Source organism: Dendropsophus ebraccatus, chromosome 1 (assembly GCF_027789765.1).
Source record: "Dendropsophus ebraccatus isolate aDenEbr1 chromosome 1, aDenEbr1.pat, whole genome shotgun sequence".
Taxonomy (NCBI): domain Eukaryota; kingdom Metazoa; phylum Chordata; class Amphibia; order Anura; family Hylidae; genus Dendropsophus; species Dendropsophus ebraccatus.
This window is the reverse complement of record NC_091454.1, coordinates 180,722,321-180,794,409: the sequence shown is the minus strand read 5'-3', so window position 1 is coordinate 180,794,409 and position 72,089 is coordinate 180,722,321. Positions and strand designations below refer to the sequence as shown.

The 72,089-nt window shown below is 43.6% G+C and overlaps 2 protein-coding genes across 8 annotated transcripts; one reads left to right on the top strand and one right to left on the bottom strand.

Annotated features, from left to right (window-relative positions):
- Positions 1 to 19,780: 19,780 nt before the first annotated feature.
- On the bottom strand, positions 19,781 to 56,115 carry ASB7 (ankyrin repeat and SOCS box containing 7). Of its 3 annotated transcripts, none has more exons than XM_069985307.1 (6): positions 55,958 to 56,115; positions 49,836 to 49,880; positions 42,695 to 42,794; positions 41,095 to 41,350; positions 33,849 to 34,454; positions 19,781 to 21,710 (listed from the first exon to the last, which is right to left on the bottom strand). In XM_069985307.1, the coding sequence occupies exons 4-6, from the start codon at positions 41,330 to 41,332 to the stop codon at positions 21,571 to 21,573; spliced, it is 984 nt and encodes a 327-aa protein (XP_069841408.1). In that variant the 5' UTR covers positions 41,333 to 41,350; positions 42,695 to 42,794; positions 49,836 to 49,880; positions 55,958 to 56,115; the 3' UTR covers positions 19,781 to 21,570. The 3 variants fall into 3 exon arrangements, with proteins under 3 accessions (XP_069841408.1, XP_069841399.1, XP_069841416.1); XM_069985298.1 differs by lacking the exon at positions 55,958 to 56,115 and adding an exon at positions 52,559 to 52,745; XM_069985315.1 differs by lacking the exon at positions 55,958 to 56,115 and adding an exon at positions 52,062 to 52,543.
- Positions 55,816 to 70,984, top strand: LINS1 (lines homolog 1). Of its 5 annotated transcripts, none has more exons than XM_069985271.1 (8): positions 55,816 to 56,355; positions 58,339 to 58,529; positions 60,948 to 61,156; positions 61,723 to 61,812; positions 63,112 to 63,253; positions 65,037 to 65,630; positions 69,746 to 69,929; positions 70,198 to 70,984. In XM_069985271.1, exons 2-8 carry the CDS (start codon positions 58,397 to 58,399, stop codon positions 70,973 to 70,975), a joined length of 2,130 nt encoding a protein of 709 aa, XP_069841372.1. In that variant the 5' UTR covers positions 55,816 to 56,355; positions 58,339 to 58,396; the 3' UTR covers positions 70,976 to 70,984. The 5 variants fall into 5 exon arrangements, with proteins under 5 accessions (XP_069841372.1, XP_069841359.1, XP_069841379.1 ...); XM_069985258.1 differs by having other exon boundaries at positions 58,333 to 58,529; XM_069985278.1 differs by lacking the exon at positions 55,816 to 56,355 and adding an exon at positions 56,717 to 56,766 and having other exon boundaries at positions 58,333 to 58,529.
- The last annotated feature ends 1,105 nt before the right edge of the window (positions 70,985 to 72,089 follow it).

Below are 72,089 nucleotides of genomic sequence, written 5' to 3'. Positions count from 1 at the left end.
ATGGGGTGCCAAAACCTAAAAAACACCCCAAAAGGGACACCATTTAGAAAACTACACCCCTCAAGGAATGTAACAAGGGGTGCAGTGAGCATCTGGACCCCACAGGTGCTTCACAGATTTTCCGAACAATGTGGCGTGAAAAAAGACAAAAGTATTTTTTACACTAAAACGTTGTTCTAGCCTTCAATTTTTCATTTTCACAAAGGGATAAAAGGAAAAAAAAACACAAAACATGTAGCGCAGTTTCTCCCGAGTACGGAAATACCCCACATGTTGACATAAATTGCCAAGCGGGCAGAGCACGAGCGTCCAAAGGGAAGGAGCGCCAATTGGCTTTTGGAAGCTGAATTTCACTGGAATGGATTTCAATTGCCACGTCGCATTTACAGAGCCCTCGTGCTGCCAAAACACTGGAAACCCCCCACAAGGGACCCCATTCTGGAAACTACACCCCTTAAGGAATCTAACAAGGGGTGCAATGAGCATATAGACCCCACTGGTGACGGGCACAAATGTGGAACAATTTGACGTGAAAGTGAAAATTTTCATTTTTTCACTTTCACGGCACAAATGTGGCCGTCATCAAGGGGTCCATATCCTCATTGCACCCCTTGTTAGATTCCTTGAGGGGTGTAGTTTCCAGAATGGGGTCACTTGTGGGGGGTTTCCACTGTCTTGGCAGCACGAGGGCTCTGTAAATGCGACATGGCGTTCATCATCCATTCTAGCCAAATCCAACCTCCAAAATTCAAATGGCGCTCCTTCCCTTCGGAGGCTTGCCCTGCGCCCACATGGCGCTTTATGTCCACATGTCGGGTATTTACGGACTCGGGGGAAATTGCTCTACACATTTTGTGTTTTTTTTTTCTCTTTTAACCCCTTGTGAAAATGATAAATTCAAGACTAACATTATAGTGTAAAAAATGTAATATTTCATTTTCACGCCACATTGTTCCACATTTGTGCCCGTCACCAGTGGGGTCCATATGCTCACTACACCCCTTGTTACATTCCCTGAGGGGTGTAGTTTCCATAATGGGGTCACTTGTGGGGGGGTTTCAACTGTCTTGGCAACACAGGGGCCTTTTAAATGCAACATGGCCCCTCGAAATCCATTCCAAAAAAAAATTACACTAAATGTTGGTCTAGCCTTGATTTTTTTCCATTTTCACAAGGGGTTAAAAAAGAAAATAAATGCAAAACGTGTAGGGTAATTTCCCCTGAGTACAGGGCAAGTCATCAAAGAGACAAAGCGCCATTTAGAGGCTGGAATGGAGGATGGAGGCCATGTCGCAATTACAAAGCTCCTGTGCTGCCAGGACAGTAGAAACCCCCCACAAGTGACCCCATTCTGGAAATTACACCCCATAAGGAATCTAACGAGGGGTGCAGTGAGCATATGGACCCCACTGGTGACGGGCACATGTGTAGAACATGTGCCGTGAAAATAAAAAATACCATTTTTTTCATTTTCACGTCCCAGATGTGGCCATCACCAGGGGGCCATATCCCCACTGCCCCCCTCATTAGATTCCTTATGGGGTATTGTTTCCAGAATGGGGTCACTTCTACTGTCCTGGCCGCACAGAGGCTTTGTAATTGCATCATGGCATCCTCTAATGGGAATGGCGGCCATACCTATTTAGCTGGGGAAAAGGAACAATTCTAATTTATTTGGGGGTATTAGGCCAATTATTAGTTTATAAGGTTGAAAATGACAGGTGTCCATCAAATTCAACCTGTGTTGATCCAGAGGAAGGCAAAAAAAACCCTTGTAAGGCAGAGGACAGTAGCCTCATCACTGGGAAAAAATTCCTTTCCGACTCCATAATGGCGATCAGAATAATCCCCGGATCAACGTGACCCCTGAAATAGGAATAAGGGACAGAATTTAGATAATGTAGAACTCCAATGACGTGTGGTACGCCTTGAAGCGATCCAGTATGCAGAGGCCGGGGGGATCAGGATAGGTGTCACACTGGAAAATGGTGTCCTTTCTGATCCCCCTGTTACGCCACACTCTGCTCTTCTTCTGGGGTCTCACGTTCTCCTGTGTGTGGGACGTCACCTGGAAAATGTTGCCCGGGGGCGATCCAGGGTCCTTCATATCCAGAAGCGCTGGGTCCGCTCCATGGCTGCTAAATATTAGGGCTTTATTACTACTTCTGATATTTTCGGATCGTGCCGCAAGCTACAGTAGCTCAGGCAGCGAGGGACCGAAAGAGGGGGTGCTGGTATAAAAGTTATCCCCGTACAGGTGGTAACCTTTATCCAGCAGTGGGAAGATCAGTTCCCGAACGATCTCCCCACTAACTCCGAGGATGGGGGGGAATCTGGGGGCTGGATTTGGGTGTCCCTTCCTTCATACACTCTAAGGGTACGTGCACACTGCGGAATGGCGAAGGATAACCCTTTGTGCATTCCGCAGCTGGCACCCACCGGCGGACTGATGCGGGCGCGCGTCTCCGTCCATGTCATAGACTCCATTCTATGCACGGGCGGATTCCGCTCTCCGTCCAACGTATTCATTCTTTGGAGGGACGATGGAATCCGCCCGTGCATAACATGGAGTCTATGACACGGGTGGAGACACGCGCCTGCATCAGTCCGCCGGCGGGTGCCAGCTGCGGAATGCACAAAGGGTTATCCTTCGCCATTCCGCAGTGTGCACGTACCCTAAATCTGTAAGTGTACCCTGAGGTACTCTCACAGAGTTAGTAGAATTTCACGCCATACCGTCATCTCTTACTGGGACGGTACTGACGGAAAAGACGTGTCTGGGAGGCAGCGTACGCTACGCTACGCTACCCCCAGATACGTCATTGGAGGATGAGGATAAGGATGAATGGAGGGAAAAAGGATCCCCCCATTCATCCTCACTGGCTGTTTCGGTGTCGGAGGCAATAATATGCGTCCGATACCAAAAACACGCCGGGGGCCACTTTTATATAGGGATTGCTATATGGGGGATGTAGTGGTGTAGTGTCAAACTTTATTCAATGTAGTGTAGTGTGGTGTAATGTAGTGTTTTTTATGTGTTTTTTTTACAGTAAGTATAAAAAATAAAAAAAAACCTACGCCAAAAATGGTGTTGCCGATAAATGCAGCACTTATCAGCAGACCGTGGCAGTAGGATATGGAAAAAAAAACACCCTACGCCAAAAAGGAGGAGTTGCTGATTAGCAGCGCACTTTCATGCGATGCTGATCAACACTCAGCGGCAATAGGGTGCAGAAAATAGAAAAAAAAAATTTGAAAAATTGAAGACGAGGACGCGGCGAACCTGGAAGATGCTGATCGGGACCCCGGGACAAGTGAGTAATGTACAAATACCTGCTCTGAACCCCTCAGCTACCTAGCTGAGGGGTCCAGAGAAGGTATTTATAACTTTTGGGGACTTTGATCGCCGTTCACGGCGATCGGGCCAGTGGCACCGTGACCACCATTACTTTTAACTGTAATGGCGGTCGGTGCCGTCCTCGGACAGCACCGACCGCCATTTTTTCCGGGTCACCGATGGCCCGGAAAGGTTCAGATCGCCGCTATTGGCTGATCTGAACTGATAAGCAAATAGCGGCGATCGGCGGCATGGGGGAGTTAACAACCCCCCATGCCGACAGGGAGAGATGGCCTGCAGTGTATCTCTCCCGATCGCATGCGGCCGGTCCACGGCGTCCTCTTAAAGGACCCGTCATGGGTCCTTAAGTGACAGTGATCCATGACGTACCGGTACGTCATGGGTCCTTAAGAGGTTAAAGGGACGGTACCCAAATCGCTCTTAAAGTGATGGTACCCAAGTTGCTTCTAAAGGGGCATTAAATAAGTCGCTCTTAAAGGGACGGTATCCAAGTCGCTCTTAAATAGACGGTACCCAAATCGCTTTTAAAGGGACGGTACCCAAGCTGCTCTTAAAAGGGACGGTACCCAATTCGCTCTTAAAGGGACGGTACCCAAATCGCTTTTAAAGGGACGGTACCCAAGTCGCTCTTAAAGGGACAATACCTGTGTCACTCTTAAAGGGACGGTACCCAAGTCACTCTTTAAGGGGCATTACATGAGTCACTCTTAAAGGGACGGTACCCAAGCCACTCTCAAAGGGTCAGTACTTAAGCAGGTCTTCAAAGGGTGGTACCTAAGTTGCTTTTAAAGGAAGAGTACTTAAGCTGGTCTTAAAGGGACAGTATATAGGTCACTCAAAGCATTGTCACCAAAGTCCCTCCTTAAGGGACTGTACCAAAGTTGCTCTTAAAGGGACTATACCAAAGTTGCTCTTAAAGGGACTGTTCCAAAGTCACTCTTAAAGGGAGGGTATCAAGGGGTAAAGTTTCTCTTAAAAGGAAGTCACTGGTAAAGGGGCGCTCTTTTTAAGCATTTTGTATTTTCCTGGAAATGCAAATCTAGTTTTATAACAAATGTGCTGAAACAGGAGTCAATGTCAGTGACAGATCTATTAGAAATTTACATATAGAAAAGTGAAATGTAAACCAGCACTAACACCTAAACAGGAAATTTGCCAGCAGATGTGTGAGCTTAGAGCTCCATACAGACCTTGATGACACATCACAACCGACTGACTGATAATTTGGACAACCCACAGGGAATCTGCCCAGCCCAGCAGATTGTCAGTCCGGACCTGGGTTACATGTTAAGAAATGGACTACGGAAGATGGCAAATTTTCCTCACAGGTATATATAAACATTTTGGACAATTTTCCTTAAAAGTGGGATCACAGGTATATATAAACATTTTGGACAATTTTCCTTAAAAGTGGAATCACAGGTATATATAAACATTTTGGACAATTCTTATTTCATTGATTAGTTTGGTGAGAATGATATAAGTTTTTCAGAATGATGCGTATTGCCACAAAGCAAACAGTAAAGTTAATGCTTTGTGCCAATAGTGTTTAAGTGTTAAATTTATGTTGGTAATTTAAAAAACAAAACAAAAAAAAAAACGGGTCTATTCGGCAAAGCGGATCTGTCAGCGCTCTTTGAGGAAGTTGGAAGCAGCTCCATGTAGAATATGGTTTATCATTAGTTAAATTCAGGCTTTAAATAATTCAAGCATCACAAAAGCCTAAGGAGGAGCAACAAAGGCCTAAGTAGGATTATTTGCTGATAAATCCAGTTTTTTTTCCTTTACTTGGTCTGGATAAACATATGTTATTAATACAATAATTCCCTTTCATGTGTTTTAGATATGTTTCATGAAGCCAGAATGTTCTGCTATTAAACCTTGTTTTGTGTCACATCTGATTTGTGTATTTGCTGGGTGATCATCCTATAAGTGAAGGGATGAAATTATTTTTTTCCAGGGTTGTATAAAAACTATTTTAATATCTTTCCTACAGGTGCACCAGGAGTCTAGGTTCCAGGTCAGCAAGCCAAGAAGATCAATACATAGTTTTCCCTTATTTACTGGAACATTCATTTGTTATTATTAGATAAACATAGGCTACATTTTCCCATCACTTACACTGACATTGCAAATAAGTTCAAGGAAATACCCAAATTCAAGTGATAGGGCTAGGGGGAAAAAATAATCATAACAATGAAGGAAAAAAACAAAACAAAAAAACTTCCCCTAGTTGCACAACTCCTTGCACCGTGGGCTATAGATGTCTCCAGAGTGAGACAGCCACATTCCACAATATGATCATAGATGGTTAGCATATGCCTGCTATCAATGTATTAACCCTCCAGAATCCGCTATACTTGTGGAGCTTCGTATTATCCCACATAAATCTTAATCATATTACTATGGTTTTGAAGGAGATTAAAACATATTGACAGGATCTGTGTGAAAAGTTAACTGGTAAAGGATATATGATCATCGTAATGATATTAGATACACAAAGAAATTACAAATAAGTGAAAAAAAAGTTCCATTATTATTGCAAGTTTTTTATGTTTAAATCATTGTCATACATATGGTCATCCTGTGATCTATGATCCCTCTGTGCGATATTTGATTTAAAAAAAAGAGACCAAATACAGGAATACCCACTCTTTGCATGCTCACGCAAGGAGGCAATGCTTTTTGTTATGCAACAATTCAGTCAAGCCATGTCTGTGAACACACAAAGGACTGGGATTTCCTGTGTTTGGTCTCTTTTTCTGAAAAGAGAAATGACCAAATATCAGCAGGGAGGAAGCATGGATCAAAGTTTGACAGGAAGGGAGACACCTAGTGGCCATATATATAACACTGATTTAAAGAAGTCCGGTGCTTTAAGAATTTCACAGCCAGCAGAGCCTGGGAAGAACATAATAAACCTCTTCCCCTGCTTGCAAAGCGCTGGTTAACAGGCTCTGGGACCCTCACCAGAAGTCATGACTCAGGGTAAAATGAGCCTCCCCTGATGGATTGCACGTTCAGCTAATCATTGACTGCAGCGCTGACTGGCTGTGCAGGCAGTCCATCAACCGAGTTGTGACGTTAGCTAAGCAGGAGATCCGGCGGGGGTCCTGGGGCAGCAATCTAGCTCTTCTATGGCATGGGGAGAGGTGAGTTGTGATTGTTTGATATGTTCCCCCCTGGCTTACCTGATGTAAAAAAAATTCAACTCCCCCTTTAAATATAGGTCTGGTTCTGGGTGTTCAGACTGGCTAAGCGCTTCTTTCTCCCAGATCACTGCTCTTCTTAGATCATTGCTCTCTCCATCTTGTTCCAGGACACTGATCCTATAGTAAGTCTGTGGAGCCCTAGATGGGGAAAGCAATAAAGAGAAACACTCTGCTTCCCTCACATGGCAGTTTATGAGCCAAACCCAGGAGTGGATTCGGCAGGTAGGAGACATATAACTACTTCCTTTATTGTTCCCATTACTTTGAATCCACTTCTGGCTTTGGCTCACAAACTGCAATAGCAGTTTAAAAAAAAAAAAAAAAAAAGCCTTTTATGCCTGAAACCAGCATAACTGATCTAAAGTTTTAACATATCACATCAAATGTCAAAAGTTTTGTTAAATGACAGTAAGGCTTTCAATTCTAAGACAAAACAGGCTATAGCACAAAATATACTATGTATGAGAGATAATTAGAGATGAGCAAACCGGGTTCGGGTTCGAGTCCATCAGAATCCGAACTTTCGGCATTTGATTAGCAGTGGCTGCTGAACTTGGATAAAGCCCTAAGGCTATGTGGAAAACATGGATATAGTCATTGGCTGTATCCATGTTTTCCAGACAACCTTAGAGCTTTATTCAAGTTCAGCAGCCCCCGCTAATCAAATGCAAATCGTTCGGGTTCAGATCGACTCAAACCCGAACCCAGTTCGCTCATCTCTAGAGATAATATATATTGTAGTAAGGCATCACGAGAAATGTTTCTTCAATTCAGAGTCAAATTTATAGCTCAATACACTATAATAATAATTTCACCTGCTAACTTTATACAGACCAAAAACAGACATCTAAGGGCCCTATTCCACGGGACGATTATCGTTCGCATAATCATTAACGATTAACGATCCAAACGACCGCTATTGCGAAAGACCTGAAATCGTTTACCCATTTACATGAAACGATAATCGTTACTTATGATCGTTCTTGCGGTCGTCTTGTCGTCGCTACTGCGAACGACCGAACGATGTATTATTCAATGCGAACAATTTGCGAACGAGCAACAATAAAAATAGGTCCAGGTCTTATTAAACGATCAACGATTTCTTGTTCAGTCGTTAATCGTTAACTGCTATTCAACCGAACTATTATCGCTTAGATTCAAACGACTTGACGATAATCTGAACGATAATCGTCCTGTTGAATAGGGCCCTAAATCTACCAGGAAATGGAGTCATGGTTTTATGGTGCAATCAATATCATGTCTATAAACCCATATGAAGGAGCGGGGTCGTACCTGGGAGATGACCTTCATCATGGTAACCTATGCATTTTATACCTTACATAAAGTTAATATTGTTCCAGAAAGTTACAATAAGTTGCTGAACTGACTCACCCTACAGATTGCAGACAAGGTATCTTCCGTATCGTCCAGCTATCCCTTATATTTTCCTTACACAATGTTCAGTATTTTTTACATTGCTGATTTATAGACTAGACTGTTTTTTTGGTATTCCTACTAATAATTAGTATTGTGTTGTCTAGACTCCTTTGTATGTACAACCAGATGTAAACCCTGTACTATAACTTTGCTATTTTAAATAAACAGTGGAATATTGTTAACCCTTTATGTGCCAATAAAGCCTGGCCTACATGACTTTTAAACATCATACAATGCCCAGATGACTTCTTACCAGTAATTTAGAAAGAGCTTCCACTACGCTATAAATTCACTTTCTACAATATGCAGCACTGGGCCTATACGGGCATGGGTTATACAGGGGCATCTTTAGAATATACTGTCCTGTATAATGGCAATGTACTGTAGCAGTATAGGACCGAAAAAACTTTTAAGAGGTTCTCTTCAGTAAAATTATTGGTGTTACAGTACTGTACTCTCTAGAAAGTAGAAATCACTGACCATTATTCAAATTACAGGCGGCCTAAATCTTTTTATTCTATATAAGAACAATCTAGAATGAGCCTATTGTAGACATGTTTGGCTTTATCCCACCTCTCTTTCTCTACATGGTGGCTATCAGAATGACTAATGATGGAAAGACCCATAAGGCTGGTCGTCTCTTCATTCTTAGAGATATGAGAGCATTATTGATCAAAGGCAATGAAAGAGAATTTACAAACCAAATGCGGTGATAAATATACAGTAATAGATGTAGATCCTCAATGAGGGTCACAATCAAAGCAAAGGCACCATGATCAAATGGAAGAAGCAAGTGACTAATGTCACAATGATACATATAGCAGTACGGAATGAGGAATTGAGATATCATAATGGTTGTAGTGTAGATTTCTGTTATACGGCAAAGCCTTAACCTCATTATGGTTATTTCCTTCAACATAAATGTATAGGTAAGAAATCTTGCGCCTGCAATTTGTATGTATAGTGCAGGAACGAGATTTGGAAACAGGGCTCATCTTCCAGCTGTCAATCATTCAAGCAGGAATAAGGATGGGAGAGGGAGCGAGGAGGCACGCTAGCTCTTAGCACTTCAGGGGATTGGGAAAGCCTCTCTGACACTTGGCACCAGAGAATTAAAGCATTTTTCTAAATTATGGAGTCATGGACACATATAATAAAACTTCAGGACCTTTGCAGACTTTTGCATCTCACCTGTGGTAAACTGAGGTGATTGGACAGGATTTGGAAACACACAACCGTGTACAGATAAGGACTCACAGCTAACAATACATATCAGAGCAAATGAGGAGGAAATAACTGCTTGTAGAGCTCTGTGGAGGCACCGATCTAGAAAAGAGGACAAAATATTTCTGCTGTACTAAAAGTTCTCAAGAGCACAGTGGCCTGTATAATTATTAGATGGAACAAGTTTGGATTAATCAGAACTCTTTCTAGAGCTGACCGCCCCATCAAACTAAGTAGCTGGGGAAGAAAGGCCTTGATAAGGGAAGTGATTAAAAACCCAATCATCACTCTGGCTATACTCTAAAGATGCAGATGGGAGAAACTTCCGGAATGGAAACTACATCAGCCTATATATCTGTCTTGTCATATATAGTAATTTGGTGTCCCACCACGGGTGTCTCTAGTCTTTACACCTTACGCAAAAGTCTGTACTCTAACGTAGAAGTGGTAATAAAGTAGTACCCAAGTTTTGCCACTAGATGTCGCTGTTATTTGTATCATGTACCTAGGTATTGTACGGCTGGATGTAACTAAAGGGTTATTGTTTTAGGATCTGTGCACCAATTGGAGTTCTTTCTCTTTGTCTCCTATCTCTATCCTTCTCTTTCTCTTGTACTCTTTTCTCACCGACTTACAGCACACCTTATAACTGCTGTAGAAGGAAGTCACATGGGGAGAGGAAGTGTAGCCACACCTTAGTGAGTCTTACTCTGGCTTTTGTAGCGGAAGGACGCAAGCCAGATCGGCTCTGTAGGCCCCTGCCAGGTCCCGTGTGGATAGTCTTACTCTGGTCTCTGTAGTGAACGGAGGCACATGAGACACCTTAGTACTCTTTTCTTGAAGGCAGTACTTCCACACACTATGCAGTGCTGAACGCACTCTTAGAAAGGACAAGTCAGGAACCACCCCAACCCACGCCGAGAACCAGTCTAAAAGTATCCAGCAGAAGAAAGGAACTGATCCAGATAGAGCAAAGTTGCCAATGCTTTCTTCTTGGGTCATCTCCCCTTTATGTGGGTGGCGGTACCAATAGTCCGGGTGGGTCATAGCTCCACTCCGGACCACAGTAATAAGCACCCAAGGGACCCCCTCACATCCCAGCAGGTCACCGACCACAGGGGAAAGGATATAGCCAGCCCAATTAAAATAAAAGCAGGTGTGCCAGCATACCTGTGTGCCCAATCGGCACTGGCGTCACCACAACCTAACATCTGGCTGACTAATATACCTTTGTAGCTGATGGGCTTCTCTGCAGTGTCACTCCTGGTATTAATCAATGTCTTTCTCTTAGGGTAGAGCTTATTAAATTGTGGGGTAAGTTTCTACAAGAATTATTTTAATTATTTTACTAAACAATATAGGGAAATACATTTTACATTAATTCTTCAGCAGTTTTTTTTTATGTAATCACAGTGGTTGAGGTGTAAGATGGTGTGGCTTTAGCACTGCCATCCTGGCATTGAGGAAACATCAAGTCAAGTAGGTTGTTTAAAGCGAGGTACATCATTTCAGGTACTATACCTTAAAGGATCCATTTTTTTAACCGCCTCCTGGTTCCTGCACACGGCGCCGGTCTTTTCAGGGACACCGGCCCACCCAGGAGCACTGGGGGCAGGCCCACCGGCCCCTGGTGTGAGGAAACCCCCTTCCCTCTGTGACTCAGCTCCATTAATTCTAATGGAGCCACATCACAAAGAGTCCCCAATACTCCGGGGCGGGCAGGTGCCCCTGAAAAGACTGGCGCTGTGCGTGGGAGCCAAGCTGTTCAAAAAAATGACTGCGCCACCGCTCATCCATTAAGGTATAATACCCAAAGCGATGTACCCAGTGAAACATTCACTTTAAGCATGCATAAATGAATTAAACTGATATTAGGGCAGATCATAGACTATCTGATCCCACAGCTCTAATGCCATTACTTCTTCTCAAGATCACAACACAGTTTGGTCTTAGAGGTCAAAATGGATCAGATCCACCTGTTCAGTCCCTCAGGTCTATCTGATCAATCCATGCTCCATGACGGGCTGTTTGTGTTTAATTTTCCTTATTACAATAATCTGTAAAATCTTTATGAACTATAAGTAGTAAAATATGAAGCATGCTTTGGACTTTGGTGATCAAGGACATGGCTGTATTTACAGCTGGTGTTTCCCTAGGCGCTATGTCTGACTACATCCTACTTTAACGGTCATACAGCAATTTTCAATAGATATTGTTCCTGGCTTTACTAGTTTTATCGGCTGTGTTGTTTTCACCACAATGACGTCACAAGAGGAAAAACTTTAAAGGGGTTATCCAGCCCGAGAAAAACATTAGCGCTTTCTAGACCTGGTTTTGCAGCTGTGCTCTCTATACTGTTCTGGCAATTTGGTATTAAAGGGAACCAATCACGCTAAAATTGGCCATAAAGCTAAGGATACGTGCTGGTACATCACCCAGCACGCTTCCCAAACATACCCCCATAGCCTGCTTCCCATGTACATATAGACCACAAAGGAATTTAACAATCTCCCGCGCTGTATGTAAATTACCAGCTAATTAGTCACGGTCCTGGGCAGGCTCCGGCGCTGTAATCACGCGCCTCTGGGCGTGTTGGAAAGCGCTGCATGCTGACGTCACCCGGGGGGGGCGGCATTGCACGTCTGCGACGTCGACATCTTAACTATGCTGCGCATGCACAGTACAGCAGGAGAAGCCACTGCTGTAATCACGCCTGCGTGGCGTGATTACAGCGCCAGAACCCGACCAGGACCGTGACTATAAGACCAGCCACACGCTCACCGTGACTACTTAGCTGGTAATTTACCTACATCGCGGGAGATTGTTAAAATAGCTTTGTGGTCTATATGTACATGGGATGCAGGCTATGGGGGTATGTTTGGGAAGCATGCTGGGCGATGAACCAGCACGTTTCCTTAGCTTTATGGCTAATTTTAGAGTGATTGGTTCCCTTTAAGTGCAACATTTAAAATACTAATATTGAGGCTGGTTGTTTTTATATATGGTAAATTAAATAAATGAAAGAGGTACTCCAGTGAAAACAAATTATTTTCAAATCAACTGGTGGCAAACAGTTATACAGATTTCTAAAGTACTTCTATTTAAAAATCTCAAGCCTTCCAGTACTTATCAGCTGCTGTATATCCTACAGGAAGTGGTGTATTCTTTTTATCCTGACACAGTGCTCTTTGCTGCCACCTCTGTCCGTGACAGGAACTGTACAGAGCAGTAGCAAATTCCCATAGAAAACCTCTTCATGTAAAGTTATGTATATAAATTTTTACATTAGAATAGCTCAAAGGTCTGAGGTTCCTATATATATATATATATATATATATACTGTATATATATATATATATATATATATAAAATTAAAAAAACAACAAAGCGATAGAAAATGATAAAACCGAGAAATTTTGGACACATTTAATAATAGAAACTATGTATCCATTAAATGGCCCGTCACAGGGGTGTTTAAGCACTTGAGATGTATGTGTTTAATGCAAACAGTGGCTCAATGCCAAAACTGTAACATTAAACCAGACATAGACGGATTATAGGGTCTTTATGCTCTTAAGATGTGTTTAATGTGACTCTGTACCCACAATCTGACCCCCCAAACCGCTTGTACCTTCGGATAGCTGCTTTTAATCCTAGATCTGTCCTGGGGTCTGTTCAGCAGGTGATGCAGTTATTGTCCGAAAAAACAACTTTTAAACTTGCAGCCCTGTGCTCAACAGCTGTGGCCTAGAGTGACTACGCATTAGGCTGGCAGGCACAACCTCTCTGTCCCTCCTCTTTCTGTCAGCGCTCATTTGCTCCTCGGTTCCCACTCACTGCCGCCACTATTACACGCATCGGCAGAGAGCGGTTGAGAGTCGGGGGGGGGGGGGGGGGTTGCGGTGGGGTCACGGGGAGCTGCGGGAGGGCTGCCCGGGTGATCGCTAGTGATCACTGCTATATGAGTTGTTTGTCTTTCAACATGTTGCGGCCGAATATGGCCAATAATCGTTCTGTGTAATAGGGCCTTAAGAGTCTGCATCCCGGGCCCATGTGTCTGATTTGCATACAGAGAAGCTCTAGTTGTCATTTGCAATTCAGTGTACAGGAGATATATTCTGAGGACTGGTTGTCTATCCAAGGGCAGCTACACTTCCCCATTTCACACACACAAAAATAATTATATTCTAATGGTTATTTTATGTGACTTCACCAGAGTCCCCAAAGCTGCTATTTTGACTCACTTGTACCTCTTAGTAACTTTATCCCTCACTGAATGTTCCCACGTGGTGCCTGGGAAGGCGACGTTCATAGTGTCTAGCATTAAGAACCACAAGACACTCAGCAAATAGATAATTAATAGCTAGGAAATAACCGGTACAATTCTGCATTCTACAGTAGACCTGTAAAGTGGTTTTGTCAGCTTTTACTGTGATTCATCAGCAAAAAATCTATCAAATTTCATACCAACATTTTCTCTTATGTGACTCAGAAGTGAGAAAAATGGTGATTTCATAGGAGGAGAGACGGCACGGCACCATGGCTGCCAACCCTCGTAAATATTTCTGCTCTGACAGATAATTCACTAACACATTGGTACCTCAAAATAAAAAGCGGAGGAGAGTATAAATGTTAAAGCCACTTCAGTCCTTGCATGCAACATATATATACTGTCCAGTCATCATCCCCAGTTATCCTAATTAAAGGGGTATTGCAGCAAAAATGATTTTCTTTTAAATTAACTGATGTCAGGAAGTTATAAAGATTTGTAATTTACTTTTATTTAAAAGTCTCCAGTCTTCCAGTACTTATCAGCTGCTGTATGTCCTGCAGGAAGTGGTGTTTCCAGTCTGACAGAGTGCTCTCTGCTGCCACCTCTGTCTATGACAGGAACTGTCCAGAACAGTAGCAAATCCCCATAAAAAATGCAGATGACATCACGGAGGATCATGGCCTACCGTGGCGATATGGGTGGGGCAAAGTAGTACGGCGGCTATAAAGCCCCGCCTAGGTGGCACAATCAACCAAGGGTAAATTTTTCACTGGACCAAGCAACAAGAAATCTTATATAAAGTAAGGTATGAAAGCTGCAGAATTTAGGCTTTACAACTGTGTAGCTTAGTCCTCATACAGAAAAGGGGAGGGAAAGTATCGCTATCATGTCGAAAGACAAGGATTAGCCCACATTGTGCATGTCGGCTGATCGTTGCCTTTTTACAGTAGCTATTACAGCAAGCAGTTATCGGCCATTACAGCCAATAATTGCTTGGTGTAATAGGGCCTTAAGCTCTGTTTCACTCTGCTGTTGAGGGGTTCCCTTAGTGATAAACAGAAGATAAGAATATGGAAGGGGACAGCCTTGTGTCTAGAGAAGGAATCTCTTTCGCCTAATAAGATTTATTACAGAGTTTCTTATAATCGCTTGTACCATTGATTTCTGCAAAGTGTTGTTTGAAATAACAGTCACAAGAAGGCAAAGAGAAAGCGATTATTTCATGTTATTATGTTCTCATAATCATTCTATTCACTTCCACATATCTCACAATCACATCCAAATCCATTTGGTTTTCAGATATTGCCAGCATATTGTTCTCTTTTTTTTGCTAGCAGATCCAACATTTACTTATTAGAAATAAAGAAAGAGCAGCTGCAAATAATAAGGGCAATTACATTGTAGAAATGGCATGTACTAAACAACATTACAAGTTGTATTGTGATCTTTACTAGTACACCGAGGCTCCCTCAACACATGGTTCCTTATTATGCCTGTCACAAGGGAGCAAGGGGAACATAATAAACCATCATTACTCACCTCTCCCTGTGCCTTTGCAGCACTGGCTTACCGCTCCAGGACCCCCGCCTGGCTCCAGGATCTCCTTTGGCTAAAATACTGATTGGCTGAGTGGGCAATCTATCAGCCGGGTCTGATATTTCCCCCTGAGTCATGACGACATCAGAACTCGGGGGGAACATGCTTTCCAAATCATGGCAGATCCACTTTCTTCTTACTGTACTTCATGCTGCCTACAGTCTGTCAGCCCTTATGTTTCCCATCCTCTCCATTTCTGCTATATTGTGCCTGCACTCATACTCAGCTATACACACTGCTGCTATAATGTGCCTGCACTTACACTCATCTATAGACACTGCTGCTATGCGTCTGCACTCACACTAAGCTATACACACTGCTGCTATAATGTGCCTGCACTCACACTCGGCTATACACACTGCTGCTATAATGTGCTTGCACTCACACTCAGCCTTTCACACTACTGTATAGAAAACTTTCTGCCACTGTCCTCCTGCACATCTTTGTGATTCTCACTTCCTGATTGGTCGATGCTGAACCCCTGTTTTGCTGTCTACACAGTCCTCTGACAGCAGTTCTCCTTCTCTATTCTAGCCTGTTGTACTACATTACTGCATTATGGGGATCTGCAGTTCCATTCTGTATCTACAAACTGCTGTTGTTTTTTCAATCTTATGCACTTACTATACATTATACTCCACATGCTGATAGCTATACTGGACAGTAACTTATAATATCACATATTCAGCTGTTTCTTATTGTTTAATCTGTTCTACATGTTATTCAGAATAAGAAATAATTATTTTTGGGGTGTGGAACCAATTGTCTGCATTTCTATGATTTCTTATGGGAAAATTTGCTTTGCTTTAAGAGTGGATTTGGATTACAAGCATGGCCCCAGAGCAAATTATGCTCGTAATCCAAGGTTTCTTCCGCACTTGGCAATGCCACCTTCTACATGCAAGGTTAAAGCAAAGCCCTCACTTTTGTGCTCTAATTTTCAGTGTCCTTTAGGTTAGTTCCTGGTATCCAGTGATCTTCTAAGCTTATTTGTGTTATTTATGAGTCAGCTTAGAATATTATTCAGTAGAACATAAGTCAATGGAAAAAGAAATAAAAACGCAGTGTGAACCTAGCCTTAGCTAAGTATTTTTAATAAAAAAAACTCCACAGAGAACATGTTTTGCTACATAATAAAAAGCAATAAAGAAAAATGAATTCAGAGGCGTCCATAGTCTTTATATCGACCAAGAACTTATGAAATATGGACATGAATGCTTTGTATGTAATATCTGGGCAACCATTTATACATTCCAGGTATAGATAACTCTGTCAGCGTATGACAAGCAACAATTACAAGTCAGTCAGCTAGAAGACAGGAAGCTGACAAGTATCTAGAAGCAAAGTACATACTGGAGCTGTCTGCAATTATGGCGGCTCCTTTGAGCAGTGAAGGGTGCACTGGCTGCAGAATGTGGTCATGGTCCATAGAAGATCAGTCGCCCTATAGTATGCATGTTAATTAGGAAAGGATCAGGCGGCTTATGGAAAAGGTTGTGGTTTAGTTCCCCATCACAGAGCAAAGAGCAACAATCACAGGAGGTGTTAAAGTGACAAGTTTCTTAAGCCCATTAGCCTCACTATGTGAACACGAACAAAACGCATAGTGTGACCGCAAAGTGGAGCGTGACCTAAACACGACAGGCAAAATGAGGAGACAAAGCCGAAACACAAACTTACTGCTGCGGTCAGGGGGTGGCAGACACACTACAGTCACCCACAGCTGAAGTTGATTTAATACGTCTTAAAGAGCTGCCAATGCCCACTGATATTTTGGGAATGTGGACAGTGGGTTGCAGAATAGGTTTCCATTAACCTGGCTGCCCTGTCCGTGTAGGGTTAGAATAAAGGTATCTGAACCCTGGGTACAATCTGCTCAGTCAATAGAGCATGTCTCCCATTGGCCACCCCCATCCTTATACTCTAGAGATGGTGACCAAACAACCAGTTTCTCAAGCAACTGTAAGGGGCCCGTCACCCACCTGCAGTATGTGCCAAGAGTACGGCGAGCAATGTATTCATTCTTCCCACAGCATATATGCAAAGCATATGAGATGTACTGTAGATTCCTACTGCATCTCCATATCTCTCTTCTCCGGTGTGCAAGACCCAGCGTGCTATGGAGTTACACTACACTGGGTCCCACACCGGAGATGGGAGCTATGAAGTTGCAGCAGGATGCTACTTCTCAAAAGGTATATGCGGTGGCAAGGACGAGCAATTAGAAAGCTATTTTAGCGCCAAATTCATAATCAATTTCAATTAGAGAAATGACAATTGTGCTCTGTGCTGGAGGTACAGTCATCCATGTAATGTTTTTCCCAAGTAAAATATACTGTGTGTGAACCCATAGTTATACCTTTTCTCTATTTTACCTTTGTAATGTGGACGATTAAAAAAACTAAAAAAAATAAGTTGAGAGTAGAGATGAGCGAACCTCGAGCATGCTCGAGTCCATCCGAACCCGATCGTTCGGCATTTGATTAGCGAGGGCTGCTGAAGTTGGATAAAGGTCTAAGGTTGTCTGGAAAACATGGATACAGCCAATGACTATATCCATGTTTTCCACATAGCCTTAGGGCTTTATCCAACTTCAGCAGCCACCGCTAATCAAATGCCGAAAGTTCGGGTTCGGATGGACTCGAGCATGCTCCAGGTTCGCTCATCTCTAGTTGACATGGATGACAGAGAAGCTGATTTATAAGGCAGACCACTGACTTTTTGCCAATTCATTGGAAATGTCTGATTCTGCATGTGTGGGGACATGTTACTCAGGAATGACACATCTCAGTATAGAGATATTCATAGAAGTATTTTGGCTTCTTACAAGACTGAATGGTATGCACAACTCCCCCCTCATATTTTTATCATGGGAAGAACAGAGCGGTAGGTCTTGTATTGTCCGTGCTCCATCACGTCACACCAGTAGCCAAGAATTGACATAACTCCTGATGATTAAGCTACAAGCAGAGCTCTACAAGGAGAGACAGACAGGGTGGTGGAGAAACGTGGACTGTTTTCACTTACTGGGAAAGCTTATACATCACCATTAAAATATTCCGTCTGTAGGTCCCAGCTGTCAGACTGTTGTTAAAAGGAGAAGAAAGGAATCGGAGGTGTCTCCATACATATACATGATGGTAACAAAAGCATAGATACTAGTCCAGACAAAACATTAAAAGTTCTCGCCTAATATTGTGCCGTTGCCCACAAGACTTCTGAAGATGTCCTGTGGTATCTGGTACAAAGCGTTTAGGAACAGATCCTATATAGTGTGAGATGCGGCCTCTAATGAATCTGGAGGTAAAGCCATTACTATCATGTTTCTCAAACCATAACTAAACATTTTTTTTTTGTGTGTGGCAGGGGCATTATCTTCTGAAAGATGCCACTGCCAATAAGGAATACCACTTAAGAAGTGTACTCCGTCTGTACAGTGTTTATGTAGGGAGTATATAAGTAACATCCACATGAAAGCCAGGACCTAATGTTTTCCAGCAGAACACTGCCCAGATCGTCATACTTGCTCAGCTGGCTTACCTTCTTCTCAGCGTGCATCTTAGTATCATCTTTTCCCAATTTTCAGTACTGTGCAAAAGTTTTAGGCAGAAGTGAAAAAAATAAAGTGCTTCAAAGTAAGACTCCATGAGGAAAGCATCTGATTGTTTCCAAGTTTTTATTTTTCAGCAGTATAAAGAACAAGGAATCCTGGAAGTGATGATATGGCCACCACAGAGCTTCATCTCAACATTATCGGAGTCTGTCTGGGATTACATGAAGAAACAGAAGCAGCAACGTCCACAGAAGATCTGTGCTTAGTTTTCCAAGATGTTAGGAACAATCTCTCTGTCAAGTGCTTCAAAATCTGTGTGCAAGTACCTAGAAGAACTGATGCTGTTCTGAAGGCAAAGAGCGATCACACCAAATATTGATCTGATTTATATTTCTCGGTTTATTCACTCTTATGACAATAATATTAACACCTAAAACTTTGGTACAGTGAGGGCCCTATTACACAAAGATTATGGTGCAAAAAATTGTATTTAGGCCATAAACTTTCCGTATGTGTGCATGCAACGAATAAACGACTAATGAAAAGTTGTTTAGTTTGTGTTTCAATGATCGTATCTTTTGAGCCGATTATGAAATCATTGTTTATCGTTTGCAATTCTTTCGGTGCACGTACACATTGTTCGTCTGTTATTACAATGGTACGAAAAGTAGAGTACACGAACGATCATAATAAAGATTTGAATTATGTGTATTATGGTGAATGATTTGAGGTCATTTGCAAAGGGGCTTGTTTGTGTTAGTTTATCGGTAATCTGAGAAAACGGGAAATCAATTTGTCTAACAGGAAAGGAAGAGTGATTCAATGAGATCAGGTGGTCGCCTTTTTCCATTGCCCATGTGCTTAGCGTATGCACTTTCTTTATTCAGGTTTAATTGATGATCAATGTCTATCACTTTATTAGTTTTAGGCTAAGTTCACGCACAGTAAATAAAAGCTAAAGTCGACTGTAATTTTGAGTAAACATAAAACATGTTAAAAAATGGGAGAGGGGAGGAGTCCATATTTGGCAAATGTAGGTGGTAAATTATGAGAATGTTCACATCTACAGTGTAAAAAAACAAAAAAAACACTACAAAACACTTTTTTCTCAAAATGTGACTTTTATTAATTATGTATATAAATAAGACACCATAGCACCATACACATGAAAGAAAACAAAGTCACAGAGCAAAGGGGAAAAAATATGTTTAACTGCAAATGTAATGCTGTCTAAAAAAGGGTTAAACAAAAAATATATATTCATACATATATATTTCACAGCATAGGAAGAAAAAAGTATGTTGTAACCAAGTAGCTTTTGTTCTGCTGCATCATTTATATAGAAAACATTTTATAAAGAGAAGTAAAAGATCTCCTGAAAAGACAGTCCTGGATATAAAGGAATGGGAGGATCCTTTGGCTACATCATAATTTAGGAGGAGAGATGAGGACATTTTTTTTTTCCACACATCACTGTTTACTGCTAAATCAATACTTTGCTTCATTTGCTTCTGTATTGCTTTTTAAAAGGTAGTCATTTATCTTCAATAGTCATTGGCCAGGGGCAGGGGTGTAAGTGGCTGCCAGAGTCCTGTGGTGGCAGCTTATCACACTGAGAACAAAAGGATCTAACATAAGTTATTACGGTCAGTCCTGCTGAAATTGGTGGGGTCGTTCGACAAATATCTGATTTGTATGGGGGCCTTAAAGAGAACCCGTTATTTTTATGCTGCCTGATCCACAAGTCATCCATGCGGTCCCTAGCAGCTTTTCTCAGTCACACCACCCTTGCCTGATATATCTCTCCCTGTCTGGTTACTGTGACAAATTTATCACTAAAGGCTAGTGGTATAGGAGGAAGCCACCAATGATGAGGCCAAGTTCTCACCCAAGAATACTGGGAAGCATATGAGATGTTGACAGCTGAATTGTCTGACATAATTGTGCAAAGAAAAGAACCCATTAAAACACTGGGATCTATCATGAAGTCTATTGCATACAGTTGTGGGTGTAACACCCCCAATCATTGTAACAGTGAAATAAATGGACCTATATGAACATAGACGCCTAAAATATGAAGCTAGATTGAATGGCAAAAGAAATCAATCAAAAAACTAAAAGCAATACAAGATAAGTAAAGCAAAGTATTTGCAGCAACATTTTGTACAGCTTGAAACTTTTTGGACAGTGTAAAATGTAAATGATTCCCTTTAAGCTGCCTATATATACTAGATAACTGCTGGGTGAACATTATCATATTTGATCCCACCTATAACAAAGGCTAGAGGTATCTAGAGGTAAATGGGAAGATGGAGGCTTAGTTGGGAAGGTGGGTGAGCATTATCCCAGCAGACGCTAATGTGTGTGGGCAGCTAAAGGTGTATAGTGAAAGGTTTGCACTATGTTCCCATGGTTTAAACACAAGACAAGCAACAGTCCATTAGGAACCAGTAGCCATTGTGACAACCTCAAATATCAGTAATGTGAATAGTTTCTATTGCACCGACAACCTAAAGGGAGAAGGTGCTGCCTTGGATGTATAGAAACACTAGGTTTGGTCTGAAATAAGGGGGACCAAGTATTCCCAGATTGTGATCATATTTGCTCTGTGTCAAGTAGGAAAAGAAAGAAATAAATTAAAAAGGATTTTTATAAAAAAGTGTATAAAGTAAGTATTCAGGTGGATACTGAAAGAATGGACCGCAAGACCTGAATGCCAAAAACGTTAAGACTTTTTCGGGTCAATTTTTATTCTGAGAAATGATAAAACAAAAGTGTATACCTGCCTTCTGCCTCCGTCCCACATCAGAAATTGCATAGGATATACTTGTGCAAGACAACAGCCTAACCCACATTTGGAATATTGACACTTAGCATTACTCATCAGTAAGTCTCTACTACTGAGTGACAGCCACTCTCAGATGTCATCAAACTTGTGTTTTAGGTAGTCCTTCATGACCCTGGCAATGGGGAGCTCATCCAGTAGCTTGAGGTTCTGCAGTCCGATACAGTAGCGAATTTTAATCCGGCATAAATCTTGCAAATATCGGGGTTGCCCTGCAAATGGGGAAAAACGGCAGCGGGTTAGAAAGTCAGTAATAGGTTTATCCTTGTGAAATAAAGTGACTAAAGAACACAGCACCTCTCTTCATGACAGTCAACAGCATTTATCGACTGTCTCCGGGTAGGTAACAGAAACTATAACCATTCCAATTATATTAGTAGTAGAAATGAGCGCAACTTGAGTACGCTAGAGTCCGATTGTTCAGCATTTGAATCCCGGTGGCTGAGGAAGTTGGATGCAGCCCTAGGGAGTCCTCGGAAACAGCCATAGGCTATGTTCACAAAACGTATCTTTTCGTAAATGTGCGGCCATTGTTGTGAAAAGATACGTTGCCTTGTCTTCTATGGAATCCCGGCCAAAGTATATACACATAGTTTACGCTCCGGCTGGGATCTCTCGCAGCGCCGCAGAAAACCCTGTCAGTGCACACTGTGGAGCCGCTAGCTCCATAGTGTGCAGTGGGGAGAACTCTGCGGCTGCAAAGATCATCCAACCGTTACTGCAGTACCGACCGGGATGATCTTTTCAGAGACCGGCCGTTCTGTGACCTGGCCGGGTCACGGAACTGCCAGTCTCTTACTACATGTGTACATAGCCATAGGCTGTATCCATGTTTTCCTGGACTCCCTAGGGCTACAGCCAGCCAGCGGTATTCAAACGTCAAATGATTGCACTCATCTTTAGTCAGTAGTCAAGTGTTAACTTCCATGGATATCAAAAGAAACCAGAATTTAGGTGGCAGCAGCAAATATCAAGGTGTATTGGATTTGCCCAGCACTACTATGATATGTATGGTGTAATTTCTCACTTTATGCAGTAGGATGTCACTGTGTATAATCCATCACCTTCAGACCCAGCATGAAAACAAGAACAGGAAAGCAGTGACTGCTGTGAGAGTCATTGTGAAATCTTTTACAGGGGGGTTTAACCCTAGGATTCCTAATATTAGCACCAGACGGTTGTGCAATCCCTCTCGGATCAGACCTTACGCCTCACATACTAAATTGGTAAATAATTGAGAGTATTTTCCAGGAACAAATCGCTTCTTCCAGGCTTAAGCCTTTGTTATTACATCCAGTAACATCCATAAGCCAAAGTCCGGAGCAGCTCCTTAGATGCAGTGTCAGGAGCACTTAGTCATTCTTGGTTGAAGATGAATGAAAGAAAATACAAGAAAGCCCGTAAGAGGAGGAAGGGTCACTAGTCACTCCCTGGACTGCCGGGGTACAAGGTGACTCACTGCTAGGACATATACTCTGGGAGAACATATGTTTAAAAGGATGACACATACAGGAAAAGAACTTTATTTCCTGCATTCAACTGACTGTAGGGTCAATAACTCTATAGCAGTAATGTAAATTGCAAAAGTCCTCTGACCTGTGAAAAGTAGAATCCTAGATTTTATATATATATATATATATATATATATATATATATATATAGAGAGAGAGAGAGAGAGAGAGAGAGAGAGAGAGAGAGAGAGAGAGAGAGAGATATGTACACATACCATAAAACAACAATATAAGTGTCTTCCTATCAGCTGAAGAAAAACTGTTCCGTCTTGGAAGAGCACAAGGGTCTGATGAAAAAGGAAATCTGCCAGCTCTATATAATGCCCTAAACTCCATACTTCTATCACACAAGGCAGGAGGTGTGGGGGAGGAAAGAGACATGCATGCTGAGGCTCAGCAATGTTTACTCGACACTTAAAGGGAACCAGTCACCATGACAATGCTACCTAAGCATTGCGTTATAGAGCAGTAGGAGTTGAGCAGATTGATATATACAGTGGTACCTTAGATTACGAGCATAATTCATTCCAGGACTGTGCTTGTAATCCAAATCCACTCTTAAACCAAAGCAAATTTTCCAATAAGAAATCATAGAAATGCAGACAATTGGCTCCACACCACAAAAATAATGATTATTCTAAATAACATGTAAAACAAATGAAACAAACATTCAGAAACAGCAGAATATGTGATATTATAAGTTACTGTACAGTAATGAAGAGGATGGGAACCACAAGGGCTGACAGAGACTGCAGGGAGCATGAAGGAATGAGCAGGACAGATGTGGGCACATACATGCAGCACTCTCTGTCTGGGAGGGGTTACAGCTATGGAGAGATTACCTCCACAGTCTTGTCTCCTGATGTAAGCCACAGCCTAAAGTGGATCTGCTATGATTTGGAAGGTGAAGGAGACTTCCTGGGTCAGAGTACTGGGCTGTAGACCACACTATGCAGACCATGCCCCTCCTCCACTCGCGCTCCCATCCAGTACAGGGAGCTCTTAAACCAAAGCAAGGCTCTTAAACCAAGTCACGATTTTAAAAAACTGTGAGCTCTTAAAACAAAACGCTCTTAAACCAAGTTACTCCTAAACCAAGGTACCACTGTATATCTTTATGGGAAAAGATTCACCATGACTTGTAATTTTCTAATTAAAATCTCAGATTTTTCCATGCTAAAGAGTCCAGTGAATGATCCTGGCATTGAGTTTCACTGTTCACTGGACTCCTTAACCCCGAATGATCAATTATACCAAATCTTTTCCCATAAATACATATATCAATGTGCTCAGTTCTTCCTGCTCTATAACTTGATGTCTTTTGATTCGATAATATTGTCTTGGTGACGAATCCCTTTGAATTTTGAGCATGATATAATGCTGACAAATTCCCTTTAACACTGTGTTTCCCTTGTTTAGGAACTTGTAATCTATAATGGAAATACACTCCCTTTACATTTCTAGCAGCATTTTTACTCAGGTTTAATAAATGCCCCCTCTTGTATTTTGGCCATAGCTGCCCCTTTGAAAAACACAGGTATAGAAAAGAAGTATAACAGTAAACCAATCAGTTTTTTTGGTGAATTGTTGCAGTCTGCTGGGCGCCCCACACTGCCAACCACACTGCCAAGCAGACGTCAGCATCTAACTTTTTGGGGGCAGATTGACATACACTTCCTTGACAACTCATCCATGAACATTAGTAGAATTTATGACTTGTTTTCAGCAACAACAAGTATGAGGTCAGCCCGTGCAGTTTCTCAGCCTCACAAATATGCAGACTGATCAGCAGAATAGGATCTTGTACAACATAGCAGGTGCCACTGGAACACTTCCCATGGATGACCATTCCTTGGCGGGCACCAGACCTTGCTGGAAAGCTGTGTGGCTGGGATTTCCTGCAGAGACACAGAGCCTCCGTGAAAATTAACACACAAAACACCTTCCACTCACAGGGGCCCCTGTGCCCACAAATGGGGCAATCCCATTTCCTAGCGGCTGGACATCTGGCAGTGCTTGGGAAGCATGTGGGTCCTCTCAATCCTAATCACATGGCTGCGGTCTGTCTGCGCACAGATGTGGAGCCTCTCTTCACGTTACTCTATTGTGGTGGAGAATGTAATGTAATCTGTGACAGATTAACTGCAGGACCTGACATCTGGGCTGGGAGAGAATACAGTATACAGGGGTACACACTGCTTTACCAGTCTAAATGGCTTCTCTATAAGGTCTATTTGGCACAGACACTTTCACCTCTAATGACCTTATACTTATACAACAGGAGACTGCATAGAAAGCAATGGCGTAACAGGGTTAATGGGGAAAGCAAGATGCAGTTTTTTTGTGTATTTTTATAAGACATTATAGGTTTATTCCAGTATGTATTCCTATGATAGCACACCGGTCTAGCGTTAAACCCCTGGGACCACTGGGCAGAGGAGAGAAGAGGCTGCAGCATACAGTAAAGCACTTGGGCGTTCACCCAAGGACAGATGTAAAAATACAGAGCTGAGCTGCAGTATACGACAGTCACGTGTACAGACAAGACCTTCAGTGTTACCACTGAATATACACACCGTCCGACCATCTATACTCCTGAGCCCTCCCAGCAGATGGACCGTCATTACTGTGTAATGTAGCTACAACAATAGAAAAATCTACAAGTGAAACGCTGCTATAATCTTCCTCCGAACATAAGCAGAACATAGCACAACCTGCCAAAAGTTAACAGAGCACAATCCTCCCATAGTCCTTGGATCTGAGGCCTCCTCCCTGAGATATCCTCATATCAAAGAGCAGAGCTGAGGAAGGAATGTACCGGTGATAAGACATACAGCCCTGTCCATCACTATTACACAGGTAGGGGGGGGGGGGGATGTCATGATATAATACAGAGCTTATATGCAGTGTTTACTGTCCGTGTGATCATCTTCTTGCCTACAATAGCTGCAACTGTTGCCTTTTTTTTGCCTTACTCGACAATGTCTTCTAGATTCACTACTATTTTTGCCTTACTCGACAATGTCTTCTAGATTCACTACTATTTTTGCCTTACTCGACAATGTCTCCTAGATTCCAGGGTAAGCCGCAGCTCCGACTCAGAGTCCTGAATTTTATCAGGACCGACTGAGACTAGGACAACTGACTCCTGCTCCTTCATAAATGGCCAGTCAGATACCAGGGGAGTTATTTCTCACACTGGCTCAGCAGCTTCTCCCTAATGTCCTACATTATCCTGGGGCGACTTCTGAGGGAATTAAGGAATACTGTATATAAAGCAGATTCTCCTGTGTGTGCAGTGGATGCAGCCAGTCTCCATGTCCTGAACTACTCACAACTAGAGTAGATGGAGAAGGTGGTCTTTTCCTGCTGACAGTCTTCTATGTTTCTAACTAAATATTCACCATACTTAAAGGGGTTGTCCAGCGAAAAAATTTTTCTTTCAAATCAACTGGTGTCAGAAAGTTATATAGATTTGTAATTTACTTCTATTTAAAAATCTTAAATCTTCAGCAGGAAGTGTTGTTTCAGAAACAGTGCTCTCTGCTGACATCTCTGGCCGAGTCAGGAACTGTCCTGAGCAGGAGAGGGTTTTCTATGGGGATTTGCAGCTGCTCTGGACAGTTCCTGACTCGGCCAGAGATGTCAGCAGAAAGCACTGTTTCTGAATGTAAATAAACAACACTTCCTGCGGATGTATAGCAGCTGATAAGTATGGGAAAACTGGAGATTTTTAAATAGAAGTAAATTACAAATCTAAATATGCAAAAAAGGGGTCCGTGGAGCCTCAGTTACGAGTCTCAAAACACGGGAATAGCCAGATATCCCTCTCTCCAGAGAAGGAAGCCCATTGCCAAGGGGTGCCTCCTAGTGGGGAGAGCACCAAACCACCCTGATATGTAGTCCCTCAGGTCCTCACTCTGTTACGAGCTTTGGGACCTAAATAGGGAAACACCAGGGTGGCCCCTGTAAGTCAAAGTCTAACTCTGTGGCGAGTATAACGACATAAGACAAGGGTTACCAAGGCTAGGCATCCATCCACAGACTGCAGTTTCGGGGTATTTGCCCCTCATCAGTGTGGAGCAGGATTCTGGCTACTGGGGCAATGATAAATAGACCAACGAAACACAACAATCACTGAACTCAGGGAGAACAGTGAAAGATACCAATGGAGTACTCAATTACGAGTCTCCATTGATTGTCCCATACAAAATTTGAATATGCAAAAAAGGGGTCCGTGGAGCCTCAGTTACGAGTCTCAAAACACGGGAATAGCCAGATATCCCTCTCTCCAGATATATAGCAGCTGATAAGTATGGGAAAACTGGAGATTTTTAAATAGAAGTAAATTACAAATCTATATAACTTTCTGACGCCAGTTGATTTGAAAGAAAAAAATTTATGCTGGATAACCCCTTTAAGAAACACTGCTAACAATGCCAGATGCCTGTAATATAGAGGTCAGCCATAGTGATATACAGAGGGTCACACATAGTGATATAGAGAGGGATCACACAGTGATATAGAAGGTCACTGTGGGAGCACGCAATAGCGCGCGCGCACACACACCCACACACACACACAGCCTGCTGCGGCCATAGCGCACACACAGCCTGCTGCGGCCATAGCATACACACACACAGCCTGCTGCAGCCATAGGACACACACACACACACACACAGCCTGCTGCAGCTATAGCGCGCACACACACAGCCTGCTGCAGCCATAGGACACACACACACAGCCTGCTGCAGCCATAGGACACACACCCAGCTTGCTGCTGCCATAGCGCACACCACACACACTTGGCTTGCTGCGACCATAGCACCCATACACACAGCCTGCTGCAGCCATAGCGCGCACACACAGCTTGCTGCAGCCATAGCACACACACACACACACAGCTTGCTGCAGCCATAGCACACACACACACAGAGCTGCAGCCATAGAACACTGAAGAAAAACACACAATCTTCTCCCAGAGAGAAAACACCACATTGGGGACAGAGGTTACTGCTACACTACTTAAGTCTTCTCCTCCTCCTCCTCCTCCTCCTCTATATTACACAGGATATCTTCATATTACACTGCTGCTCATATACAGTCATCCACTATTCAGGAAGAGAACAGCACAGATCTCCCCCTACACAATGGACTCTTCCAGCTCAGAAACAAACTGCCAAATAGTGACGGGTAACTTTTCCATGACCTCCACAGATGTGAATATAGATTTCACAGCCATTTCTCTTGTTGCCTCAATCTCAGCTTTGGCACCATAATTAACTTATTTTCTACTTATTTTTATAGGGATGAGTGAACCTCGAGCATGCTTGTTTTACATCCAAACCTAAGGGCCCTATTACACCAACAGATTATCTGACAGATTATTTTTTTTTTTAAGCCAAAGCCAGGAATGGATTTAAAAGGAGGAGAAATCTCAATCTTTCTTTTATTACCTGTTCTCTGTTTAGTCCATTCCTGGCTTTATCAGATAATCTGCTGGTGTAATAGGGCCCTAAGTGTGCGCCATTTCATTACCGGCGGCTGAAGAAGTTGGATGCAGCCCTAGGGAGTCCTGGAAAGCATGGATACAGCCATAGGACATAAATTGTAAATTACTGGATATTTTTAATCTTAGCAAGGATTTTTACTACAGGCATTGCCTTGGGCTGAGATGGTGAGACTTCAGTAGAGAAGGTTTGAGAAGTGCTGGTATATAGCATCTATGCTACGGCCTGTATATACAAATAGCTACCATGGCAGCTGTCTGTACCTATGAGATAGAGCCTAGTCTATATAAATCAGTTTAGCAGCGAGTATATACTACTTACAGGCTACATCATGTATACTATACTTTAGTATTACTGGAATTTCAGCCAACTTATTGGTCAGCTATCTACTAGATAGGAGATAAATGTTAGTTTGGTGGTGTCAGATTGCTGGGGCCATTAGTGCTACAGAGGGGAAAAAAAGTACAGGAGACCCTTTTGGGTGCCACTGCTACTTTATAACTATATAGTTATTTGCTATATATTATTGCCTGGTTATATTTATAGCACTAACATAATATGCAGTAATGTATGTCATCCAGTTTCCTACCTAAAACCTACAAACCAACAAAGGCCTCCTGCGACTATTAAATGCCATACTAAACTGGATGGCAATACTGCACAGAACTGTTATAATTTTCAGAACATTGCTCTTTATGTTGGTTTACATGGTTAGTGGAGCTGGAAGGGGTCAGGAGGTGGGGGGGAGGGTATGCCCTCCAGGGGTGTTTTGTTTGTGTTGGGAGATAATGTGTTTTGCAAAAAAAAATTTCAATAAAAAAATCTGGATTAAAAAAAAAACAAAAAAACTTGATGGCAAATAGAGGCAGAACCACCATCCTCCGAAAGTCAATTGATGTGATCCCATAAGTTTTATTAATGGGAATCAAATCTGTTTATATACACTATCCATATAAAAGTAATGTGAAACCAAAAAACAAACGTTCTATAAAAATACTAAAAATAATTATTTTGCAGCACAAAGTGTTACTGTTATTTAAAAAACTATGGACATTGCTCAAAACCCCACAGATTTCTAGATCTAGCCAGGAGAAGCATGTGACGGCTTGGGGTTGGGTCACATTTGTAATAGACTTTGTGGGTACGCTATAAATAGAGATGAGCGAATCTCAAGCATGCTTGAGTTCATCCGAACCCGATCGTTCGACATTTGATTAGCGGGGGCTTCTGAAGTTGGATAAAGCCCTAAGGTTGTCTGAAAAACATGGATACAGCCAATGACTATATCCATGTTTTCCACATAGCCTTAGGGCTTTATCAAAGTTCAGCAGCCACCGCTAATCAAATGCCGAAAGTTCAGGTTCGGATCAACTCGAGCATGCTCCAGGTTCGCTCATCTCTAGCTGTATGTACAGTGAGTCCAAGAAGTATTTGATCCCTTGCTGATTTTCTTTGTTTGCCCACTAATAAAGACATGATCATTCTATACTTTTAATGGTAGATGTATTCTTACATGGAGAGACAGAATATTAAAAAGAAAATCCAGAAAATAAATCTAAGGAATATATATTAAGTGATTTGTATTTCATGGAGTGAAATAAGTATTTGATCCCTTAGTATTCATTAGCAGTTCTGGCTTTTACAGACCAGTTAGACACTCCCAATCAACTTGTTACCTGACCTGAAGACACCTGTTCTCACTAATCACTTGTGTGAAAAACAACTGTCCACAGAATCAGACAGATCACACAGATTTCAAGTCTCCAACATGGGTAAAACCAAAGAGCTGTCACAGGACCTCAGAGTCAGAATTGTTGACCTTCAAAAAGCTGGAATGGGCTACAAAAAGATTAGTAAGGTGTTGGATGTGAAAGTAACAACTATTGGTGCAATTATTAGAAAGTTTAAAGAGTATAACATGACAATCAAGAAACCTCGGCCCGGTGCTCCAAAGAAGATTTCGCCTCGTGGGGTGGCAATGATGCTGAGAACAGTCAGAAATCGTCCTGCAACCACTCGGCAGGAGTTAGCAAATGACCTGAAGGCAGCTGGGACCACAGTTTGCAAGGAAACAATTGGCAACACTTTGCGCAACAATGGATTCACATCCTGCAGTGCCCCAAAGTTACCCCTGCTGAAGAGAGCACATGTGGAGGCGCGCCTCAAGTATGCCAATGATCATTTGAAAGATGAACCAAGTTATTGGGAGAAGGTTTTGTGGTCAGATGAGACCAAAATTGAACTTTTTGGCCTCAACTCCACCCGCCATGTGTGCTGCCTATGACCCCAAGAACACTGTGCCCACCGTCAAGCATGGAGGTGGAAGCAATGTTTTGGGGGTGTTTCTCTGCCAAGGGTACAGGGATACTTCACCGCATCACTGGGAAGATGGATGGAGCCATGTACCGCACAATCCTGAGGGACAACCTCCTCCCCTCTGCCAGGGTTCAGAAAATGGGCCGTGATTGGGTCTTCAAACATGATAACGACCCTAAACATACAGCAAAGGCAACAAAGGATTGGCTCAAGAAAAATCACATTAAGGTCATGGAGTGGCCCAGCCAGTCGCCAGACCTCAATCCGATCGAAAATCTATGGAGGGAGCTGAAGGTCAGAGTTGCCAAGCGACAGCCCACCAACCTTCATGATTTAGAGAGAATCTGCAAAGAAGAGTGGGCCAAAATTCCCCCTGGTGTGTGTGCTAAACTTGTGGTTAACTACAACAAACGTCTCACCGCTGCGCTTGCAAACAAAGGCTTTGCCACTAAGTATTGAGTGTGTTTGGCAAGAGGGATCAAATACTTATTTTCCTCATTGAAATACAAATTAATTAAAATATATTCTTTAAAATTATATTCTGGATTTTTTTCTTGATATTCTGTCTCTCCATGTTAGAATATATCTACAATTTAAAGTGCTGAAGGATAGTGTCTTTAATAGTGGGCAAACAAAGAAAATCAGCAAGGGATCAAATACTTCTTGGACTCACTGTATAACAGTATGCCACTGTCCAACCTGTAAGGATGGATTGACACTACGTATTTGCAATCCGTTCTTTTTATCCGTCTTTTGCAAAAGACTGATGAAAAACGGATGAAAAAAAACATGCATTTGTGTGCATCCGTTTTGATTCGTTTTTCCATTGACTTCCATTATAAAAAAAACAAGAAAAAAAAGGATCAAAGCGGATCTGTTTTTTTTTTTTTTAACGGACAGAAAATTTTTTTTTTTTCATAATGTTAGTCAATGGAAAAACGGATCAAAAAGGATGCACAAAAATGCATGTGTTTTTTGCAAAAAAAACGGACTGCAAAAACGTAGTGAGAACCCAGCCAAAGGGCCCTATTCCACTGGACGATTATCGTTCAGATTATCATTAAATCGTTCGGTTGAAATGCAGTTAACTATTAACGACCGAACGAGAAATCGTTGATCGTTTAATACCTGGACCTATTTTTATAGTTGCTCGTTCGCAAAACGTGCGCATTGAATAAGACGTCGTTCGGTCGTTTCCAGTAGATACGAACGCAATAGCAAAGAAAAAACGATCGCAAATACGATCATAAGTAATGATTATCGTTCCATGGAAATGAGTGAAAGTTTTAAGGTCTTTCGTAATAGCGGTCGTTTGAGATCGTTAATTGTTTAACGATTATGCGAATGATAATCGTCCGGTGGAATAGGGCTCTAACTCTCCAGCGGCCTCAAACTACAATCCCCAGCATGTGCCCAGCTGGGAGTTGTAGTCTGGTAAAGCAGCTGGACAGCCACAGGTTGGAAATTACTGTTATAGGGAAAGGACAGGGTTAAGTCATTAGTATTCACCCTATAGAAAGCTGCCGAGTGCATAGAAATACATTAATAATAGCTGTATCATTTTCTACAGTAAATGACCCCTGGGTGATTATCCTATGCTATTCCCAACACGCTCTGATCTTATCCAACATGTTCATCATCTAGCGGCTTCTTTGCAAGACACTTTTTTTTTTGTTTTCTTGCCCCTCTGTTCTTCAAAGAAATTTCATATGGACAGTCAGCGCTCAATCCTCACTGCGGCGGTCGGAGTCTTTGGAAAAGATTTATATTCCCCATTAAAGAAAACTTATGAAGATTTAATGCTAAAAAGGGCCGCTCCTTTGAATGGTTCTGGCATGCTGCGAGCTAAGTGACGTGCTTGATTTAATGGCTTGCACAACCATAGACCCTCACAAGTCTAAGCACTTAATCCCCATCCTCTTAGCAGTTACACGTGCACGCTTGGTCTCCTAGTAATACACAGATCTGCTAAATCAAATACAGTACCCTGGTACATAGTATATAGGGCCGAATACTGATTACTGGTAGCCATGGAGAGCACATTTCCTATGCCAGTCAGACAAGTAAAAGGTTTCATGTAGATAGATAGCTCTATCTATGTACACTGTTATAGCACAACTGGGAAGCCTTGTGAATTCACTAATACAAGGCTACATGTTTACCTATAGCTGACTAATATAATACATTGAAGGAATGATGTGCTTAAAGGACAACTCCCACAAAAATTTTTTTTTGCTCATTTAACACACATTACAAAGTTATATAACTTTGTAATGTGGTTAAATACCCGGCCTGGCCCCCTTCCCCCACTTTCGGACCCCCGACCCCCCACCCCGGAAGTTAAGGAATTTATACATTACCTATTACGATCGTCACGGTCCTCTTCTCCGGGGCGGCATCTGGTGACGACGACGTCAGAGCCGAGGGGCGGTCCGGGTCTTCTTCCTCCTCGGCGTCTTCATGCAAAGTGAATGGGGATGAAAAGGCTGCTGGTGCACATGCGCACCAGCAGCCTTTTCATTGGCTGGAGCGCATCACATGGCTTCCAGCTTGCTCAGCCCTGATTGGCTGAGCTTGCTGGAAGCCATGTGATGCGCTCCAGCCAATGAAAAGGCTGCCGGTGCGCAAGCGCACTGGCAGCCTTTTCCATCCCCTGGACCCGGAAGTTGGAGACATCGCTGGATGGCGGAAGGCGGCGACGGAGAGGCGGACGGCGGGCGAATCGAGCGACGATCGTCACCGGAGAGATGGTGAGTATGGTGTCTGTGTGTGTCTGTGTTTTTTTTTTTTTTGGGGTCCCGCGGGAGTTGTCCTTTAAGTCAATCCTGAAAAAACATACTGTATGGTATTTGGCTGTATATGACGACTACAACGACCCCTAGTGGACACACAGCAGTCCTCAAATAAAAAACACTCAAAAATGTTCTTTCCTTGTACAAAGTAGACTTAAATGGAATTGAATAAATTGTTAAAAAAGTTGCACATTACCAGACATTATGATTTAGCTACTTACTCCTTACGTCCTGTAGAAAATCCAGACAGGGGCGGCTAGTTTCGGAGATGCTCAGTGATACATCTAGTGGAGTCTGACCCTCATAGTTCCTAGTGTTCGTGTCTGCACCATAATTGTACAACATCTGGGCACAAAGGACATCATCCCGGAGTGCTGAAATGTGAAGAGGGGTCTGTCCATCCTCTAGTCGCCCTAAGTTCGTATCAGCACCTCTTTGGAGAAACATGCGACAGTAAGAATGGTTACTTTTAAGCACGGCATAGCGTAGTAAGAACCCGTTTTGAATATCAATATTGGCATTGTGGTCCAGTAGGATCTTCACACAGCTGGATCTTTCCCGAATTATGGCAAGTTGCAGAGGAGTTGTGCCCTTGTCACTTAAAGGGTCAACTTCAGCCTTGAACTCCAATAGCAGTGTGACAAAGGAGTCTCTGCCATAGTGGGCAGCCACATGCAGGGGCGTCCAGCCGTCATTGCTTTTTGCATTTATAATATCACTGCGGTGTTCTGACTCCAGAAGAAGGCGTGCAATCCGAGCCCGTCCGTGCATGGCAGCATAGTGCAACGCTGTAAAGCCACCAATCAGATCCTTCACTGTTGGGTCCGCTGTAACAGAAAAAAAGAGGTTATTAAGCATATGCACTTGCTCGGAGGGTTAAGATGCAGCAAGTGATCAATTAGTGATATATTCTGTCCCCTTACTCACATTATAGAGTATCATATGAGATGCAGGTTCAGTCTACCTCCTTGAGAGGAGTTTCTCCCTGTCAGCAAGCAGGTGAAGTTTCAGGCTGCATTTCATAGGGTACACTACATAATCTGCACACACAAGAGACAGGTAGGGCAAGTCAAGAGAGTTGTGTGTAATCATTGCACAGACTCATCTACTATATCACTGCACTCTCTGTCTATTAGAGAGGATGGAATTAATGTCTTCAGAGGTACTCTGTCCATGGGGGGGCTCTGGTAAGCAGTCAGATTGTGTGGCTGGCCTGGGAATGTAGTGCATTGCCACAGGCTGTAACTCAGACTTGCAGTGGGTCTCTTAACTAAGAACTGGTCCTACACAAACTTTTGTGTAGGATTTATCCTTTAAGCTGTTTGAGATGTCCTATTACACAGATTCATGTAAGAGGACTTGCTGTGTCCTCTGTTGCCTCCACATCCAGTCTTCTGCGCTTCATGTCCTTGGTAAGAGAAAGCATGTGTCAGAACATCTGCCGATCAGTGGATTTCCTGTGGTCTGGCACGAGTGGTGTAAGGAACGTAGGTAACATGCTCCTCTGCGGCTTGTCGCCTTTCCAAGCAATACAACATACATTATTTAAGGGTCTTCTGGTACACTATGTTCAGTGTGCGGGATCCTGCTCCTGCAGTTTATTTAAATGAAAGTGAAGGGACAGGAAGCATGTAATGGAAATCTGGTTCCCTAGATTATAGTTGGATTAATGGGCTGTCTGAAGAGAATATATTTCTGGGGCACATTCATCAATAACCTGTTTACAAAGTCAAACAACCAGGGGAGCAGTAATTGGGGCCAGGTAAGACAAACAAGGACAAGCACACAAAGGATGCAACAATGTGATATCTAGTAGGCACAATAGTGTGTGTGTGTGGGGGGGGGGAGATTGGGTCATAATTATGAACACTGGGGTCTGAACATAAAATCTTTGGTGATCAAAAAACAGCAGTCTATAAGGGCCACTTGTGAATAGAAGAGAAGTGCACTTGTGTGACCGCCACTCCCTTCCCATCTATGTGACTGCTTGCTGAGAGTGCTCTCCATCAGCTCTTCAGCAGTAAATGGTGCGATGGTCAAACATGTACACTACCACTTCATTGACTAGAGGCATTTGGGGACCTATGTTGAGATATGCTTTTTTATGGTTTTGAGAACAAGGTTTCAAAATCAGACAACCCCTATTGATAAGTGAAAAAGCTCAGAAGGGGAGTTTAAGGTTAACATGATGTATTACATAAAGGAAAGACTGAGATTTCTACTCTTTTCAAATCCATTCCTGGCTTTGGTTTAAAAAAATCTGTCAGATAAATCTCTCTGTGTAAATGCACCATACGTATCACATCTGGTATAAACAAAATAAGAGCCCTGCTGAATGGTTACAATTCTTTAGGATGAAATTTGTCAAACACTGTGTTTAAGTTTTATAGCATTAAACATTGTCTGTCATTCCAGGATTGTGAAGACAGCAAACGTAAGAACCCGGTTCATAAATCTTCCATGTTTACGACCATGGGCGGATGAATGTTTCCAATTACTGCTGGAATTAAAATCCATGAGGACATCACTTTCACACTGGAAACCACAAGCTAGAGAAAACATGATCTTTGGCAACTAAATCAGAAGAATGGGGACATCGCTGAACTGACATCACAGTGACGTTAGGCTTGTTTAACATATGGATTTGCTCACTGTAATCTTAATGTTCATTGTAAAAACAGATTATTATGGAATGTATTAATAGGGTGGCTACAGGCTCAAATCAGACAACATTAAAATAGATCAAATGGCGCAGATCAAAGGCGTTCTAGTGTCTTACAGCTACAGACTGGGTACAGCTGATCTCACTCAATACCCAGCCACACTGTGAGCCTTTAGATAGGTCAAAACTAAGGGCCCTATTCCACGGGACGATTATTGTTCAAATTATCGTTAAATCGCTCAAATCTAAGCTATAATCGTTCGGTTGAATAGCAGTTAACGATTAACGACCGAACAAGAAATTGTTAATCGTTTAATAAGACCTGGACCTATTTTCATCGTTGCTCGTTTGCAAATCGTTCGCATTGAATAAGACGTCATTCACAGTAGTGACGAACGCAATAGCGACGACAAGACGACCGCAAGAACGATAATACGTAACGATTATCGTTCCATGTAAATGGTTAAACGATTTCAGGTCTTTCGCAATAGCGGTCGTTTGGACCGTTTATCGTTAACGATTATGTAAACGATAATCGCCCCGTGGAATAGGGCCCTAAGGCTATAAAAGGTGGCATATACTATAGTCAATAAACAAATGTATAGCAAATATAAAAACTATCTGCAGTGGATCCATTCCAGCGATACCTCTGTGGGCATTCTAGGCTGCTTAGAGCATGGGATGAATGCTGCAATTCTGTTAACATATCATGTGCTGCCATCTCCTGGCAACAAAAGAAGATGGCATCACACTGCTTCAGAGCACACGTCTATAGCACTGAGCATTGAGACTCAAATCAAGTAGTGAGCCTGTGTTCTAGAAATATTTATTTGAATAGTGCTATAAACTATTGTGCAGCCTCATAAGGATTGGAGATGTTGTCCTATTCTTCTCTCTCCTGACTGAGTGAGGAAGCCCCCTTACACATCAGTGCCAGTGGCAGGATCAGTCAGCCCAATCCTGTCCTGTGAATGGTAACAGACATAAGCAGATGTCTGTCAGTCCTTAAAACAGTGTAAATAGTAATATGATTTTTCGTTTCTGCAATTAACCCCTTCAAGAGTCCGGGTCAAATTAATGCAATGTTCCTCCTCGCCTTCTAAGAGCCATAGCGCTTTTACTTTTCCACCTACAGGGCTGGTTGGGGTGTCCTATTTTGCGCCATGATCTCTAGTTTTTATTAATATCGTATTGGTGTAAAATTTTGATTGCTTTTTATAATTCTTTTTCTGATATATAATATTTAAAAAATCTGCAATGTTGGTGTGTTTTTTTTTTGGTTTTGTTTATGTCGTTCACAGTGCGGGAAGAATAATGTAATATCTTAATAGATCGGACAATTCCGCATGCTACAATATGTTTATCTTTTTAAATATTTTTATAATGGGCAAGGGGGTAAATTAAACTTTTATGGGGGGGTGGGGTAAAAGTTTTTTTTTTTAATACTTAAAAAAACTTTTTAATTTACTACATTTTTTTTTAACAGTAATACATGCAATCAATAGATCACAGCATGGCATAGATCTGTGTTATCGGCGATCTATGCATAGAGCCTGCCTGGGAGCAGACTCTATGCATAGAATGCTGAACCGACAGGACGGAGGTAAGCAGCTTTTCCCCACCCATCGGTACATGCGATCGGGATCCCCGCAGTCCCGATCCTTAGTGGCAAATGCTTGTCACCGAGTACCTTAAACGCCGCAATCGCTATAGATCGTGGAATTTAAAGGGATTGCAGCTGCCTCTCATTACCCTCAGCTCCCGGTACACTGATGTGTGCGGGATACTGCTGATCGTTATAATGAATGAATAATCATAATAATGAATGAATTATCATAATAATGAATGAATGAATGATGTATACATACACCAAAAGATCAGGAAATGATTAGCAATGAATTTAGGATCAACTCAAAAGATGTGATCAACAATATATGAACTAATTTTTGTTAGTCATTTGATCGTAGCCGGCATACACATGGAAAGATTATTGTTTAAATTCAAACGATTTTCCGCACAATAATCTTTCCATGTAATAGGGCCCTTACAGTAGGAATGTTCTTTGTTGCCCAAAGCAACCAATCAGAGCTCGGTTTTAATTTTTATCAGGGCTCATGAATATTCTAAAGATGAGCTGTGATTGGTGGCTAAGGGCAACAAAGAACATTTGTACTGTGAGACAGTTTAATAAATCCCTCCATGTTTTGGAATGCTAAAAACACCACTCCTGCATTCAGCTGTTGCCAGGGAAGCATATGATGTCATTACTGACATCACAGGCAGTATGTGTGCAGAGTGGGCTTGGAGGCATGCAGAGAAAACACAATCTGTGCCTTCTGTGTTAGCGTCTATTTTGTTCACTGGTATTAAATCACTGCTATGAGCAGCGGACACAAAGGGGAAGAATTATCAAGTAGTCCTCAAAGCAAATGTGTTATCCCCAAAATTTCAGTAGTCCAATATTATAATGGCTACCACCATATGTCACATGGGGTATAACTGTTTAAAACTCTCCAAAGTGACAACTGAACGGCCGGCACTGTACTGTACATCACATAATATCATATCTCTGAACAGTGTCTGTCTTTAGTTCCATAAAAATTTCTTTACATCACTGGTTCAGGCGTCAAAAAGGTCAGGGCCCTAGGGTCTTCTGTGCCTTCCAGTATGATGGACAGGCAGGGATTAGTGTACTCTGCTGGACTCTACTTAGATCCCATGTATGCACCACTGATACCAACTGCGGAGCAGGCACGGCGAGCTAATGAACTAGCCGCCTCAGTCCTCGCTAATCACACCTGCATCGACAATGAATCTCTTGGTGCTGTTATTCTGCAATTGTTATCGATGGCACCTGTGTGGGATTTGTGCACAGCTCAGCAATGTACACCAAGGCTTGCATCTCCGTGACACAGGAAGTGCTGGGCATTAAGACCAAGGAGGCCCGGCAAACCTAGGCTTCGCCTTTCGGACACTTCAACATACAGAGCCAGCAGTTCACTCAGCATTTTGAGGCTGACCGATATACTTACATGGGCACTGTCATAAAAAAAAAAAAAAAAGAGAGAGACATAAAAGCTTTGATCAGTCTGAGAGTTCAGATTGATACCTATCAGGAGAATGAGCTGGGAGAAATACACGCGCAGTGCGTTCACTCCCGGCTCTGCGTCACGTAACCTAGGGCCCTATTCCACCGGACAGTTATTGTTCAGATTATCGTTAAATCGTTCGAATCTAAACGATAATCGTTCGGTTTAAATGCAGTTAACAATTAACGACCAAACGAGAAATCATTGATCACTTTATAAGACCTGGACCTATTTTTATCATTGCTCGTTCGCAAATCGCTTGCATTGAATAAGACGTTGTTCGCAGTAGATACGAACTCAATAGCGAAGAAATAACTATCGCAAATACGATCATAAGTAACGATTATCGTTCCATGGAAATGAGTGAACGTTTTCAGGTCTTTCGCAATAGCGGTCGTTTGAGATCGTTAACAATTATGCAAACAATATTCGTCTGGTGGAATAGGGCCGTTAGACGGACTTCCAATGCAAGTCTATGGAGGCCATCTAGATCTCAAACACAGAGCTGGGAGAGAGGCACATGGCAGTGCGGTCATCTCCCCGCAGGTTATACTAATCAGTCAGGGACTGAACACGCAGACCCTGACCAATATAAACTTTTGATATGTCTCTGACAAATCAAGAGTTAATAATGTTTTGGAATTTTATTGTCGGCTAGCACATTTTTATACTCTACAATGGCAAGGCTACCCAGCAAACACATTATTTATTCAGGGCATTGGAAACAAAAGGTGTAAATACATGCTTCTGTCACCTCTCAGGCATGGGAACACCAGTTTTTCCAAGTTCATTAGTTTCCACAGTAGAGAGAAACTGGGGAGGTGCATTAGATTCAGTCTCTTACATTTGTACATGTACTACATTCTTTTATATAGAAAGGTGAATAAGTTTAAGGTAATATTCATGGTCCTGTAATGTAATTTTACATTATTTCACCTAAACTAGTCGAACAATCAGAGACGGTTTAATGGTGACTGCACAATGGGCTGAGCTGCAGATATTGATGCAACTTATGTTTGGAAAAACACGTGCAGAAAAACTCTGGAAAATTGACTTGTTTAACTGTGCACTGCTTACTATACTGATGTCATATCATTATTTTATTAGATCTATCATAGTGATTGGCTTTCTTCAAAGAAATGCGCCTGTCATTTAGAAAAGCCCTTGATATGTCAAATGTAATGATCACACTGGGTCCAGTGCTGAGATTCTTAAACATCAATATAACTAGTAGGGTGAAGAAAGCAGTAGCATGCTATACTCGCAGTGATGCAGAGATCTTCTGTCCAGGTTTTTCTGGACAGACTCATTAAAGTCTATGGGCACGTTTAGCGCAGCAGGGAGCCAGAAACATTAACCCGGCTACCGTATACTTTTCCCTCTTGTTCTAATGACTGGTGAAGGTTGGCACCTTTTCTTCTGTCATTTCTAAAAGACAGGATTGATTTTAATAGGTATAGTGCAATGAGAACTAGCTTTCTACTTTCTTTAAAGGGGTTATCCAGTGTAAGAAAAACATGGGCACTATCTTCCAGAGACAGTACTGCTCTTGTCTCCAGTTTGGGAGGGGTTTTGCAACTCCGTTCCTTTGGTGGTTGCAAACCACACCTGAATGGGGAACAAGAGTGGTGCTGTCTCTGGAAGAAAGTGGCTTTTTTCTAATGCTGGATAACCCCTTTAAAGTTCATGTAGGATCAGAGCAATCTCCTTTCTCACCTCCATGTTCCAGGAACACTCTCACACATCTTTCTTTTCCTCTGGCTGCTGAGAAGTGCAGAAGAGTCCATCCATTGGTATCGCGGCCATTCGGTGAGTAACCCTGTTCCAGCATTGTGCGGACCGTGTGGACATCGCCCACAGCCACTGCCCCCTGAATCCGCAGTTCCTCCTGTAGCTCAGGATTCCTGCGGCAGTGATGATGTAACATCCTCCACGCTCTGCTCTTCCTCCACATAGATTCAAGTGACGTTACCTGAAGTCAAAAACACACGTTTACTTCTGCAGAGAACCTGGGTGACATCTCTCAAGCAGTTGTGTGTGCAAAAACACTTCTGACAGTCAACCTGAACAAAAAGATTCTGCTCATATGTGTTCAAAAAGCTACATGTGACATTTACTTGGGTGCTTGCAAAATTGTGAAAATTTTTAGTCTCCAGAGAGTCCCTTTAAAGGGATATTCCAGTGTTAAAAAAAAACAAACATACACAGTGGTCCTCAACATACGATATGAATTGGTTCGAGGACAACCATTGTATGTTGAAACCAAAATTCTATAGAAAAGTGGTAATTGGTTCTGAATCCCCCAAAATGTCATTCCAAAATGAGAAAAAAAAATAAGATTTAAAGAAAAATAAGCAGATAATTAACATGGATAAAGCAAGTCCTTACATACAACAGTTAGAAAGAGTGACTGGAGACAGTAAATTACTTTCTATGTAGAGGACTGGAGAGTGTTCAGGGACCTGTACAGATCACACAGGGTCCCAGAAATATAAATTGAAGCCCCCCTCACCTGGTGCCCAAAGGAGAAGCTCATCCTGGAGCAGGTAAAGAGCAGTACAGGACATGTAGTATCACACAATACTCTAGAGAATGACTATTAGACAGCCAACCAGTGCATGCATTTCAGGAACACTGGGGATTTACCAGTAAAATGGCCAGGTTCATTGGTTGATCATCTAGTTATTTACATGTGCTGCCAACCCTGACTGTCCAGAGCATTGTATGTTGAGTCTGGTCTCAAGTTACGATGGTCCAGAAAGGAACATTGTATGTTGAAAATATTGTATCTTGAGGCCATTGTAAGTTAAGGGATCACTGTACTTACTTAATTCTGGTCCCCACTAGCTCTGTACAGTCTCCTGATCTTATGTAGTCTTCTTGCTTCTGAGACAACAGCTTGGAGTAGGACTTACTCACGCCAATGATGAAGATCAGGGGACCGGACAGTGCCAAGCAGGAGCTTCGGGCGACCAGGCCTAGGTAGTTTTTTTGTTTAGTATTTTTGCACAGCCCCAGCAGCATGGATTTTTAAAGTGCCAAAATACACGTTTAACGTGACACCAAGGGTAAAAAGATAAAACGGGGGGGGGGGGGGGGGGGGGGGGTGCAATATGTCACAGTCGGACATATTGCAGAAGGTCAGCTACTGATTAAAAAGGGGCTTTCACATGCGACAAGAGAATGTGAGTAATGTAATTTTTTTTTACCCAGTTTTCTCCTTTTAAAAAAAATGAAATGATCCTGCTGCACAACCCCTGTGGTCACCTGACTAGAGAAAGACACTACTGGTATGGAAACTACTGGGTATAAATACCTCTATCAGTGCTGTGACTATTTCTTTTTTGAGCAGTGGTGGGGTCTTTCCTGGCCTGAGGTACTGAACCACTTCATGTCCCCAGAGTGAATGTTTTCACCTGATATAGGAAAAAATATAGAATATAGAAATAATAAATAACTTGAAAAAGTAGAACATAAAATGGTCTGATTAGTACATATATACTGTAGACAGATGCAGACACCCAATAAGTAACAGCAGATCAATATGACATTTTCCAACAGGGTCCATATCGGATTGCCAAGCTGGCCTCATTCTGAAACAAATTGTGTGCACAACCTATGTGGATGGTGTCTGGAACTATACTGTTCCCAATCTGCTAAATGATGTCTGACACAAGGAAAAACTGAGCCACTTCATGTGTCAATCTAAAAAACACTGAAGTATTTGAGAACCCTTATAAATTTCCTAGCTAAGTAGTTTACTAAATTCCCAGTCATCATGGTTTCCTCCATAACTCACCCCATGCAGGCAGTGCGGCACCTGTCAAACAACTGACAATGACTTGCATGATGCATTGTGGTATCTTGTTTTTTTTACATCAAATCTGACATCAAAATAGTTTTTCCCTTCAAATCTGACAACTACCAACAGAAGCGCTGAACAGAGACCCTGATGGTAATGTGAACACAGCCTGAGCATGTTCTGAGAAAGTGCTACATAGTAACAGAAGACTGTGCTCCTATAAGCAACCACTGATATTCAGCAGTTGTACTGGCAATGCATGTAACTATATTCCAATGTGCCACAAGCACTGCCAGCCCTGCCAAGGACAGCAAAGTATCAGCTGAATGTATTACATGGTGTGTGTATATATACTGTATAACTATATAAATATGTATACTGTAGATATATACACACACACACACACACACACACACAAAGCAGACTGGTGGTTGATAACCTAGACAATGAGTTGTCAACAATGGGAGGAAAAGAGCGACTATATCAGGAGAAGTAGGCAAGTAGACTAAATGAATTTATCTGCATAACTAAGGAGACAAGCCCAACAAGCTTAACTACATTAGTTAGGATGAGACTACCCCTTTAGGACAACCCCTGTCCGTAAGAAATATTAGGGCATATGGACGTCTAAGAGAACCCACTTAGGACCCGCATGACAGTCACTTCAGTTCTGGTGGAAGTTCCTTTGTCTTACAATGAAGACTATTACTGTGAACATTCCCTGGGTCCTTCTATGTACAAGATATGGAAGACTTACAGGTCAAAATATTTTCATGATCTACAATGTTTTAACCCCTTAAGGACAGAGCCTGAAATGGCCTTAATGACAGAGACAAATTTTATGAATATGACCAGTGTCACTTTAGTCATTAATAACTTCGGGATGCTTTTACCTATCCGGCTGATTCTGAGATTGTTTTCTCGTGACATATTGTACTTTACATTTCTGGTAAATTGGAGTCGATACTCATAACAAATCTTTATGAAAAAAACCCAAATAATGTGAAAAAATGCATTTTTCCAACTTTGAAACTTTTTTGCGTATACAGAAAATGGTTATACCACATAAATTATATATTAAATAGCATTAGCTACATGTCTACTTTATGTTGGCAGCATTTATTAAACTATCTTTCATTTTTTTTAGACGATAGGAAGCTTAAAACATTAGCAGCAAATTTCCAAATTTTCAGTAAAATTTCAAAATCAGATATTTTTAGGGACCTGTTCAGGTTTAAAGTGTATTTGAGGGGCCTGTATGTTAGAAAGCCCCACAAAGCACCCCATTTCAGAAACTGCACCCCCCCAAACTCTGCAAAAGCACATCCAGAAAGTGTTTTAACCCTTTAGGGGAGTCACAGAAATAAAAGCTAAGTGTGTAAGGAATTTGAAAATTTTAATTTTCTGTGCAGAGATTTTATTGTAATCCAATATTTTTCATAATTATAAACCTATTACCAGAGAAATGCACCCCAATAATTATTGCCCCGTTTCTGCAGTTTATAGAAATACCCCATATGTGGCCCTATTGCGCTATTTGACGCAACCACAAGCCTCAGATATAAGGGAGCGCCTAGTGAATTTCAACACCTCCCTTATATTTGGTCATTTTTGACTGTACCACTTCAGGTTGGCAGAGGCTCTGGGGTGTCAAAACCTAAAAAACACCCCTAAAGGGATACCATTTAGAAAACTACACCCCTCAAGGAATGTAACAAGGGGTGCGGTGAGCATCTGCACCCCACAGGTGCTTCACAGATTTTCAGAACAATATGGCGTGAAAAAAGAAAAATTTATTTTTTACACTAAAACGTTGTTCTAGCCTTCAATTTTTCATTTTCTTAAAGGGATAAGAGGCAAAAAAAGACAAAAAATGTGTAGCGCAGTTTCTCCCGAGTACAGAAATACCCCACATGTGGCGATAAAGTGCCAAGGGGGCGCAGGACGAGCCTCCAAAGGGAAGGAGCGCCAATTGGCTTTTGGAAGCTGAATTTCACTGGAAAGGATTTCAAGGGCCATGTCGCATTTACAGAGCCCTCGTGCTGCCAAGACACTGGAAACCCCCCACAAGTGATTCCATTCTGGAAACTACACCCCTCAAGGAATCTAACAAGGGGTGCAGTGAGCATATGGACCCCACTGGTGACGGGCACAAATGTGGAACAATGTGACGTGAAAGGGAAAAATTTCATTTTTTCACTTTCATGGCACAAATGTGCCCGTCATCAAGGGGTCCATATCCTCACTGCACCCCTTTTTAGATTCCCTGAGGGCTGCAGTTTCCAGAATGGGGTCACTTGTGGGGGGTTTCCAGTGTTTTGGCAGCACGAGGGCTCTGTAAATGCGACATGGCGTTCATCATCCATTCTAGCCAAATCCAACCTCCAAAATCCAATTGGCGCTCCTTCCCTTCGGAGGCTTGCCCTGCGCCCACATGGCGCTTTATGTCCACATGTGGGGTATTTACGGACTCGGGGGAAATTGCTCTACACATATTGTGTGTTTTTTTCTCTTTTAACCGCTTGTGAAAATGATAAATTCAAGGCTAAACCAACATTATAGTGTAAAAAATGTAATATTTCATTTTCACGCCACATTGTTCCACATTTGTGTCCGTCACCAGTGGGGTCCATATGCTCACTACACCCCTTGTTACATTCCTTGAGGGGTGCAGTTTCCATAATGGGGTCACTTGTGGGGGGTTTCAACTGTCTTGGCAACACAGGGGCCTTTTGAATGCAACATGGCCCCTCGAAATCCATTCCATCCAAATCCAGCCTTCAAAAACCAAATGGCGCTCCGTCCCTTCGGAGGCTTACCCTGCACCCGCATGGCGCTTTATGTCCACATGTGGGGTATTTCCGTACTCAGGGGAAATTGCTCTACACATTAAATGTTTTTTTTTATCTTTTAACCCCTTGTGAAAATGAAAAAACATGACAAGATTAATGATTTAGAGTAAAAATTTTACAAAAATTACACTAAATGTTGGTCTAGCCTTGATTTTTTTCCATTTCCACAAGGGGTTAAAAAAGAAAATGAACACAAAACGTGTAGGGTAGTGTCCCCTGAGTACGAAAATACCCCACATGTGGGCATAATGTGCCATATGGGCACAGGGCAAGTCACCAAAGGGACAGAGCGCCATTTAGAGGCTGGAATGGAGGATGGAGGCCATGTCGCAATTACAAAGCTCCTGTGCTGCCAGGACAGTAGAAACCCCCGACAAGTGACCCCATTCTGGAAACTACACCCCATAAGGAATCTAACAATGGGGGCAGTGAGCATATGGACCCCACTGGTGACGGGCACTTACGTAGAACATGTGCCGAGAAAATAAAAAATACAATTTTTTTCATTTTCACGTCCCAAATGTGGCCGTCACCAGGGGGCCATATCCCCGCTGCCCCCCTTCTTAGATTCCTTATGGGGTGTAGTTTCCAGAATGGGGTCACTTGTGGGGGGTTTCTACTGTCCTGGCCGCACAGAGGCTTTGTAATTGCATCATGGCATCCTCTAATGGGAATGGCGGCCATACCTATTTAGCTGGGGAAAAGGGACAATTCTAATTTATTTGGGGGTATTATGCCAATTATTGGTTTATAAGGTTGGAAAGAACAGGTGTCCATCAAATTCAACCTGTGTTGATCCAGAGGAAGGCAAAAAAAAACCCTCGTAAGGCAGACGACAGTAGCCTCATCACAGGGGAAAAATTCCTTCCTGACTCCATAATGGCGATCAGAATAATCCCTGGATCAACGTGACCCCTGAAATAGGAATAAGGGACAGAATTTAGATAATGTAGAACTCCAATGACGTGTAGTGCGCCTTGGAGCGATCCAGTATGCAGAGGTCGGGGCGATCAGGACAGGTGTCACACGGGAAAATGGTGTCCTTCCTGATCCCCCTGTTACGCCACACTCTGCACTTCTTCTGGGGTCTCCCGTTCTCCAGTGTGGGGGACGTCACCTGGAAAATGTTGCCCTGGTGCGATACGGGGTCCTTCATATCCAGAAGCGCTGGGTCCGCTCCATGGCTGCTAAATATTAGGGCTCTATTACTACTTTTGATATGTTCGGATCGTGCCGCAAGCTACAGTAGCTCAGGCAGCGAGGGACCAGAAGAGGGGTGCTGGTATAAAAGTTATCCCCGTACAGGTGGTGACCTTTATCCAGCAGTGGGAAGATCAGTTCCCGGACGATCTTCCCACTTGTTCCGAGGATGGGGGGGAGGGGGCATCTGGGGGCTGGATTCGGGTGTCCCTTCCTACATACACTCTAAGGGTACGTGCACACTGCGGAATCGCGACAGATAACCCTTCGTGCATTCCACAGCTGGCACCCACCGGCGGAGTGATGCAGGCGCACGTCTCCACACGTGTCATAGACTCCATTCTATGCACGGGCGGATTCCGCTCTCCGTCCAACGTGTTCATTCTTTGGATGGACGACGGATTCCGCCCGTGCATAGAATGGAGTCTATGACACGGATGGAGACGCGCGCCCGCATCAGTCCGCCGGCGGGTGCCAGCTGTGGAATGCACAAAGGGTTATCCTTCGCCATTCCGCAGTGTGCACGTACCCTAAATCTGTAAGTGTACCCAGAGGTACTCTTACACAGTTTGTAGAATTTCACACCATACCGTCATCTCTTATTGGGACGGTACTGGCGGAAAAGACGTGTCTGGGGGGCAGCGTACGCTACGCTACCCCCAGACATGTCACTGGATGATGAGGATGAATGGAGGAAAGAAGGATCCCCCATTCATCCTCACTGGCTGTTTCGGTGTCGGAGGCAATAACGTATCCCTCTGACGCCGAAAACACCCTGGGGGCCATCTTTATACGGGGATTAGTATATGGGGTATGTAGTGGTGTAGTGTCAAACTTTATTCAATGTAGTGTGGTGTAATGTAGTGTTTTTTACGTGTTTTTTTACAGTAAGTATAAAAAAAAAACCTACGCCAACAAAGGAGTTGCTGATAAATGCCGCACTTATGTGCGGCACTTATTAGCAGACTGTGGCAGTAGAATATAGAAAAAAAACACCCTACGCCAAAAAGGAGGAGTTGCTGATTAGCAGCGCACTTTCGTGCGATGCTGATCAACACTCAGCGGCGATAGGGTGCGGAAAATAGAAAAAAAAAAATTTGAAAAAAAAAAAATTCTACATTCTGAACATCCCTGTAGCTGCTGATAAGTGTATTACACATATCAGCCGCTAGAGGGCAGCAGAGCGCAAAATACGGAAAGAGCCGACGCTGGAGCCGAAAATAGCCGAGAGAAGCCGAACGTGACGTCACGGAAGAAGCCGAAGACCCGAACGAAGACGAGGATGCCGCGAACCCGGAAGACGCCGATCAGGAGCCCGGGACAGGTGAGTAATGTACAAATACCTGCTCTGGACCCCTCGGCTATCTAGCTGAGGGGTCCAGAGCAGGTATTTACTATTTTGTGGGACTCTGATCGCCGTGCCACCGGCCCGATCGCCGTGAACGTCCAGCCGGCCGTTCACGGCGATCGGGCCGGTGGCACGGCGATCACCATTACTTTTTACAGTAATGGCGGTCGGTGCCGTCCTCGGACAGCACCGACCGCCATTTTTTTCCGGGTCATCGGGTCGCCGATGACCCGGAAAGGTTCCGATCGCTGCTATTGGCTGATCTGAATTGATCAGCCTATAGCGGCGATCGTAAGCACGGGGGGTGTTAACCACCCCCCGTGCCGTGAAGCTAAGATGGCCTGCTATGATTTATAGCAGGCCATCTTCCCCGACCGCTGTGTGTGAACACGCAGCGATCGGGGAAACATCGGGCGTAAATTTACGCCCTGATGCGCCAAGTACCAGGGCGCGAGGGCGTAAGTTTACGCCCGATGTCGTTAAGGGGTTAAAGGAGAAGTCCGGTGAATTAAAGAAGAAAAGTCAGGCAAAATTTTTTATTAAAGTATTGTATTGCCCCCCAAAAGTTATACAAATCCCCAATATACACTTATTACGGGAAATGCACATAAAGTGATTTTTTCTTGGCACTTCCTACTGCATCCAGGCTTCACTTCCTGGATAAAATGGTGATGTCACTTCCTGAATAACATGGTGATGTCACGACCCGACTCCCAGAGCTAAGCGGGCTGTGGCTGCTGGAGAGGATTATGGCAGGGGGATGTTCAGTGTCCCTCCAGTGTCCCCCTGCCATCATCTCCAGCAGCCACAGCCCGCACAGCTCTGGGAGTCGGGTCATGACATCACCATGTTATCCAGGAAGTAAAGCCTTGATGCAGTAGGATGTGCAAAGAAAAAAATCACTTTATGTGGATTTCCCGTAATAAGTGTATATTGGTGATTTGTATAACTTTTGGGGGGCAATAAAATACTTCAATAACATTTTTTGCCGGTCGACTTCTTCAAGAAATCCAGCAGCCAGCAGGGGGGAAATTGATTACAAGTACTAACTTTCCTCTTCCCGTGCCCACAGTGAGCAGTAGGACCATGATGTGTCAGTGCCGAAGACCCTGCAGCATGGTGACCGTCCCACCACTCACCGCCGTAAATTAGTACTTGTAATCAATTTCCCCCCTGCCAGATTTTCTTATCCGCCAGACTTCTCCTTTAATGATAAATTTTACAAAAATAAATTTCTAAATAAAAGTAGTCTTACCTCTGGTCCTTTCCCTTTTCTTCCACAAACTCACTAACAACAGACCTATATAAAAAACAAAAAAACAATGAGAGTGTAAAGACGTTTTAATAGCCAAAGTCAAACAACCCATTCCCAAGTGTATATACCCAGAGTATTAAGGGACTTATATATAGACATGTATGGTATTGTGGTAACCAAACAGTATACTGCTGTAAAAGTCTGCCCAGAAAATAACATAACAGCTAGCGATTACTGTATATCTGTATCTGAAGCAGCAGTTTCTCTACTGGTAACCTTATGGCTTGAATATAAGATAGTGGGATCCCTCAGAATTAGTTATAAACCAGATTACAATCAATCTAGTATGGTAATAGTACCCATGATGACCATATAACAGATACAGATGATATATACAGTACACTGTATACGCTGCTCATGTTAAACTGCATGTTGCATGGGAGACCCCATTTATATGCACAGGATAATGATTTTTGCTGGTTTTTATGTAGACTGCACTTCATGTAAGGAAAACAGCTGAGCTGGTCCTCACATACAGCGATAGGAATACATAACATTATATTATCATTAGAAATAAGGGTCTGTTTACACACACAGATTATCTGACAGATATCACATTGCACCCGCATTTAGGTAAGAGATGGTGAACCTTCAGCCCTCCAGCTGTTGCAAAACTACAATTCCCAGCATGCCTGGACACCCAGGGCCAAAGCTTTAGCTGTCCAGGCATGATGGGAATTGTAGTTTTGCAACAGCTGGAGGGCCAACGGTTCCTCATTCCTGATTAAGATGAGCCCACACTATCATATGCGATAAATCCCATACATATACTGCAAGAATTGCTGCTAACAGACGTGTATATGAGTTATAGGCTAAGGCCCGCTTATAGATACAGAAATGTTTCATGCAGGATGTGTTCAAACATTTGATGCCAAAGCCAGGAACAACTTTCCAAAGAAAAAAACGTCAATGTACACTGCAGATTTTTTATAGAGCAACAATATTCATTTCACCCTTTAAGCGACTGCTGCCGTCCACAATATTACATACATACAGTATTGCCTCAGACTGTAGCAGCAGCTCTATAGTTAAAATCAATCTTGTAGCACTACAAAGTCGCAGTGTAGCCCTGGCCTGAGAAAATTTACCCCATAGATTATTTTCCTACGAATGTCCTGTTAGAGTAGCGGGTGCCCCCCTTCCAACTACTAAGTGGCATGTTGTGATCATAATCAGTCCCCTTCCACCTCTGGCACCCAATAGTATGGTGTCCTTATCCTCCAAACCAGTTTTGCAACCCAAACAATCTATGGCTTAGTCAGCTATACTGTAAGTTCTGAGGTTCTTACTAGGCAATGGATGGCATGGGATGTCCCACGGGCAGTGACTGAGCATGTGCCTCCTCCAGCACTCAGCTCACCAAATGGACATGCATATAGCTATACACTCTGAACACTAGGTGGCACCATACTACATTCTGCAACACTTAAAGGGAATGTACCATCAGGCCTGGGCTGAAGCACTGGAGGAGGGCTGACCCACCCCCAGTGGGAGGAAACCCCCACCCCTCTATGATTCAGCTCCATTGATTCTAATAGAGCAGTGTCATAGAGGGGCGGAGGTTTCCTTCACTGGGGGCGGGTCAGCCCGCCTCCAGTGCTTCAGCCCAGGCCTGATGGTACAGTCCCTTTAAGGTTACAAACACACACACCGTATACGCAGCAGATTTGATGGTGCAGATTTGATGCTGTGTTCAGACATATAGATCTAATCTGCTGCGTATCGCAGCAGTAAATACGCAGCGTATACGGTGTGTGTGTGTTTGTACCCTTAAAGGGTTTATCCAGCGCTACAAAAACATGGCCAGAAACAGCCCCGCTCTTGTCTCCAGCTTGGGTGGGGTTGAGCTGCTCAGTTCCATTGAAGCGAATGGAGCTTAATTACAAACCGCACCTGAACTGGAGACAAAAGTTGTGTTGTCTCTGAAAGACAGTGGCCATGTTTTTGTAGCACTGGACCCCTTTAACACCATTGGTTTTTCAATGAGTTTTAATACATTGCAAAACTACAACTCCCATCATGCCTTAACCTCCTCTGGCTGTCTGTGCATAACAGGGAGTTGTAGTTTTGTAGACAGCTGGAGGGCCACAGATTTGGGAACAGTGGTGGAACATACTATATTTATGTTCCAGTGCTTTATTTAATATATTAACCCTTTATATTAACCTTTCATACGACACAGAAGGTAATGATAAAAGTCCAGATAATTTCTTAGGGAGGATGCAGATCTCACTGCTGTGTGTGAACAGGGCTTAAAGCATGTCCCTTGTATTGGGCTGTGGTGGTGGTGGGGGCTCAGCATATGGCTTATAATAGTAATAAGATGTAATACAATGTGATGCAGCACCCCCCAGGCTTATAATAGAGCACACATACAATGTGATAGAGGTATAATGGACGTACACTATGGGAGCTGTGGGCATTATACAGCACACGATGAGTCAGTGTATCTATACGGTGTGAGGGCACAGGCAGACATGGCAGCATTACACCCAGTCTGTACACAGGGGGCACGACGTGTAGGGGGCACTTGATGCCGGCTGTGGGGGATACAGCCGGCCATTGTTGCAGAGTAGTGGGTGCAGGGAACGGGTACTGGGTGTGAGGGCCTGTCTGGGAAGTGGTGAGCGCAGAAAGGGCTTACTGAACAGAAACACACTCACCCCCGGTACACACCACTGCCCAGCGCCTCACACCGCTCCGTACTTCCCGGGGCCTGCCCCATAACCCTCCGCGTTAACGGGAAGCAGGCACAGAAAACCCCTCCAGTACAGCCAATCAGAACACAGCACCGTAAACTAAGCCCGGAACGCTGTAAAAAGAGAAGCGCTGCGCATGCGCTAATTGAAGAGGAAGTCCGGCGGCGCGGGCCGGATTTCGCTATGATTGGCTGAGGAAGTCCACCAAGCCCCGCCTCCATCCAGTCTGAGTCCCTAGTGGTTGCCAGGCAACAGCGACCAGCTGCTGTAGGCGGCAGTTGCTTGGCACGCATGCGCTGTAGCGCCAACTAAGCTAACGACTACATTTCCCGTCTTTCTCTGCGCGAGGTTTAAAAAGTGCATTCTGGTTTAGAATTCGCATTGTCAGTAGTTGTGTCAGACGGCGGTTCCGGAAACGCAGCTGTGTGATCGCTTACATATACAATACATAGTTAATTACGTGATTGGCATTATTGATCTGTAGCACTATACTGTAGGATGAAATCCCGATCACAATGGATCAGAGCTCCCGCTGCAGTTCTTTAAGGGGAAAGCTTTAAAAACTTAAAGAAAAAAACGTCTTTGTTACCCAGAGCAACCAATCACAGCTCAGTTTTCATTTCTCAGGAGTAGAATTTAAAATGAAAGCTGAGCAGTGATTGGTTGCTATGGGTAACGACACTTGGTGATTAACTCCCTTCTATCTATGTCAGAAATAGGGTAGTGGGAGATTTCAGCTCTGAAGCTTGTAAAAGCTATAATGTATGTACTACAGCCCCTCTGTGGGGTTACACCGCCTGACATAGCATCACATATAGGACCCTGTGAGTAGTAAGCTCCTATTCACCTTATACTTTTGTTGACTGTACCTGACGCTCATGGCGGGTTCAGCCATCAGTATAAGGTGTATAGGATTCTGACAACCGACCACTGATCGGCATCATGTAAAATTACTGCCTGACCCCTTTGTTCTGGGAGAGATAAGCTGCAGTCAGAGCAGTCTGCCTCTGGCTTACCGTAGAGAACACAGGGAGAAAGGACTGACAGCCAGACAATCATTGGGTCATTAGTTATTAAAGGTGTATGGCCTCCTGTAGTCAGCAAACCTCTAATCGGCCCAAGACGATCACATGAGACTGGCCAAAGGATACATTGTAGCCTTAGGCACCGTTCCCACTGAGCAAAACTAGCGGAATTCCGCAGCGGACATGTTCATTCTTCAGCGTGGACAGGCCAGGAGCGCGCGCCTCCCATTGACTCCCATTATGAGCGGGAGGCTAACGGCATTCCGCGGCGGACAATTCCGCTAGTTTTGCTCAGTGGGAATGGGGCCTTAGGGTACAAACACACACACCGTATACGCAGCAGATACGCAGCACATTTGATGGTGCAGATTTGATGCTGTGTTCAGTTATTTAGATCTAATCTGCTGCATATTTGTTGCATATTTGCTGCGTATCGCAGCAGTAAATACGCTGCGTATACGGTGTGTGTGTTTATACCCTTATGCTGCATTTACACGAAACGATAATTGGCCCGATCGCACGATTAACGATGTCGGCGTAACGTTTTTTTATTCATAATGATCAGCGTTTAGACGGAACGATACATCGTACGGAAAATTCGTTTTGCAATCGCTTAAGCCTATCTCACACATTGGTTAAATCGGCAAACGACTGTTTACACGGAACGATCTGTGATTTTTTTGCGAACAACGATTTGAGAACATGTTGTAAGATCAAAATGAACGATTTCTCGTTCGTCGTTTGATCGTTCGCTGCGTTTACACGTATAATTATCGTTCGAATTTGATCGCTATTGCGCAAATTCGCACGATAATTGTTATGTGTAAACGCACCATTATACTGGTATATGTCGGAGGTATATGCACCTGATGTATTTCCACCAGAAGGCTCCGCACCATTATACCAGATTCTAAGGCTGTATTCACACACCCGTAGAGCAGTCCGCGACCGTGGCCCGCACTACAAATGTGCATCCATAGTGCTCCGTGCTTCACAGAGCACTATGTTCACACTCCATTACCCTAGCGATCTGTGCTGCTAAAAACGGTCCGCATTACATTTCCGTTTTTTTGCGTCACGGATCGTGGCCCCGTATACACATACGGATGTGTGAAGAGGGCAATTGAATAACATTGGTTTTATGTTCTGTCACCAATTGCATGCCCGCAATTGCGGACAGAACAACGGATGTGTGAATGCAGCCTTATTGACAGATTGGCAACATATAGCCTGAACCAACAGGGTAGATGTCATAAGACCTTACTCTGCTTCATTTTTTAGAGTCCTCCTCACAACTCTGTTTTAAAGTGTCCTTATCAGCTAACAAAATTATGACAGGTCATAGAGACATCAAATATTTAGAACAGTCAGGGTCTGGTCACCACAATGAGCGGGGAAGCTGAGATACGCACATGGCCCACCGAACCACATTGGTTACTTCAAAGGGGTTCTCCAGAGAAAAAAATGAAATGAACTGTTGTCAGAAAGTTTTATAGATTTTTAATTTACTTCTATTTAAAAATCTTTCAGTACTTAAAGTGACTGTACCACCAGGCCCAGGCTGAAGCACTGGAGGCGGCCGACCCACCCTTAGTGGGAGGAACCCCCCGCCCCTCTATGATAGGGTTCCATTGATTCTAATGGAGTCACGTCATGGAGGGGCTGGGGTTTCTTCCCACTAAGGGTGGGTCGGCCGCCTCCAGTGCTTCAGCCTGGGCCTGGTGGTACAGTCACTTTAAAGTGTAACTATCATCTTGCCACGCAGTAGGATCAGCAGCAGATCCGCTTCTAATGTGACCAGTCTGCGGAACTGCTGGAAGCTCCATAGACTGCGCACACTTATAATGCAGACTATAGACCGGTCACATTAGGAGTGGTCTACAGACCAGTCAGCATTTAGAAAGCGTATCCTGCTGCAAGATGATAGTTATCCTTTAACAGCTGCTGTATGCCCTGCAGGAAGTGGTGTATTCTTTGTCTGTCCCTGTCAGGAACTGTCCAGAGCAGCAGCAAGTCCCCATAGAAATGTGTGTGTTGGGGAACTGTAGTCAGTGACTACTGGCCTCTGTCAGGGAAGCTGGGCTCAGGCCTCCTCCAAGCAGCAGCCCTGGGTTGTTTACAATCAAAAAGGCAATGAAAAGCATGTCAGGTGTGGGCAGTCCTGCGCATGCGCAGAATACTGGGCACCTGGGGCACTGCCACCTGTGAAGCAGGCCCCCTCGCTGTATACTATACCCCATACTAGCTGCCAGGGTTGGAGTGTACCTGGACACACATGCCCCGTCTGCATACACTTATCCATCAAAAACACAGGCGCTTAAACTACATTCACACGTACTTGGAGTACCGCAAGGGTGCCTGATAGTAATGCGGTTTGGAAGTTGCCGGGCGGCTCATTACCGCTCCGTGTGAGCTCAGTCCTGTCCTGGAAACCCCATCATGCTGCAACTACAACTCATCATCACTCACAACTCGGCTCTTCCCAGCTGATTGGCTGACGCGCACTCTAGGCTCCGCCCACCACCCTGAGACGCTAGCGACTGTCAGGCAGCGTCTAGCGCGACCTAGAAACAGGTAGTGCGCATGCGCGGGTGGAGTGCCCATAACCCGGCACGCTGTGGGTGATAGTGGGTGAGATTTGGTGGTGTGGCCTCTGCTCCTGTCCCGGGCACCGCTAGGTATCAGTCATGACGTCATTCCAGAGTTCATTGGATGCCGTATGACGTTGTGGATCAGGTAGGTGATGTAAGGGTAATGTCTGTATTGATTGATGTGTACTGTGTGGTCATCATATAGTGGTGTGTAAGGGAATCCATTACCGGAGGACACTGCAGAAATGTTTTATATGTTGCTGCCCTTATATAAAACACAACAAACATCTTATACGTACCTCTCCCCGCTGTCCTCCTGCAGCCTCTCTGGGTCCTCGCTGCTGCCGCCACCTCTGTGACAAACACACCTTGGCAGTAACAGCCAATCACTGGCCATGGGGCTATCCAGTCTCACTCATTGATTGGCTAGTTGGCTGTCACTGCGAGGCCTCTTTGTTGCAGAAGTAGTGGTGGCAGTGGGAACCCGGAGACACCACAGGGGGCACCAGGGAGCGCGGAGAGGTAAGAACCCGGAGACACCGCGGAGCGCGGAGAGGTAAGAACCCGGAGACACCGCAGGAGGATACCGGGGAGCGCGGAGAGGTAAGAACCAGGAGACACCGCAGGAGGGCACCGGGGAGCGCAGAGAGGTAAGAACCAGGTGACACCGCAGGAGGACACCGGGGAGCGCAGAGAGGTAAGAACCAGGAGACACCCCAGGAGGGCACCGGGGAGCGCGGAGAGGTAAGAACCAGGAGACACCCCAGGAGGGCACCGGGGAGCGTGGAGAGGTAAGAACCAGGAGACACCGCAGGAGGACACCGGGGAGCGCAGAGAGGTAAGAACCAGGAGACACCGCAGGAGGGCACCGGGGAGCGTGGAGAGGTAAGAACCAGGAGACACCCCAGGAGGGCATCGGGGAGCGAGGAGAGGTAAGAACCCGGAGACACTGCAGGAGGACACCGGGGAGCACGGAGAGGTAAGTAGGTAAGAACCCGGAGACACTGCAGGAGGGCACCTGGGGGCACGGAGAGGTAAGAATAAGATGTTTATTATATTTTGGCAGCGACATATAAAAAGTACCCCTATAACTTAAAGGGGTTGTCTGAAGAGGCTAAAGCCTTTTGCTTGTCACACTTTCTGAGATTCCATGTTCGTGTGTGTGTCTCTAACGTTACGGAGACACTGTGTAGCTATTGGTCATCATTTGCGGGGAACACATTTTTATGATCAGGACTTAGGTCCGCGTCTCGGAAGGAAGGAGGTAAAGAAAAGGTTTCAGCGCCAGTGAGCAGAAAGCTTTATCCATCTTATGCTTGCCGGACGATTTCTTTAACGGGAACCAAACATGAGAAAGATGTTGTTATAGTTATTATAAATGTGTTCCTATATGCCCCCAGCACTGTTTCTGGGCATATAAATAAACAATATGACCGTTACTCATGTGTACCGAAAGCCTACTCTGTAATGCTGCGTTTACACAGAGCGATAGTTCGCCCGATCGTACGATTAACGATTTCGAAGTAACTATTTTCTTTTTATAACGATCAGCGATCGTTGCTGGCAACCAGGCCTCCCTGGGAGCCTCCGTGTATAGGAGTCGGCAGCATAGCAGAAGGTCTTAACACAGAGACATTTATCTGATTTTTCAAGCCAAAGCCAGGAATGAATTTGAAAAGAGGAGAAATCTCAAACTTTCCTTTATGACCTGTTCCCTGTTTATAGTCTGTTACTGGTTTAAGCTTTAAAAATCTGTCTGGTAAATCTCTGTGTAAGATATGCAATCACTCTATAATCTGTGGAGTCCGCCTCTGGGGGGGTACTTAATGGCTGCACGTCCTTTGTTTTCAGGATTGGATGAGGGCCCCAGAGGTGATTAAATAGGGGATAACAAGTTAACTGGTGGGGATCTGACCTCTGACCCTGCTAATCCCAAGAAGAGCGACAGCATGGTTCCTGGAAAGAACGGTGTACACCATGCACGTGTGGCCAATGCTCCAACCATTCTGTATGGGCGCCTAAACATTGCTGACTGCTGGGAACGAACAGTAGCTTGTAGGGTCCTAGCATGTATCTATACACTGTGACTACCTTATCCTTATACCTCTTTGTATTGTTTGAGGATTAGGCACAGAGTCCAATAATGGTCATCCATGTAATGTACACTATTCAAGTGTCCCAAGGAGATGGAAGAACCGTTCCCAGGCTTAAGGGATCTGCACAAGAAGTTACTGCAAGCTGCCCCTCTACCTGAAGATGTACAAGCTTCTGCAGCTCTTCTAATGCCATGCTTTCCAAGTGAACCCTGTAACAACCCAGGTACCTGTATGTACTGTGCATTGCTTACTTGGTTTGTACGTGTCATAACTAAGGGCAGAAATAGACATGCGAATGTCACCAACACCATCGATCAGGCTTACTGGCTGATGGAGCTCCAGCTGCTGATCCTTAGGGCCTTATTACATGGCTTGATGCGCCAGGGAAGCAAGCGCCTACCTTTCAGCTCAGCATTCACTTCCCCCCCTGTTCTCCTCTCGCTGCCTGTGCTATTACATGCAGAGACAGCGAGCGGGGAGCCGCAGGAGCTGCCACTGAAGTCATCAATGCCCTGCGGCTGCCGCTCCTTTAGCGGATTGACACACAGCAACTCATTGCTGATTTTTCATCATGTTGAAACGCCACGATCAGCCAACATTCTGCATGTCGTCTGATTGTTGCCTTTGAACACTGAACGATTATCGGCCTGAACGGTCTGTAATCAGCCGTGTCATACTGGCTGTCTATGGGAGGCTCGTGCACCTCCTCTCTCCATGCCTCTCCTCTCGAAAGAATGGACATGTACATTCTTCCGCGCGGAGAGAGGAGGCTCCGTGTGAACTGGCCCTAATAGGGTCTTTAGACTGAAGGTGCTTAAAGTGACACTGTCACCCCCCTTTGTGCATTCTGACATCTCTACACAGGTGTAAAGGGTAAATTTAGTTTTCATACTTTATTTTATATCATACGTCATGGTGCTTGTTCAAGTAAAAAGTCATCTTTTATTAACTGCAGATTGTGTTAAGTGGGCGGGTCCTTGCGGCATTAGCACCACAACGCCACAGTTGGCCCCGCCTCCTCGCCGGCCATTGGAACAGGCTGGCTGAAAGGTCTAGACTTCACCCCTTTACGTCGGCCAACCAATGGGCGTCAAGGGGGCCAACGGTGGTGTTGTGGGCGGGGCCAAGTGGCGCTAATGCCGTGAGGCCACGCCCACTTAATACAATCTGCAGTTGATAAAAGATCACTTTTTACTTGAACAAGCATCATGACGTATCATATGAAATAAGGTATGAAAAACGCTAAATTTACCCTTTACACCTGTGTAGAGATGTCAAAATGCACAAAGGGGGTGACAGTGTCACTTTAAAGGGGAACTCCAGGTAGAGGTTAAAAAAAATTAAACTTCTGCAGAAGCATAACGCATTACTTACCTGTCTATCCCAGTTTTGAAACTACCAAAAATCCATTTGTTTGGGGGGTTTTTGCTCTGTTTTGTGTTTCTGTTCTTCCTGGTTTGGCATTTCCCAGAATGCAATACTTTTCCTCATGTGATCATCACAGCCCCCACCCATTACAATCAGTAAAATTAGTGCAGCAGCTGCTTCTGGCCGGTCAGAGATGGTGAATTACTCAGGGGATTGGGTTATCCAGCCAAGCCTCCTGTGACATCACGCCCTGCCCCCGTCTGCATCATCAGCAAACACACACAATGTGAGACAGAGACATGGAAGATTTGTCTCCTAGAGGGGGAGAGCAGAAGGAGCAGGAGACAATGTGAATTGGCACAGGGGCCATTTTTCTTCACTTCCTGGATTTCTATCAGCTACCAGTGTGGCAGAACTATTTAACTTTTAATGTATTTTTAATAGAAAACAAGTTTTTCTTATCCGGAGTTCCCCTTTAAACCTCTTTACTGATATTGCTCTGTGCATCAGCAATCCTGGCCACCTGCTTTGCTGGAATCTCGGACAGAGTCCCAGGCACCTAAAATTTGTTGCACTTCTCTGAACCGTTTGTGGCCTGGAGGGTTGATGTCCAGAAATAGTAACTGAAGAGGCCGCCATCCCTTTATTTTCTAGATATAAATGACATTATCCAGTCTTTATAGTTATTTTGCAGTAAGCTCAAACACCTTTCTGTAATGAAACCAATTATAGTATAAAGTACTGTGCAAAGGTTTTAAGCGGGTGTGGGAAAAAGGCTGCAAGTAATATGTCTCCATGAGGACGGTGTGTGGCTCCAAACTTATTCTGCAGCAGGACCATGACCCTGAACATCCAGCCAATGTCACTAAGGCCTTATTTCTACGTTCCGTAATCCATGGAAGCTACAGAGTGCAAAGCTGCGGGGGGAAAGCTGCGACGAAAGCTTTTACAACTTTGCACTGACAGTCACACAGCTGTGTTGCTACAGTCCTGTGAAGATTGAAACACTTTTGCCGCTCCTGGCCTCATAATGATACATGAGGCCAGGAGGTCCGCGAGTCCACCCCTGCAGCTTCTCCCTCTGTATCTTCTATGGATTACAGAGCAGGAATAAGGCCTAAAAGTTTAGCATGGTATTGTATACTTGTAGATGGCCTATTCTTCAGAGAGGCCACCATTGCCTTACTGGAGCTAAGAGGGTAGCAATGTTCGATGCTGCAACCATTAATAGAAATAATTCAGCCTATTCTCCACTTTTCTGTATACATTTCAGCAATCCATAAAGATGTTGGGACAGTGACTGATCCGTGCTCGGGCAGTGTGTCCACCACATGGGTACCCCGGGATGTTACCTTGCTTCAACTGTCTCTTATCCAGATCTTGATCATCAAAGCTGAGAACCTCTGCACTGAGCTGCAAGTCAGACGCCAGTATTCCCATGTGGTGGAGCTTCTTCAACAGAATGGAGCTGACACTGTAATAGTAAGGACCGCGCATTACTAATTCCTGTCATGGAGAACATGTGCGTCACTGACTTCTCCACCAATCGGCATCTTTTCTTTGCCTCTCAGTGGGGACGCTGCTGACAGAGGGTTCTCCTGAGGCTGGGTTGTTAGGTAGTATTGGGTCGTAATAGCTTTTTTTTTTTTCTTTTTTTTCTTTCAGTTTAGTCCTGTTTTTGGCTACTAGGTGTGAACTTACTATATCCCATTCCTTTCAGGTGGACTAGATAAAGTAAGCACATGGCAGTACAACTCAACCTCTTGTTCGTTCTTGTAAAGTTTTACCACTTTTGTGATTTAATGGGATGTAGTGTATGGGAGGGTGTATATTTGTTTCAGCTCATCCTTGGGCTTCACTTACTTATAGAGTAGGGAACTGCGTAAAAGCGTTCTTCTCATTACACGTTCTCCCCTGTTAGAAGCTGCAGAATTGATGCTGTAGTTACACTGATAACTGCAGCAGATCCTGTGAATGGACTCTAACCATCAGTTCAGATCTTCTATAAGTAACATATATCTTTTTTTTTTTTTTCTTTCTTTATGCAGATTGAACTGTTAAACACTTCAGATAAGGTGCTATCACACATCTCCTCCAAGTGCCTCTCTTATATGGTGCTATATCAACTTAAATTCCAGGTGAGTGCTGCCATAGTCATGTGTGCCCTGAAATGGCCTATTATACCCCGAGATGCCTCCTGTGTAACAGTACAGTATAAGGCTATGGTCACACATAGTACTTGGTTACACGTAGTACTTCTGTCAGTCTTTTTTCAACCAAAACCAGGAGTTAGATGACCTGTGCTCATCTTTCCATTATAATTTTGCCCTGTTAGTTCCGCTCCTGGTTTTGGTTGAAAAAATACTGACCAAAAGATTGATGGAAATACTATGTGTGAACACAGCCTAAAAATGTATACCCAAAAAATGGATCTTCTAATATGTCATAGATCTGCCCCAGAAGGTAACATCAGATGTCCAATGATTTCCACAGGAAAGGGGCTGTGAAATGTTACTTAGAGCCCCTAAATCTGTTCAGCACCCTGAATCTGTAATCTGTGAATGGAAGGGACATTCAGATCGCACGGGTTTGGGTACTTAATAGTTGTGGAATGCAGCAGAGGAACAAACATATATGGGGGATCTAGCAAAAATCTTTTTTTTTTTTCTCTCCAAATCAACTTGTGTCAGAAAGTCATACAGATATGTTATTTACTTCTGTTTAAAAATCTCAAGTCTTCCAGTACTTATCAGCTGCTGTATGCCATGCAAGAAGTGGTGTATTCCTTTCAGTCTGACACAAGTCCTCTCTGCTGCCTCCTCTGTCCAAGACAGGAACCGTCCTTAGTGGCAGCAAATCCCCATAGAAGACCTTTCCTGCTCTGGACAGTTCCTGTCTTAGACAGAGGTGGCAGCAGAGAGCACTTGTGTCAGACTGAAAATAATACACCACTTCCTGCAGGACATACAGCAGCTGATAAGTATGGGAAGACTTAAGGTTTTTAATAGAAGTAAATTACAAATCTATATAACTTTTTGAAACCAGTTGGTTTGAAAGAAAGAGATTTTTCCTGGATAACCCCTTTAAAGGAGAACTCCAAAAAAATCTAAAAATCCTGAGTGGGCAGGGGGTGGGCGCAACATTATAAAGAATTCCTGCTTCCCCATCCCTGTGCTTCCGCAGCGCCACCGCTCTCAGACCCCTGCCGCCCTCCTGTAGCTATTAATCCGGTGACATTACGTTCTATCAGATAGCTGACAGACAGATGAATAATTTTATAACTTTGTGAATAACCATCAGATAAGTAATGGGAATCATTTGTATTGTATCTGGCCATGTCTGCAGCTGTGAAAAGGATATAGAGCTAACAGATTCCCTTTAGCATATACGGTCTATTACTGAATGTGTCTGCCATGATGTGCTCTTTGTTTCCTCAGAATGAGGTGAATGCTCACTGGCTTCAGTTCTGCCTGAATACCTTGGGTGAAGATCCAGGATCGCACAATCTAATGCCATGTCTAATGTCTCTGATATCTGTTTACAAAGGAATCCTTGTGGATGAGAGGATCAGAAAGGCAGGTATGGTTATGTATCAGAAGAATCAGGACTGCCTCAAAACCTGTTGCATTACTGCAGTATAAAGAATGAGGCTCTGTTCACACTGGTGTGCCATTACAATAGGGAACAATAATACAGTGGTGCCTTGAATTACGAGCATAATTCGTTCTGGGACCGTGCTTATAATCAAAATCCACTCTTAAACCAAAGCAAATTTTCCCATAGGAAATCATAGAAATGCAGACAATTGGTTCCACACTCCAAAAATAATAATTTATTGTTCTGAATAACACGTAAAACAAATGAAACAAACATTTAGAAACAGCAGAATATGTGATGATATAAGTTACTGTACAGTAATGGAGAGGATGGGAAACACAAGGGCTGACAGAGACTGCAGGGAGCATGAAGGAATGAGCAGGGCAGATGTGGGCACATACATGCAGCGCTCTCTGTCCGGGGAGAGAGGGGTTACAGCTATGAAGATATTACCTCCACAGTCCTGTTCCCTGATGTAAGCCGCAGCCTGAAATGGATCTGCTATGATTTGGAAGGTGAGGGAGACTTGCTGGGTCAGAGTACAGTGCTGTAGACCCCGCTATGCTGACCCTGCCCCTCCTCCACTCCCCCCTTCCACCCAGTACAGGGAGCTCTTACACCAAAGCAATGCTCTTAAACCAAGTCACAATTTTGAAAAACTGTGAGCTCTCAAACCAAAACGCTCTTAAACCAAGGTACCACTGTACGGTGAAGCAAATAATAATGGCAGCTTCCAAACCCCAATGAAATATAATGGTGTTTTTCAGGATCCATAAAAATATACACAGCATTTGCCAATATACTTGCTGTCAAGAATAAAAATGATGGCTTTACAATGAGGGCTCTCAATACCAATAGTTTTTATATAAACACAAAATTATACAAATACAACACACATATGCTGAGAGAGTTGACACCATTCTGTTTAAGTGTATAAAATAAAAGTTTCATTAAGCAATATTCTGTAGCTAGTCATTATAGCGTGTCTGGCCAGATACACAGGGGTATGGCATTTAGGGAATTAGATGACATTATGAGTCTTACAAGGCAAGGAAGAACCTGCTGCTTAATATTGTGTTCTACAGAGTAGGTAATGTTTAAAGGGAATCTGTCAGGTCCGTACCAGGTACAGAGCTGCAGACACAGACAGAGAGGTGATAGGGAGTCTTTACTGATGTCCATTTAGCTCACTGAAGTAATGCTGAGCCAAAGCATGCATACCTGTTCTCTCCCACCCCTTTCCTGTCTTGACTGATGGATGTACAGGGCTGAGTCTCCAGCCCTGTATGTCAGTTAGTCAATAAAGGGAGAGGTGGGGGAGGAGGCGTGCATGCTGTAGCTCAGCATCATTTATGTGAGCTAATTGGCCATCAGCAAAGACTCCCTATCACCTCTGTCTGTGTCTTCAGCTCTGTACCTGGTACGGACCTGACAGATTAAGCAATACATTTTTGCAGTGTTTTTTTTTTTTTTTTTACTGTGTTTTATTCTATTGACTTGTATTGTGCAATCCATACATTATAATACACTCTTAAAATAATATTATTATTAATAATAATAATAATAATAATAATAATAATAATAATAATAATAATAATTATTATTATTATTTATTAAGATTAAAACACATTACATGAAGGCAAATGGCAGACTGGTACATGGGGGAAGAGGACCCTGCCCGTGAGGGCTATCGGTGTGAGCTCATCTTGGGTTTTGGAGGACAGTATTCTTTCATAATCTGATCGTGCACTTATATTTCTTCTAGAATATCTGCTGAAGATCATGGTGGCTCTGGAAAATGTATTTGAAGGATTCTGCTCTAGATGTATCTCTCGCCTGTTGGTACCTGAAGACCAGTCTCCTGTACTAGATGCAGAGTCCAGCAGTCGGCTCTCTTGCCTGTTGGATCTATTAGAAGTCTTGGTTGCCTTAAGGATAGAGCTGAATCTGAACGTCTCCCTCTGCAAACATGTCTTATCTGTGATTCTTCCTCAGGTCCTGAACCTTATGTCCTCTCCTGTTCCTTACTTTGTTAAGAAGCAGGTCATCCTGGTGCTAAAACGATGTCTGCTGTATAAAGCCGGGGAAGATTTCCTGCCTTCTCCTCCCAGTTTATGTCACCAGCAAGATGCAGCATTGGATGAGGAGCTGGCGGTCCTGGCCACCACTCTGCTGAATGCTGTCCACCAAGGCTGGCTAGCGCAAGTGCCTTCAACTAACAGATCAAGCAGCTTTGGTGGTGGCAGTGAAGGCTCGGAGCATGGTCCTGACCTGGTGATCCTCGGAGCAGCCAGTCTTGCTCTTCTCAAAGCCCTGGAAATTCAGTCCCATAATAAAACTTACAGTAGCACGGAGCAAGGTAATATCTGCAGTATACACATTATTCCCATGTAATTGTGTTGTTCTAGTCATTAAAGGGGATGTCTGACAACATTTTTTATAAAATTATTGTATTGCCCCCCAAAAGTTATACAAAACACCAATATACACTTATTATGGGAAATGCTTATAAAGCGCTTTTTTCCCTGCACTTACTACTGCATCAAGGCTTCACTTCCTGGATAAAATGGTGATGTCACGACCTGACTCTCAGAGCTGTGCGGGCTATAGCTGCTGGAGAGGATGATGGCAGAGAGATGCTCAGTGTCGCCCCAGTGCCCTGTGTCCCTCGGTGTCCCCCTGCCATCATCCTCTCCAGCAGCCACAGACCACACAGCTCTGGGAGTCGGGTCGTGACATCACCATTTTATCCAGGAAGTGAAGCCTTGATGTAGTAGTAAGTGCAGGAAAAAAAAGCACTTTCATAAAAATTTCCGCTGGATTTCTCCTTTTATATTGCTGGTAGTAATGGCTAGGCTGTGACAACAATGAATTTGAGGACAGCACCCTTTGTAACCCTGTGGATCAAAGGGTCCCATGTCGTAAATCCACCCAAAATAAGGGGCCAATCCTAAATCCACATTATATGGTCCGTGTACAGCTTGTCAGTACAGTAGCACAAAGATGTAGACTGTTTCGGAGCTCCCAGAATCCTAATGAATGATGATGCTGGAAGTTCTGATGTCTGGTCTGCAGCATACAGTTTGTGCATTGATTCTTTATTGCAGGTGTATGAATGGCCCTGAAGAGTAGCGCTGGACTGTAGTGCAGACTTAGTTACTCCAGGGGATAGTCTGAGTAAAGTTTTATTGCAGTGTATTGCAATCTGATATAGGGGAAATATCTCTGAAACACTTTATTGTGTTTTATGCAATAAAACTATATTTAAACTAACCCCTGGAGGACCTGGACATCTGTAGGGATTTTTCTCTCAAAACTTTCGATGGATTTAGTGTGAGATATGAGAGATACATAGCATGTATATTTGGGGCTTGTAATGTGTTTCTCTACAAAAACCAATATTGCTGTGACAGTTTTTAACCACAAGGTGGCACCAGTTTTACAGCTCATTAGTGCAATAGTACAGATGTATTTACGCTTGGGGTCCTGGTACAGGGGCCGATTATTGGCAGGCAGTCAGTTAGGGCCCTTTTAGAAGGCTCAGTCATGCAGTCAGGTCACACAAATGATTGGTGCAGCCTATTGATGCCACAAGTCACCCAAAATCTCACGTTTGCACTCACAGCGGCTGATCACTGCCCCATTTACTGTGGATGATTAGTGAAACAACGTCTGCTTGCAATGTCTAATAGCTGCCCAATGTCGCAGTGATATCAGGAACAAGAAGCAGCTATTAAATGTCGCCTGCAACATGCACCAGTTCCTCTCTTGTTTCTGAAGATACCAATGCAGAGCTGAAGAACAGAACCAGTAGTTGGCTGCACGCACGATCCAGCGATCATTCGATCGTTCATTGATTGAGCCTTATCAAGGCTCTGCAAACCTAAAAAACAATTACGGGCTAAGGGCCCTTTTACACAGGCCACAATAGAACACCGATCAGCTGTCAGTTGTGATGCCGCATCGGCCCATGTCACAGAGCCCTTAGCTTCTAATTGTTAATCACACTACTGAGGCCTGAGGCCATGACTAGAGCAGCTAAACGCTTTGTCGGTTTCTACTTATGGGGAAAAAGTTGTAAGGGACCTTGCAATACCACAATTTCAACATGACAATATGATCACTCCTCCCCACTCCCTTTAGGGAAGAACTGAAGCTGTATTGTGACTGATATAGCCTGAAGGCATTTTTACGTGGGCCGATTATCGGCTGAATAAGCGTTAGTATGAATGCTGGTTCCTAAAATTTGGCCGGCGTAAGGGTGTTTTTACACAGCCAGGAAAAGGTTAAATGGAGGACAGGTCATAAAGCAGAGACTGAGATTTCTCCTAAATTCATATCCATTCCTGGCTTTGTTTTAAAGGGGTACGCCGGCAAAAATGTTTAAAATCAATTGGTGTCAGAAAGTGCCAAAGATTTGTAATTTACTTCCATTAAAAAATATCCAGACTTCCAGTATTTATCAGCTGCTGTATGTCAGGACAGGAACTGTGCAGAGTAGTAGCAAAATCCCTATTGAAAACTTCTCCTACTTCCCCAGACTGGAAAGAATATACCACTTCCTGCAGGACATACATCAGCTGATAAGTACTGGAAGACTTAACATTTTTAAATAGAAGTAATTTACAAATCTATATAACTTTCTGTTATCAGTTAATTTAATTATTTTTTATCCAGAGTACCCCTTTGAAGTAACTAATGTGATGCGGTTGGTCATGTGCATAGAAGTAAATTACAAATCTCTGGCACCAGTTGATTTAATATATATATATATATATATATATATATATATATATATATATATATATATATATTTACAGTACCCCTTAAATTAAATGCAATAATTTACATTACAGATGTATACCACTGTTATGCTAGACAATGACATATGTCAAGGGATACTACCAGTATATATCTGACATACTAAGATGGTGACAGAGCCTTCTAAAGAAACCTAAAGGCCCTATTCCTCGGAACGATTATCGGCTGATATCAATAATCGTCCCTTGTAATAGAAGGCAACGATCCACCAACATGAATAATGTCGGCTGATTGTTGCTGTCGTTTGTCTTTTAACATGTTGACTGGCAACGATCTGCTGCTGTCACACTGTGGAATAGGAGCGGCGACAGCAGACCCCTGCTATCCTCTATGGGCTGCCCGGACTTGCGATGACCCGGGCAGCCCTTCCTCACCTCCCTGCTCGCTGCCACCGCGTGTAATGGCAGCGGCACAGAGCGTGGAACGAGGAGGATGTCTATGTCGCCCCATGTAATAGCGGCTTAAATTACAGGTGACAGGTTTTCGAGGTCTATAAACCCTTGTCCTGGGTAACCTTTTCCATTCTTGGATAACTTCCGGTACATCGGAAAAGACTTGTGTGATCAGGAGGTTTGATAATGGTGTTTATAGAGTATGATAAGGATTGTTAGGACTCAGTGCTCCACTCCTATTCTACTTGTCATTTTTGTGTGCATGGTAAGTGCAGTTATTTAGGATGGTAAGGACTCTAGAGAAAGAAGTACAATTGTGTCATTGTTTTCAATTACCTCAGCTCCACACTTGTATGGTAGACAAGGGCTCTTAGACTGTATTCCGCAGATCAGAGTTGGCCTAATATAGTGAGTGAATCACCAAAGCTGGCCATAAACATTAGCTATGGCAACTAAATTCACCAATTTTGGGAAGATCCGTTGCTTTTGACCCCTATGACAGATATTTGGAGTGGTAGGTTGGAGTGGTGGGGTGCAGGATAGGGCATGTTAGATTTCAACTGCCCTCTTGGTCATTGGGAGAAAAGCCACTGGCTTATAAGTTTGACAGCAGCTTTCTCAGTATTGAGAACACATGTATGCTGGGCAAAGCAGGTATGTATGAGGGGATCAGGAGACATAGCTGTCAGTCAGATACTCCTTTTATGTGTATGGCTAGCTTGCCACTTTAAGGCTGGGTGTATTGCAGAATGGCCACAGAACAGAAAGGCCGGTGTCAGTGAAGTTCATCCCGGCCAGTTGTACTTCATTTCTTTTAAATTGAGATGTGGGTGCATTCAGGTGTGCCTGCTAGAGATGATCGAACATCAGAAAATCGTAGGTTCGATCGAACGCGAACATTCTCGAACCTGCCGCATTTGATTGCTGATGCGTTCCCAGTCCGTGTGGAAGGAGGAGTGTACCCGGGGACCGCCTGGAATTCCGGGATACGGCCTAGGTAATAGGCAGCACTTTACATTGTCTGCTCTGTCAGTCTTGTGCGGCCACTATTCAATGAATAACGTCCGCACAAAACTGACAAGTCAGTTTTCGGTGCGGCCACAAGGAATCCTGGCCAGAGTGTATACACTCCAGCTGGGGTTCCATAGTAATGAATGTGATAGGTAAATTTATTAAATTACGGCCATGGTTGGGGTTGAGATTGGATCTGATGGATTTCATGGTTATAAGATTAAAAGCACATTTTTATTTTTGTTTCTAGGGTTTCCTGACTTTTCTGAAATATCCCTGTATATGACTCACTTGCTGAACTTCCTAAAACGGCATCTTGGATGGAAGGAGCCGGTGCACTTCTGTGAATGGGTGTCCCTTACCTTTATAGAGCAGGATGATGACATGGTGGAGGTAGCAAAGAGTTTGCTTCAGATGTATCTACACAATCCAAGGTGTGCGGCTTCAGCTCTTATGCACACGGCTCCATTGTGATATTCACAGTATAGATCTGTAATTTATAGCTGACGGTGAGCCTATACTATCCCTCTATGTGCCATTAATTCTATACAGAGGCTGGAAAATGCAATAGAAATGGCCAGTATGAAAGGAATAATCATCATGTGCCTGCTCCCTTGACATTTTCTGCATGGCACTGACCAATGAGTAATATGGGGATGATAGTTTATTATATATATATATTTTTTTGTATTCCTGTTTTAGACTACACTCTCCAACCAGCGAGGATGAGGACGACGTTTGGAAATTGTTGTCACATCAATGTGGGATCAACCCACACTGCATCTTCTTGTTCCTGTTAAAGAATGTGATGTATGATTCCTCGGTCCTCCTGGACTTCCTGATCTCCTCGGAGACCTGCTTTCTGGAATACTTTGTCAGGTACCTGAAGCTTCTAAAGGAAGACTGGCCTCAGTTTTGCTTAACCTGTAGCTGTCTTGACCAGTCCTCCTCTGTCCAGGTACCTGCTGTGGCCGGTGTCTCTGCCCGTCCAATGCAGACAGTAAGCATGTTCCATACACCAGAATGCATTTGCAGCCCACTTGTGGATACAGCTACCGTGTCTGGTCCGGAGAATGATAGGCCGTCACCACATTCTCACCGATCTGACTCGGAAAGCTCATCCTCATTAGGTGCTCTTCAACGCCTCGTAGAATATGACAGCTCTGAAGATTCAGAATCCGAAATGTCAGGCAGTGAACCATGTCCAGCTCTCTCACACCATGCAGGGGTTGACAGCCCAGATATAGATAAACATATGAAGAACCTAGGGCTGACAGCAGTGTGTTCAGTATTCTATAATACGTCAACAAGTATGGAAGCTGTAGCCACCCCGGCTGTGGGTACCCAGCGAAAATCGACGCAGTGCCTGGCAGAGCTTCAGAAAGCCATTAACAGACTCCATAAAAAAAAGCTGTTTCCATACAACCCATCAGCATTACTGAAGCTACTCACCCATGTGTGTGCACTAAGCAGAGGATAAAGCTCTGATCTGTGTCATCTGGACCCATCTTCCCATGGAGGAAGCAAGAAGCACATTCCCTAAAGAACATTTTGGGGACTCTTTATCTTCTCATTTCTCCCGTTTTTACAGACATGTAGTCCAGGCTAACAGAAAAGACCATACTTAAGCCCCTATTCCACGGGTCGTTTAAAGGAGCAATATCGTTCGTATTCGGCCGATATCGGCCGCTACGAACGATATTCGTCTCGTGGAATAGAGTGCAACGATCAGCCGACATCGTTCATGTCGGCTGATCGTTGCAGTCGTTTGTTTTTCAACATGTTGAAAAACAAGCGACTGATATAGCAGCGATCTGCTGCCGTCACTCCGTTGAATAGGAGCGTCGGCAGCAGATGCTGCTATATCCTATGGGCTGCCCGGACGATCAGCGATCCTCCGAGCAGCCCCTACCGCACTCACCCGCTCGCTGCAGCCGTGTTGAATAGCGGCGGCAGCGAGCGGGGAACGAGGAGCAAACGAGCACTAATAGCGTTTGTTTGCTCCTCCAAACGACTCGTGGAATAGGGGCATAAGGGTCCTATTACACAGGCAAACTGGCTGATATTGCTCTGTGGAATAAGACCAGCGATCAACTGATAAACAAGCAAACAACTGTTGATCAGCTGATTTGCGTTATTTGGTGTGCTAGAAAAAAAAAATCATTGCTCATCAGCCTTAGAGTATGTCCACACTATGGTATCCCAGTGGATCACCCGCCGCGGATTCCGCAGCTCACCCCAGCGCGTATCTCTGCTGGTCCCAAAGGCTTCATTCATGGTTTGGCAGATTCCACCGTCCACCTGAAGAATGAACTAGCTCATTCTTCGGGCGGACAGTGGAATCTGCCAAACCATAGAATGAAGCTATGGGACCAGCAGAGATGCGAGCGCCCATGGCAGGTGAGCCGTCTGCATTCCGTAGTGTGGACATATCCTTATGGTGCGTTTACACAGAAAGATTTATCTCACAGATTATTGAAACCAAAGCTAGGAATGGATCTAAATTGTAGAGAAATGTCAGCCTTTCCTTTATGACCTGTTCCCTGTGTATAGTCTGTTCCTGGCTTTGGCTTCAGTAATCTGTCATACAAATC

Coding starts and splice junctions, on each gene's coding strand:
- ASB7 (XM_069985307.1), bottom strand. CDS start 41,332: ATGTGGAGGAAGAGCAGAGCGTGGAGGATGTTACATCATCACTGCCGC. Junction 34,455..41,094: donor AGTGTTCCTGGAACATGGAG/GTGAGAAAGGAG, acceptor TTTCTGTTACAG/CGGACCCAACAGTGAAGGAT. Junction 21,711..33,848: donor TTTTCTACAGGACGTAAGGA/GTAAGTAGCTAA, acceptor CCCCATTTGCAG/GGCAACCCCGATATTTGCAA.
- LINS1 (XM_069985271.1), top strand. CDS start 58,397: ATGGAAGAACCGTTCCCAGGCTTAAGGGATCTGCACAAGAAGTTACTG. Junction 61,813..63,111: donor TATATCAACTTAAATTCCAG/GTGAGTGCTGCC, acceptor TTGTTTCCTCAG/AATGAGGTGAATGCTCACTG. Junction 69,930..70,197: donor ATGTATCTACACAATCCAAG/GTGTGCGGCTTC, acceptor TTCCTGTTTTAG/ACTACACTCTCCAACCAGCG.